Source organism: Nipponia nippon, unplaced genomic scaffold, assembly GCF_047370975.1.
Source record: "Nipponia nippon isolate SJK-2023a ecotype South Korea unplaced genomic scaffold, ASM4737097v1 scaffold_26, whole genome shotgun sequence".
Taxonomy (NCBI): domain Eukaryota; kingdom Metazoa; phylum Chordata; class Aves; order Pelecaniformes; family Threskiornithidae; genus Nipponia; species Nipponia nippon.
In genome coordinates this window covers 5,466,331-5,538,419 of record NW_028262343.1, presented here as the reverse complement: position 1 = coordinate 5,538,419, position 72,089 = coordinate 5,466,331, and the positions used below count along the sequence as shown (strand labels likewise).

The 72,089-nt window shown below is 42.6% G+C and overlaps 1 long non-coding RNA gene and 1 pseudogene across 3 annotated transcripts; both read right to left on the bottom strand.

The window, feature by feature from the left end:
• Positions 1-21,916: 21,916 nt before the first annotated feature.
• On the bottom strand, positions 21,917-47,603 carry LOC148055193 (uncharacterized). 3 transcript variants are annotated; one of them, XR_015705822.1, is made up of 5 exons: positions 47,411-47,598; positions 40,894-41,011; positions 38,496-39,419; positions 29,767-29,965; positions 21,917-26,499 (listed from the first exon to the last, which is right to left on the bottom strand). It is a non-coding gene; the product is annotated as an uncharacterized LOC148055193 (long non-coding RNA). The 3 variants fall into 3 exon arrangements; XR_015705821.1 differs by having other exon boundaries at positions 38,496-41,011; positions 47,411-47,603; XR_015705823.1 differs by lacking the exon at positions 38,496-39,419.
• A 15,757-nt stretch (positions 47,604-63,360) lies between these two features.
• On the bottom strand, positions 63,361-67,300 carry LOC148055192 (uncharacterized; annotated as a pseudogene).
• Positions 67,301-72,089: the final 4,789 nt, after the last annotated feature.

Genomic DNA, 72,089 nt, shown 5'->3' with positions numbered 1-72,089 from the left:
GAAGTCACTTTCTAGCTCAAATGGAATCCAATACATAGCAAGGCTTGCTAAAGCCTTAGGCCACAAGTTGTGAACTTTCACCTAGATACGCTGACTGTATACTGAACTTTTACTTAGCTACATGAAGGAAGGCCCTGAAACCGGTGCAAACCAGAAACATAAGGTAGCCACAACTGTCAGCAGAAGCCACATCCATTAAGATAAGAAAAGGAATGTCCCACCTGGAGACAGAGAAAGGATCCAATGAGGAACAAGAAGACCCCAGACCCAAATATTGCTATTGGACTGAACCATTGCATGTGGGGAGGGGAACTTAAATTGTAAGGGTATAATTGCCCAGGGTTTTCTTTATTCGGGGTCCCTCTCTGGAGGCACCCAGCTCAGGCTGTCTTTTACTGCTGTACCACTCAATAAATTCATCTGGCATACATTGTGTCAGAGACTCTGCTTCAGGGAAACCTAGAGTCAAGCCTGAGGGGAGAGAAAGTGCCCGAGAGTGAGTGTGTGTGTGTGAGCGAGGAGTCGAAAAGGGGTGCCCATCAGCTCAGTGGAGTTGCCCACTGTGAAGGGACTTTGGTCCTAGCAGTTAAAGTCTCGGGTGGTGTGTGTGCGACTCCCTGAATGGTGTGTGAATGCTCGGGCAGTGGCTTCTCCTTTAACAGCTTTCTTGCATCTTCTCTCTTTTGTACCTTTTACACCCTCTCCAAGGAGCAGCAGATAGCCACAATCTGAGTTTTAGGACTGCAACAAAACAAAGTGAAAATAAAATCACATGCGCAAATAGCTAAGCTGTGCTCAACAGTTCTCATTCACTTACATGAGTCTATCCCTAGCACTCTCCAAACAAGTCCAATCCTTTCTACACAATCCTAACCAGCTAGCACAAACGTGCATACACATCGCCATCTTTTCCTCCATGAGGAAGAAGGCAGACAGAGTATAAGAAAGACTTTTATTCAAAGCATTACTTGTTATATCCTGCTTTTCTTTAACCTTTACAATCAAACGTGACCTTTTCACAGGAAGCACCTAAACAACCACCACACACCAGCAAGACAACACATGCCTTCCGATTGTGATTAAAGTTCTCCTTCCAAAGAAGGACACACATTTACATTACTATCACAACAGTTCACATAAACAAGCCTAAACTCCTTTTATTCCTGCCAGCTCAAGTGTCTGTAGTAGCATAACCACAGCAACAGCAAACTCAGAGCAAGTAACTAGAGCTTCCTTGAGGGCTGAGTAAACACTCTTCAGACTGCAGAGCCTGATGAAGCTGAGATGTACTTAACTGGCACCATGGCAAGAGTGGAGGAGAGAGGAAAGGAGCTGACCCCATGATGTTATTGAACAGTTTCTTGGGCTGTTATTGGGCTGGGCATGACCTCCTTTTTGGGATTTTACTGACCTGGCTTTATTAGTGCCTCATGGGAAAAAACCTGTGTACCCCTTTGCAGGCCAATGCAGATGCATTTTTATTGCCATACTGTTGTGGTTTAACCCCAGTCTGCAACTAAGCACCACAAAGCGGCTCACTCACCCTCCTCCGCCCACAGTGGGATGGAGGAAAAAATTGAAAAAGAAAAAATAAAACCCGTGGGTTGAGATAAAGACAGTTTAATAGGACAGCAGAGGAAGGGAAAATAATAATAATGATAAAAGAATATACAAAACAAGTGATGCACAATGCAGTTGATCACCACCTGCTGACTGATGCCCAGCCCATCCCCGAGCAGCAATAGCTGCCCCCTGGCCCACTCCTCCCAGTTTATATACTGAGCATGACATCATACGGTATGGAATAGCCCTTTGGGCAGTCTGGGTCAGCTGTCCTGGCTGTGCCCCCTCCCAGCTTCTTGTGCACTGGGCAGAGCATGAGAAGCTAAAAAGTCCTTGACTAGTAGAAGCCCTACTTAGCAACAACTAAAACATCAGTGTGTTATCAACATTATTCTCATCCTAAATCCAAAACACAGCACTATACCAGATACTAGGAAGAAAATTAACTCTATCCCAGACGAAACCAGGACAATATCCACCCCTTATTCCATACCATATATGTCACGCCCAGGTCTTACACTTTCCAATACGTTCCAATTAATCACCACCACTTTTCCAGTCTTTTGATATATATATATACAAAAACAGAGATATCATTCCCTTACTCCATGGGCCATCCTTCTAAAATGTCCATTGAGTTCATTCAGTCCAAGAGTTTGGGCTCCATCCGTCATAACAGTCTTTCAGGGCAGGAGAGATGGTGTGTGGTGTTGGATTGTTGCATGCTGAAGCCAGTTCCATCACTGCTGCACTTTGCTCGGTTTCCTCAAAGTTCATTCTTCATTAATTTGGGTGATTCTTACTGTCTACTGTTGATATGGCACATAGTAATCATAGAAGTGATGACATACAGTATTATATAGCAACTAACATCATACCATTCAGTTCATTGGTTATTTTCACCCAAAATCAAATCTCCTTGAGGTACACATCGGACTTCCCCATCCTCCCGCATCACCCACCAAGTGCAGCCAGGTCCTTGAGCAAAAGCAATCCCACAAATGGGTTTGCCTCTGCCTGAAGCAGGAGTAACCCAGACTGTCTTCCCCAGCATATTATTTTTTAGGTGCACTACAGGGACTTTATCCCCCTCTACAGTGCGTAAAAGTCTTGACTGGGCAGGGCCAGCTCGATTGGCAGATCCCCTAGTGTTGACTAACCAGGTGGCCTTTGCTAAATGTGTATCCCAGTGTTTGAATGTCCCACCACCCATTGCTCTCAGTGTAGTCTTTAACAGTCCATTGTATCATTTGCTTTTCCCGGAGGCTGGTGCATGATAGGGGATGTGATATACCCACTCAATGCCATGCCCTTTGGCCCAGGTGTCTATGAGGTTGCTTCGGAAATGAGTCCCGTTATCTGACTCAATTCTTTCTGGGGTGCCATGTCGCCATAGGACCTGTTTTTCAAGGCCCAGGATAGTGTTCCAGGCGGTGGCATGGGGCACGGGATATGTTTCCGGCCATCCAGTGGTTGCTTCCGCCATTGTAAGCACATGGCGCTTGCCTTGGCGGGTTTGTGGGAGTGTGATATAATCAATCTGCCAGGCCTTCCCATATTGATATTTCAGCCATTGTCGTCTATACCAGAGAGGCTTTAACTGCTTGGCTTGCTTGATTGCAGCGCATGTTTCGCATTCATGGATAATCTGTGCAATAGTGTCCATGGTCAGGTCCACCCCTCGATCACGAGCCCATCTATATGTTGCATCTTTTCCTTGATGGCCTGAGGTGTCATGGGAACACCAAGCTAGAAATAATTCACCCTTATGTTGCCAGTCCAGATCCACCTGAGCCACTTGAATCTTAGCAGCCTGATCCACCTGCTGGTTGTTTTGATGTTCTTCAGTAGCCTGACTCTTGGGTACATGAGCATCTACGTGATGTACTTTTACAACCAGGTTCTCTACCTGGGCAGCAATATCTTGCCACAATGTGGCAGCCCAGATGGGTTTGCCTCTGCCCTGCCAGTTGCTCTGCTTCCATTGCTGCAACCACCCCCACAGGGCATTTGCCACCATCCATGAGTCAGTACAGAGACAGAGCATTGGCCACTTTTCTCGTTCAGCAATATCTAAAATCAGCTGGATGGCTTTCACCTCTGCAAACTGACTCGATTCACCACTTTCAAAGCAACTCGAACCCCTTCATATGCTGCCTATATCTCTTTTTCAGTTGGAGTATAACCGGCCTCGGATCCTCTGTATCTCCGACTCCAAAACCCTAGGGGTCAATCTCGAGTCTCCCCTGGTGTTTTCTGCCAGAGGCTCTAGGTAGGGCTGTTCTCCCCAGCTGCGGTGTAGAGCACATTTTTCACATCTTGTTATGCCCGGACTGGCCCAAGGGCAACTGCATGAACTATCTCCTGTTAAATTTGTTCAAAGGCTTGTCATTGCTCAGGGCCCCATTTGAAATCATTCTTCTTCCGGGTCACTTGATAGAGAGGGCTTACGATCAGACTGTAATTTGGAATATGCATTCTCCAAAAACCCACAACGCCCAAGAAAGCTTGTGTTTTCCTTTTTGCTGGTTGGTGGAGACATGGCTGTGATTTTGTTGATTACATCCATTGGGATCTGACGACGTCCATCTTGCCATTTTATTCCTAAAAAATGGATCTCCTATGCAGGTCCCTTGACCTTTGTTTTATGGCAAAGCCGGCCTCCAGAAGGATTTGGACTATTTTCTTCCCTTTCTCAAAAACTTCTGCCCCACACGATGATGTCATCAATGTATTGCACGTGTTCTGGAGCCCCACCCTGTTCCAGCGCAGTCTGGATCAGTCCATGGCAAATGGTGGGGCTGTGTTTCCACCCCTGGGGCAGTCGATTCCAGGTGTACTGGACGCCCCTCCAAGTGAAAGCAAACTGTGGCCTGCACTCTGCCGCCAAAGGGATTGAGAAAAATGCATTAGCGATGTCAATTGTGGCATACCGCTTGGCTGCCTTTGACTGCAGTTCGTATTGAAGTTCTAGCATGTCTGGCACAGCAGCACCCAGTGGCAGTGTGACTTCGTTCAGGCCCTGATAGTCTACTGTTAGCCTCCGCTCTCCATTAGACTTTTTCACTGGCCATATGGGACTGTTAAAGGGTGAGTGAGTCTTGCTGATCACTCCTTGGCTCTCCAGTCGACGAATCAGCTTATGGATAGGAATCAGGGAGTCTCTGTTGGTGCGATATTGCCGCCGGTGCACTGTTGTGGTAGCAATTGGCACCTGTCGTTCTTTGACCCTCAGCAACCCCACAACAGAAGGGTACTTTGAGAGACCAGGCAAGGTGGTCACATGCTTCATTTCCTCCGTCTCCAAGGCAGCTATGCCAAAAGCCCACCGGTACCCTTTTTTTGGTCCTTGAAATACCCTCTCCTGAGGTAGTCTATGCCAAGGATGCACGGAGCCTCTGGGCCAGTCACAATGGGGTGCTTCTGCCACTCCTTCCCGGTTAAGCTCACATCACCCTCCAATACAGTTAGATGTTGGGATCCCCCTGTCACTCCAGAAATACAGATGGGTTTTGCCCCTTTATAGCTTGATGGAATGAGGGTACACTGTGCACTGGTGTCCACTAGAGCCTTATACTCTGATGTGCCAGGCCATCGAATCCACACAGTCCAGTAAACCCAGTTGTCCCTTTCCTCCACCTGGCTGGAGGCAGGGCCCCTCTAGTCCTGGTCATAGCATTCGTTACTCACTTTTTGTCAATGCGAGTCAAAAGTCCCTTTATTAAGATCGGAAGCAAAATCAGCCTTTCTGGGGAACTGCCCACTAGGAAATGGAGCAGCAATTTTCCTTGAAGAACCCCCTTGTGTGATTGTTTTTCTTTGCAACTCATGTACTCGTGCCTCTAGGGTCGAGGTAGATTTTCCATCCCACTTCCTCATGTCCTCTCCGTGGTCACGCAGATAAAACCACAGGGTGCCCCGTGGTGTGTACCCTTTATATCCTCTCTTGAGCAGAAGAACGCTGACTCCTAATAGCTGAGATACTGGTCCATACAGGTGGAGAATAGGACCTATCCTCTTTGAGTTGCTGGACTGAGATGAAGGAGGAAGAGAGACTTTCTTCGTATTGTTGGAGTTGGCCAGCCAATTCATCCACCATCTATTCCTCTCTGTCTTTCCAGGTCATTATTGCCAATGAGTTGGCATACTACGATGGTGCGCTCCATATAAACTTCCGCCACATGAGTCGTGTGCACTGGACTTCGTCTGGATCTTTGAGTAACTGCTCGTTGTTCAGGTCATCATAAGTCACCTCCAGTACAGCTAAAATTCCCTCAGGTACTGGATACCTCTCGCCATGGTGGTCCACTTGCCTGGGTGACATATAACATCTTCCTTGAAGGGATACCTTTCCTTCACACCTGACAGGAGTCACATCCAGAGGCTGAGGGCTTGTGCCCCTTTTCCAACTGCTTTGTCAATGCCCCCTTCCCTAGAAAGGGATCCCAGCTGCTTGGCTTCCTTACCCTCTGATTCCAGGCTACTGGCCCTGTTATCCCAGCATCGGAGCAGCCAGGTGACAATGTGTTCGCCTGGAGGACAGCTGAAATCTTTTCATGTATCTTGCAGCTCACTCAGGGATAGGGATCGGGTGGTTACCGCCTCATAAATGAGTTCTTCCTCTTCCTCCTCCTGTTCTCATGATGGCCCTGCTTTAGAGTAGTCTGCCTCCTCACCATTGAGACAGTATGCTTCTTCCTTCTGCTCCCTCTTCGGAGGAGCTTCCTCATCCCTTACTAAATGAGCTGACTTCTGTTTCCAAGATTTCTTCTTGTGTATAGGGGTGACTGATACCGGCACAGGTTGGTTCCCTGGTTTATCTGCAGTGCCTGTCACTGAGGTTTGAGTAGCCACAGTGCCTGTTACGGGGGTAGATCTCTGGATAGTGTTCTTAAATAGTTGTTTAACCCTAAACAAGACCTGAACCACATTCAGGAGATGTTGCAATAGGATCATGCTGGTTTGAACATCCCAAGGATATTCAAAATTCTCAAGAGCTGTTCTAACTAGCCTGATGGAGAAAGGGAAAGTGAAGGAGAGGGAGAAGGTGTCTGCCCCTGTCTCCCCCATAGATTGGTTCCTTGAGGAGAAGAGGTAAAAAAATGTAATTATTTATAGTTTCTGAGAGATGGCTCCCAAAGTATGGGGATGATGGCAGCGCTGAGTACAATTTCATGACTGATAATTTTATCATACCATAAGCCAGTGTTACACAGTACAGCAAAGCGATAACTTTAATTTAACTCCCAGAGGTGATAAACAGCACCACAGAGAGTACATATGGCAAGTAAGGTGTTGCATAACAGAACTCTGAGAGCAAGCACAACAACTCTGAGAGCAAATAAATCAACATTGCAACCAGCGACTATGAAACTAATATTATGAATGCATATCACAAATTTGTTTTAACATGCTCTGGTCAGATCTATCATAATCTTGAACCCTTCGAGCCCCACGTTGGGTGCCAAAAAGGACTGTGGTGGTTTAACCCCAGTCAGCAACTAAGCACCACACAGTGGCTCGCTCACCCTCACCCCCCCTGGTAGGATGGAGGGGAGAATCGGAAAAAAAGTAAAACCTGTGAGTTGAGATAAAGACAGTTTAATAGGACAGCAGAGGAAGGGAAAATACAATAATAATAATAATAATAATAATAATAATAATAATAATAATAATAATAATAATAAGTAATATACAAAACAAGTGATGCACAATGCAATTGGTCACCACCCGCTGACCGATGCCCAGCCCGTCCCCGAGCACCAATCGCTGCCCCCCGGCCCACTCCTCCCAGTTTATATACTGAGCATGATGTCATATGGTATGGAATAGCCCTTTGGCCAGTCTGGGTCAGCTGTCCTGGTTGTGCCCCCTCCCAGCTTCTTGTGCACCTGGCAGAGCATGGGAAGCTGAAAAGTCCTTGACTAGTGTAAGCCCTACTTAGCAACAACCAAAACATCAGTGTGTTATATCAACATTATTCTCATCCTAAATCCAAAGCACAGCACTATACCAGCTACTAGGAAGAAAATTAACTCTATCCCAGCTGAAACCAGGACACATACTAACATTGATCTTCAAGGCAGCCACAAGAGTGGTCTTTTAAGCTGACACTACTAACAAGCCGCACTACTGCTGATACAGGTGTGACATACTTACAGAGATGGGCTAAATAAATAGTCTGATTATTTACGAAGTGCTCAAAATTCCTGTATTACTACCTACCATAAATGTCACTGGCAACAGCTCAGAACAATGAGTTTTTTCAGATAAAGATGTCTCCTTTATGTGTTTAAAGGAGTACATCAGAGCTATCAAACAGTGAGGCAAGGCTTAAAGATATGAATAATAATGTGACTAGAAAAACACATTCTGTCTTGGAGAATCTGCCGTAAAACCTAAAATGTTCTGTGAAGGAGTCTAAGGCCAGTATGGAAGGAAGGTGGGAAAAAAACACCACCAAACAAACTAGTGAAACTTTTAGTCTGAACTCAGTGAACCAAATGGTTTCTTCCAAAAAAAGATCACTGTCTTCCTATTCTAGCTGAGAAATTAAGACTTGCCAGTGAGAGACTTTAAATGCTATAGGGTATGCTGTTGCTACAGGGTATAGCCTGGGCCTATATTTCCTCTGAGGACACTCTCCCAGGTAGACTCCCATCATCTTCAACAGCTGCATCTGGGGATATGTTAAGCAACTGCAATGCAACAGCATTATGTCTTACAGTGCGCTTCATAGTAGGTGCTGTTATTCTTCCTCTCTACTGCTGGGGCTGAGAATTTAAATAGGTCAAGAATAACAGGTGAAAGTGGGAATGTGGCTTCATATCAGATGGCAGAGCATTATCTGACTCTTATGTGTAGGTGGGAGCTGAGAAAAAATCCTTTTAAGTGGACTTCTTTTCATATCTCCACCCATTTTGACATTCCTTAACACTCACTCTAGGGTAGCCACAGTCAGTCATTACTGACTGTTTGAGTTATAAGAACAGCTCAAACAGAGATTGGCTGAGATTAACATAACTCTTTACAGCATGTTGAATCTTATTAAAAAATCCTAGCGTTTCAAAAAGAAGCTTACGCTTCCTTGGTTGTTACTATTAAATGAATTGTTACTTCTGCATTAGTCTACAGCATGTTACTATGGAATAATACACAGCCTGATGTTCTTCAGATGGAGAAATTTTTGGGTTTAAATCTTCAGTGAAGTTTGCAAGACCTACATTCTTAGATCAGTTTTGCAACTGAAGTACTGTTTTCTCTATGCATGTGACACCCACAAACACATAAAAAGATGATTTTTAGACAGAGCTTAGGATGAATTCTGTAATCTTAGAAGCCAATAGTTTCCTCTTCAAAGCTTAACCACTGGATAGTAGAAAACTATTAACTAAGGCTACTGGTCATTTTCTGTGATTCTAACATGGCTTCTCAAGTATTTCTAGACAATACTCTGAAGCTTTCTCCCCACCCTTTTTCCTTCCTGACAACTATTGTCTTATCTAGAGCTTTATTGTGGTTGAGGTAAACTGTTATATTTATTGTGCTCACCTTTGCCTACTGAGAGAAGCAGTAAGAGAACAGAAAGGAAATTTTGAACTTATGTCAAGGTTTTCAGAGGCATTGCGGGCTCTTTTCTTCTAGGCTGCTCTCGGCTTGATCTTGCATCCCAGAGTCCTGAGGGAATTGGCTGATGTAGTTGCCAAGCCACTCTCCATGATATTTGAAAAGTCATGGCAGTCAGGTGAAGTCCCTGGGGACTGGAAAAAGGGAAATATTGCAGCCATTTTTAAAAAGGGTAAAAAGGAGGACCCTGGGGACTACCAACCTGTCAGCCTCACCTCTGTGCCTGGGAAGATCATGGAACAGATCCTCCTAGAAGCTATGCTAAGGCACATGGAGGACAGGGAGGTGGTCTGAGACAGCCAGCACGGCTTCACCAAGGGCAAGTCCTGCCTGACCAACCTAGTGGCCTTCTATGATGGAGTGACTGCATCAGTGGACGAGGGAAGAGCTATGGATGTCATCTATCTGGACTTCTGTAAGGCCTTTGACATGGTCCCCCACAATATCCTTCTCTCTAAATTGGAAGGATATGGATTTGATGGGCGGACTGTTCGGTGGATAGCTAATTGGCTGGATGGTCACATCCAGAGGGTAGTGGTCAATGGCTCGATGTCCAGATGAAGATCAGTGACGAGTGGTGTCCCTCAGGGGTCCGTACTGGGGCCAGTGCTGTTCAATATCTTCATCGATGACATAGACAGCAGGATCGAGTGCACCCTCGGCAAGTTTGCAGATGACACCAAGCTGAGTGGTGCAGTTGACACGCCTGAGGGATGGGATGCCATCCAGAGGGACCTGGACAAGCTGGAGAAGTGGGCCTGTGTGAACCTCATGAGGTTCAACAAGGCCAAGTGCAAGGTCCTGCACCTGGGTCGGGGCAATCCCCGGTATCAGTACAGGCTGGGGGATGAAGGGATTGAGAGCAGCCCTGCAGACAAGGACTTGGGGTACTGGTGGATGAAAAGCTGGACATGAGCCGGCAATGTGCTCTCGCAGCCCAGAAAGCCAACCATATCCTGGGCTGCATCAAAAGAAGCGTGGCCAGCAGGTCGAGGGAGGTGATTCTGCCCCTCTACTCTGCTCTGGTGAGACCCCACCTGGAGTACTGCATCCAGCTCTGGAGCCCTCAGTACAGGAAGGACATGGACCTGTTGGAGCGGGTCCAGAGGAGGGCCAGAAAAATGATCAGAAGGATGGAACACCTCTGCTATGAGGAAAGGCTGAAAGAGCTGGTGTTGTTCAGCCTGGAGAAGAGAAGGCTGCAGGGAGACCTTATTGCAGCCTTTCAGTACTTAAAGGGGGCTTATAAGAAAGATGGGGACAGACTTTTTAGTAGGGCCAATAGCGATAGGACAAGGGGTAATGGTTTTAAACTAAAAGAGGGTAGATTCAGACTACATAGATTTTAGGAAGAAATTTTTCACGATGTGGGTGGTTAAACACTGGAACAGGTTGCCCAGAGAGGTGGTAGATGCCTCCTCCTTGGAAACATTCAAGGCCAGGCTAGATGGAGCTCTGAGCAACCTGATCTAGTTGTAGATGTCCCTGCCAATTGCAGGGGGGTTGGACTAGATGACCTTTCAAGGTCCCTTCCATCCCAAAGCATTCTATGATTCTGTTTGGTCTTTACTGTTTATAATGAGTTCTATATACATAAAAAGTCTCAAAGGCTACACAAGCTCATATATATGAATGCAGCTGAAATCTCTCTTGGCAGACATAATGTCACTGTGACACAAGGAAAGGACTGAATTACTTACTATTGCTTACTATTCTGTCTTACCATTTTTAAGGCAGCTTGTCTCTTTGTCATGTACTAAAGATGAGCAAAAAGAAATTCCCCCAAGCATCTTCGTTTCTTCTGGTGGCAGTATTTTCATATACAAAGCCATACAGATATTAGTGCTCTTTGTCAGGACATTCTCCCTAATCCTTCTGCAAATCACAGAAAATACTGAAGGAAATCATCCTACATACTACCAGTTAATGTAATAACAATAAAAACTAAACTAACAATTTAAAATAAATAATTAAGAAAAGTCAACATCATTCTCTGTCTCCCACTCTCTTTCTGGATGTCAGTTGCATTAGTTATTGTCCCAGGATGTTGGGTCTTTGATTCTGCTATTGGATCAAGACGCTTCCAAATCACAAATCAATTTATGTCCTGGTTTCAGCTGGGATAGAGGTAATTTTCTTCCTAGTAGCTGCTATAGTGTTGTGTTTTGGATTTAGGATGAGAATAATGTTGATAACACACTGATGTTTTGGTTGTTGCTAAGTAGGGCTTACACTAATCAAGGACTTTTCAGCTTCCCATGCTCTGCCAGGTGCACAAGAAGCTGGGAGGAGGCACAACCAGGACAGCTGACCCAGACTGCCCAAAGGGCTATTCCATACCGTATGATGTCCATTGGTCGGCGGGTGGTAAGCAATTGTATAGTGTATCACTTGCTTTGTATATTATTATTGTATTTTATTATTATTGTTATTACTATTACTATTGCTATTACTATTGCTATTGCTATTACTATTACTATTACTATTACTATTACTATTACTATTACTATTACTACTATTCTATTTCATTTTACTTCAATTATTAAACTGTTCTTATCTCAACCCATGAGTTTTCTCACTTTCACCCTTCCGATTCTCTCCCCCATCCCACCAGGGTGAGGGGAGTGAGCGAGTGGCTGTGTGGTGCTTAGTTGCTGTCTGTGGTTAAACCATGACAATAACAAAACTAATTTCATCTATTTTTAAGGCAGAAATTGAGAAGCCATTTGAAATGTCACTGAAATTCCTAAAAGCAAAGAAATCTCTTAGTCTAGTCTGCCTTATATTCTTTCTTTAAAAAGAGTTTAGCTAATTCAGTGTAAATGGAGAAATGGCTTCTACTGTGATTTGATGGTGAGGTAGAAACAAATATTTCAATATCACTAAAAAGGGACTAAGCAAATTGCTGTGTAGAAAACCTCTCACTGACATTGGCAACTGCTTTTGATCACCTTGTGTAAAGGAAAGGTCCAAATATCTGTTAATCTTATAAGGAAATCCAGGTAAAGGTTTGAGCATTTAGACCATGTTTGGCCTCCAAATTCAACACGAGTGCAGATATCATTTGGAAAATTCCTACCAGTGCTGTAGCATTGGGTTTTCTTATCTGAAGCATATCGTGTGCTCTGAAACAGTCATTTCAGAGCTTTGCTTTTCTAGCCGCACATGCACATCATCCTCTCCAAAAGGCCCTTTTTTGTTTGATGCTCCTCCACCTCGGCCTGATTTGCTACATTCATCCTTTTTTCTCTGTGCATAGGCACGTGTGCAACCCGCCTCTCCTCCACTCTGAAAGCACCCAAGCCACTCTCAGAAAGTTCACTGGAAAGCTTCATCAAAATCTCCAACAAATTGTGCCACTGAAAGACAGGTTCCTACACTTGCTTGCTCACAGTTAGAGGCTTTAGTAGCTCCCCACCCAGGCATACAACATTAGCCTGCATTTGTGTATTATTTTCCATGTAGGATCTGAGCTTGTCTTCATATCAACCTGTTAAGTGTGAACAAGCTATTGAAGCATTACTAATAGCTGAGTTTCAGAATGCGGCAGGCTAGAACCAAGTGTCAGGGAAATGTGTGCTTTTCCACAGATGCTTTAATGGTTAATCTTTAATAGTTAAAAGGCTTTTAGATTAGGGTTCCTAAGAAAACACCTTATTTTTTCTGAACAGGCTACAAAGAAAAGTGGGGAGGATGAGAATAGTCTAAAAATATATAAAAGGAAGATGGATCAAATGGAAAAACAGGAGAGAAATAACCCAAGAAGACAAAGCAGGAGAGATTCCATACAAATTCCTTCCATTATGCTGGATTTATTTTAAAGACTCTGCCAAGACATAGCAGGATTTTCATGCATGGAAACTAAAGAAGCAATCCAGAGCTTTCCTTCTTGCCACCTGAGGAGAGGTGAGGCAAAGTTAATTTTAACCACTGTGAACTCTCTCACCCAATTGCCACAGTCGTCCCTGTGCCTGTTTGGCCTGTCTTTAACAGCCCCGAGGGGCTCAAACGCTGCAGACTCTGTGCTGTGTGGAGCAGAGCATACAGCTGTGTGTCATGGAGGCTGCTGGTCTTAGATATGGTGACAGGAGACAAGGCAGTGAGAACATTTTAAGAGAAATTAATTAATTCAGTTTGGACTACTGAAATGGCATTTAGAAAATGATGGGGAGAAAAACAGAAATGTGAATTTGGGTAAAGAAAGATCATGGAGAAGTAGCATCAACAAATGAGGATAAAGAACAAAGCTGGCAGCTGTTTTATATTGCATAAAGTTATAAAACTGAGAAATACTTTAATATGGCAGTTAATAGTGCTGCTGATTTTCAAATATTTCACCAATACTTCTGCTATACTTTTATTTAACTAAGTCTCTTTTAGATAAACCAGGCATTGAACATTTATATGGTTACTTTTGCTAATGAGCATAAGATTTTAAGAAGCTGCAGGTGACTGGGGAAAATAATAATGAAAATAGGTCAATTATAAAAAGAAAATAATATTTAATTGTCAGGTTTTGAAGACAACTGTTTTCTACCAACTTTAATGAACAAATGCTGCAAGTGTGGGAACTAATGAGCTGCTTCTTCATGGAAAAATATTGCACTGGGTCCAAGTATGTTAAAAAGCAGCTAATGTTATTCTAGAAGCTGCTTGTATATGTTAACATAGGGTTACGAAAAAGCTAATGAATCCTCCCTCCCGTTTGCCTTATTCTGTGGGTACAGTTCTGCTCTAACATAGCCCAATGGCCTTCAGATCAAAGCTCTCATGTGCTTCTGCTCAAAACACTATTTGAACTGGCAAACCACTGTATGCACCTAAGCGCGTAGCCATGCCAGCCAAATGGAAATGGAGAAGAAATGGGAGGACAGGCCAAAGGACTGCCCAGAGAGGTTGGGTGATATTTCAAAAGCAAATAAAACTATCAATTTTAAGCAGAAGAGCTTGATGAATAATATTCGATGAGTAAAAGGTTGAGGACTTCAGTGTAGAGATAGGCCAGGACTAAGTCCCAGCTTGGAGAGCTGTGTGTAGGCATGGCTATGTGCAGCAGAGAAAGGAGATGCAAATTAACAGCAATGATTATGAACAGCCTGCTGTGGAGAGAGGGAGAGGAGGCAGGAGTTGGGGACCATGAAAGATTTGTATTTAACTGACCCTAGGTAAAGCAGTGGAGATGGGGAAAGATGGAGCAGTATGAAAGCCGTTGCTTTCACAGCTCCCGCACACTGGCCCGCGTGGAGCAGGACCTTCACCTCAGGGTTCAGGAGATCAGGGCACCACAGAAGTGAGCACTGGCCCTGGTGATTCACCACTGCAGCATGGAGGATTGTTGAACATACACACCCTGTGTGTCTTGAGGCACAAGCAGGGCTCTACCTTCCCTTCTGTAAACTAGAATGGCTCCTTTGTTTCCTTTCTCTAACTTCATTTTTCTTGTGACTGTCAAGCTTAATGCTTGAGCAGTCTTGTGAACTACTGGACCACTTTCTACCCTTTGACTTGCATCATTTTTACTCTCTCTGGCAGAAAAAAAAAAAAAAACAAACCAACTTTGCTGGCACAGTTTTCAAGGTCACTGGAATATATAATAAGCCTTCCTACTGATACGAGGTGTACCAGTGAGACCTTATACATGTTTAGGGCACACAGAGCAAGCCTCCTGAAGTACTGAAACCTATAATACAACACAGCGGAATTCTGCTAAGCAGCAATATAATTCTTATACCCCAGAGTTTTGCATGTCTCACAGGTATATACATTTAATATAGTAGCCCATCACTGAGTGCTATTTAAATTACTTTTATATACTTAATTAATCAACTTAAACTTTAATAGTTACCCATAGTGGCAGAACAGGATGAAGCAGCTGTTTCAAACATTCATTTAGGCCCTCAGGTATATTAGCTGTCTGCAAAACAATTAAATGTCCTGGAAACTTTCTTTATAAACAATGAATAGCATTCAGATGGCAAAGTTCCATACAACTCTAGAGATGCAATATTTTTTCCTTGGGAAACAATTTATGCACTACCCTGAGAATGTGCAATACACTCCAAGTAAGTGCCAAATGTGACCATTTCCTACAGATGTGCAGAAGTCCTGCTCAGTGTAAGGCTCCTGTTGCACTAGTGCAAAACCACAGAACAGCATCAGACTGTTTGGAGACTTAAGATGCTTAGCTTCAACTCATATAGGCCATAATTCATGCTCTAGGTACAAAAATATATTATCTGGGCCATATACTCCACCTGGAAGAACTAGTGATGAGCAAAAGAAAAGAACTTCATTCAAATCTAGTATTTTATAAAGTCCCAAAACATTTTTTTCATGTTTACTAGCATGAGAATCATAATCAGCTGTTTTCCTGAGGTGTTACAGAACAGTGTAGGAGGCGATAGCAACAGTAATTAACTGTTGAGCAACATGAGACACTCCCTACTGACTGCCACAAAACATAACTCGATATTCTTACCATATACCTACTGTTTGGTATATCTTTTATCACAGCAAACATGGAATTCCCAAACTGCTGCATTCATTGTGCCCTGTTGATACAACATATCTACAGAGAATAGGAAAGCAGCATATTAATACAGTAACAAAGTAGTCTAGCCATGGCAGTATTAAGCTCCATATAGGTGAATTGATGCAGCATCACAGCAAGGTACATTAGCCTGTGGCGAGGTTGCTCACGTAAACTAGAGTTAACATCTCTCTATTATGCTGCTGCCTGCAGAACAGATGTACCCTAAGTTAGAGGAAAGGATTCTGTTTTTTTCTGTTTTTTTCTCTTTTTTTTCAGGCTACCCCTCTTTCTTAAAATGCCACTGACAGATTAAAGAACCACCATATAGACCAAGTTATATTTGTGTGGAAGAAAGTACAACATTGCAGGCAGGCATTAATAGCTACAGTTCCTTCAGAGGCCATCTTGAACTACTAACAGAGAGGATTAAGAGTCAACTTTAAATTTTAAATACAAATAGAACTGGATGGCTACCAAATGTAAGTCTATTCTTGCCAATGATCTCCAGCAAGAGCATAATATATTTCTTCATTTATTATGAATATGTTTTTTGACCTAACTTTTCTAAAAATATCATTCCAATTTTTTTTAGAATATTTTAATAGTTCTGTTGGAGGCTAAGACCTGTAACTAATATAAAGCAAGTATCCTGTTAAATAAATGCTTTGCAGTCAATAGAAAAGGAAAGTGCTCAGTATCTTTCTGTGGCTGCTGAGAACAGAAGAACAGAAAAAAAAATTTTTAATAACCCCCCTTTTCTCTGCCCCCCATGTTAATCTATTTTGCATTAAACAAAGGCATATTATTTTTGTTGCTGAATAAATTACCCCATTCTTGCTTAAACATGTTACTCTAGATTACAAACATATGGCTGTAAAAATAGCTGGTTGGACTGATTTTAATCTCCAATTTGGCATGAGGAAATTTACTATAAAACTTGTTTAGGATCACAGATGCATCTGTCCCACAGCTGCAAGAAAAGGGTGGATTTGTAATCTTCCAAGTGTACAGACCTCAGTGACTGACTGAAAGTCGTCTTAGCACAAAGCTAAAATGCATAACTAAAAATATTCTGGTTTCTTTCTGCCTTAATTTGAAAGCAAGTGGTGATAAAATTAAAATTAAAAACAAAGCTATATGCCTATGCAATTAAAGAATTCTTTCATAATTAAATAGAAAGCTCTTCCTTAATAGCCCCAAATATTTTTTTCCAGTCTCTTGGGCTTGGTGGAATTTGGCAGGACTGGGGGTGGTTAAAGGTTGCCGGTGTGGTGGATGACATCGGTTAGCTGTCATCTGGGCAGAACGTGTGGGCTGGTGGGTAAGGCTGACCACACAGCATGCAGATATGATTAGAAGAGATGAAGCTGTGGGGAGTAGTTATGCACCTGCCTGAATTCCTGGCCAATCAGTCATCCCTTTTTGTCCTCCATTCCCACTGTTTTTATAAAATAGACTAAAAGAAAACAAAAACAAGAGGAGGATGGAAGAAGGCATGTACATTTCATAACTCAGCTTTAACCACACAAAAGGACTTTATTGATATGTTTTACATACTTTTGTTTAGTTGGATATTTTAAGCATTAACTGCTCTCCACTGAAACCAATATACTGCCTTCAAGAATGTCTCTTAGGTGTCAAAACCTCAGCACACATCTTAGTGGCTAAGTGCATGGCCAATACTCAAGCTCTCTTTCTTTATGGACTACTTTAACCATGTTAGTTCCTATGTGTTACATGCCAAAAATATGTATCTGGACAGTTCCCATGGCTTAACTGATATGCCCATAACTTGACCATATATCTTGAACTTTATTTGTACTAAGCTAACACTAGGTTTACCTGTTCATTGTGGCAGATCCTAGGCCAATGTACACTGAAGAGCTCACAATTCTCAACTGTATGCACTTTACCTGCATTAAAAAAATGAGGCAGGAAGAAAACTGAGAACTTTCCTCCAATGGTGCCAAAACAGTGGTATTTTATATATATATATTTATATCTTGTGTGCATATATGTGTATGCATACATATATATCTATATATCTCCATACAAGGTAGGATAAGGACTATAACACAAGGGTAAACATAGGGGAAAAAATTTAACAGTCAATTCTATTGATGTTCCCAAATCTAAGAATTTTTCAGCTTTGCAATGACAGGGGTCTTGATATCTGGGCCCTAAGCTGACTGAGCATATGAGGAACTCCTTCTTGATTAAAAAAAAAAAACAACAGATGTTTTGTGCAGTGAGAAGCCTGGCCTGACTACAAATCCAAACAATGCAAAAAAAGGTGGCAAACAAATCCCTACATTTTTAGTCTTGTCAGCATGTGTGTAAGAATGACTATATTGGGGACAGAGAAAATGGCAAAGGGAGGTAAGCACATGGTGTTAACTTGTTCTTCCCAATATTTGGGAGTTAACCATATTTATATTCTCATGTGCTAATGCTTTCTTCCAGGTCTGTGTACAGGAGGAAAAAAAGAACCAGCTTTTTGCTTGAATGTCTCAATACCAGATTATTTTTGAGCATCATGATCTAGACATAAATAATCAGAGAGTCCTATCTGACTGTCTCTACAGAACTCAACTTTCACTGAAACTGAAGGAGGCTTATCTTAGGCTCTCTGTATTTCTTCAGCTGGGCTGGCTCAGACTGACTCCCACCTCCATTGTTTCCTTAGGCTAGAAGGGAAAGGAAGATCTTTGATCTCTTGTAAGAACAAATAAATTATTTTTCCTCTTTTGGTACCTGCTGTATCAAGCTCAAATAAAAATATCTCCCATGGCAGGCAAAGCAGGTCTTCTAAGCAATAGTAAACACCCAGAACAGCCTGAAAAGATGAAAACACTTCTCTATGTATTCTGATATAGAGTATGACCACTAAATCCCAGTACCTGCTACTGCGATAAGAGTGCTGTCCATTCCAGCTTAAGCTCTCTCTCTAAACTCTTAACTTTCTTACTGTTTTTAACAGGAACTTAGAATCCAGCTATCAGCTAGTTGCCTCTCAAGTGAATGACTTTATTTCAACGTGAATACAGCACTCCTTCTGACACCTGACTGGATATTCAAATGTGGGATTTTTTTCTGACTGACACAAGGAGGGGAATTACAATTAAGTCTGTACTACCCCACTTGCTGCATTTCTGGCTCTGAAAGTGCTCAGATGCTATAAAAATACATACTATAAGCATAGAAGCAGAATAGTCATAAAAGAAGGGGAAGACTCAGATTTAATTATCACATTTAACTTACACACAAGCAAGAGGTGCACAGTTGCAACTGACACTCGTGGCTTAGTACTCGGTTCTTTCCTGTGAAAAATATCATACAGTATACATTCACTGTCCTTTAGAATTTTTCATTTTGAAGATACCAACACTTAGTAATTAAGTACAGCCACCATAAGAAAGCAGCAGAAATTAAAAAAAAAAAAAGAGTAATCTTTTTTCTATAAAAACATTAATGTTTACTACATCTACAGAGGATTATAAATACTGAAGAAAATCATAACATATGCACCATTATCCAAAGTAGAATTTTCACAGAAATTGGTGTTTGAGATGCTGGCTAGTACTAAGAGGTTTCAAACCTTGAAAACTAAACATCACTTATCAGCTACTGCTATTATATGGAAGATTTGCAGGTGCTTGATTGTAGAATGAGCCTGGATTCTCGCCCAGATGAGACAGAGATGTTTTTAATTTCCCTCACCAGAAATGCCTCTCCTTCCAGCAAAGGACAAGAGTCAAGAGGGAGAATAATGACATCATCTACTGATACCAGAAAAGAATTTGGAAAGATTCCTGTGTAAAAGATACAAGCTGTTAATAGGAGCAATAACCCCCCAAGGCAACTATAGATAGATACTTGGGCAGATAATCCCCAGTCCTCTTTCTAAGCTGAATCCCACATTGCATTCATGGCACAACTTACGCAAAACTGATATGCAAAAAGTTACTCAGCAACAGTATGAAAATGAGCCCCATAAAAGTATAGAGGAAGGTTTCCACATTTCCAGATAGAACCCTATTCAGGGTTCTGTTTGGAAGAATTCCATAGGATATGGCCCCAATGAGAAGAAAGGTCCAGGAGAGCTGGTTAATTTTCAAGGATGGTCCATCCCCACATGCAGGAAATCAAGCAAAGGTGGAAGAATGTCTGCATGCATGAAAAAGAAGCTCCTGACAAAACTCAAGATGCAAAAAGGAAGCATACAAGAGGTGGAAGCAGGGAGGAACATAGAGAAACTATCTTAGCATGCACAGATGGGATTAGGAAAGCCAAAACCCATCTGGAGTTAAATCTGGTGAGGAATACAAAAGGCAAAAAAGAAAACCTTCTATAGGTATATCAGCAGCAAAAGGAAGACTAGGGAAAATGTGGGCCCACTGCTAAATGGGGCAAGGGAACTGGAAACAAAGGACATGGAAAAGGCTGAGGTACTCAATGCTTCTTCACCACAGTCTTTAGTGGTAAGACTGGCTTTTAGCAACCCCAGGTCCCTGACCACTAGAAAGTCTGGAGCAAGGAAGACATACCCTTGGTGGAGGAGGATCGGTTAGGGAACACTTACAAAAACTGGACATATACAAGTCCATGGTGTTTGACTGGATGCACCCACAGCTGGATGATGTCATTGCAAGGCCACTCTCAATTATCTTGGAAAGATCACAGTGAACAGGAGAGGTTCCTGAGGATTGGAAAAAAGCAAAGGTCACCCATGTCTTCAAGAAGGAGGATCCAGGAAATACAGGCCAGTCAACCTCACCTCCATCCCCAGGAAGGTGATGGAGCAAATAATCCTGGAAACCATTTCCAGACACACAGAGGACGACGGTGGGGAGCAGTCAGCATAGATTTATGAAAGGAAGATCATGCCTGACCAACCTGACAGCTTTCTACAACACGGTGTCTAGCTTGGTGGATGAGGGGCAAACAGTGGATGATGTTTACCTTGACTTTAGTAAAGCTTCTGACAGTCTCCCAAAACACTCTTATAGATAAACTGACAAAGTACAGACTAGATAAGTCGACAGTGAGATAGACTGAAAAATTGCTGAAGGGCCAGGCCCAGAGGGTTACAATCAGTGGCACAAAGTCTAGTTGGAGGCCAGTCAGTGGTGTACCCCAGGGGTCGATAGTGGGACCAATACTGTTTAACATCTTCATTAATGACCTTGATGATAGAACAGAATGTGCCTTCAACAAGTTTGCAGATGATACAAGACTGGGAGGAGTTCTTGATACACTAGATGGTTGTGCTGCCACCATTCAGAGGGACCTCAACAGACTGGAGAAATGGGCAAACAGGAATCTCATTATGTTCAATAAAGGCAAATGCCAAATCCTGCACCCAGGGAGGAAAAAGCCCAAGGACCAGAAGAGGCCAGGGACCAACCTGCTGGAAAGCAGCTTTGTGGAAAAGGACCCAGCACTCCTGGTGGACACCAAAGCGACCATTAGCCAGCAATGTGCCCTTGCAGCAAAGGCAGCCAACAGCATCTTGGGTTGCATTAGGAAGAACACTGTCAGCAGATTAAGGGAGGTGAGCCTTCATATGAGGAGAGGCTGAAAGAGCTGGGACTGTTCAGCCCAGAGAAGAAAAGGCTCAGGGGGAATCTTATCAATGTGTAGAAATATCTGATGGAGCCAGGGAAAGGGAGAATAAAGAAGAGGAAGTGAGAATCTTCTCAGTGGTATCCAACGATGGGACAAGACGCAATGGGTGCAAATTGAAACACAGAAAACTCGATTTAAACCTAAGAAGAAACTTTTACTCTGAGGGTGCTCAAACACTGGAACAGGTTTGTAGGTTGTAGAGATACTCAAAACCTGACTGGACACAGGCCTGAGCAACCTGCTTTAGGTGACTGTGCTTTAAGCAGGGAGGTTGGACTAGATTATCTCCAGTGGTCCCTTCCAGTCTCAATGATTGTGTGCTCAAAGCACAGGAAAGTGAACTTATTTAACAAAGGCCATTCCAAAAACCCAGGAGAATTAACATTCTTATTTGTGGGTTTCATTTTTACAATTTCTCACCTTTTTTAATAAATGTAACTTCTCTACCTCTCGGATTTTATATACCATTCCCATATACCATAGAGCTGTTTTGGGTTTTTTTTTGTGGGTTTTTTGTTTGTTTTAAAATCAACACCATTTATAGTCACATTACAGATAACTGAAAACTGATTGAAAAAATAATGCATTTATTCTTGCATAACTAGCTCCATGATTTACTGAGCAACATTTTTAGAAATGCAAATACCAAATACATGCACTGCATCTGGCATATACAAATGATATACACAATTATAACATGTAAAAAGGTCATCCTTAATAAAAAACATTTTTTTCAAGACAAAAATAAAAATGTGTAATCTTGCTTCAAATTTGTTTCCCAGTTTTTCCAATTTTAGAGAGAACAATCACCATTGGTGATGAAAACTATCATTTGAAAAAAATAGAAACTTCTCTATTCCTGTAAAGTGACAGTGTCAGGCTAGTCCTTAACTTCAGCTGAAACTTCTGGAAGTCTTCTACCCTGCAGCTATCCACTTAATAGGGCAAGTTAAATTGTGGGTCTCTCCCAGCAAATATGCACTACATATGAAACTTGTTTAATTACAACATTCCCTTCATATACCCATTCCTCACTTTGTATCATTTTCAATGCTAGATTCTAGATTAATATAGAAACTGGCAGTCTATATCTTGTACAGATATTAAAATACAAAAGCACAGTGAATTAATTCTAAAATGCATACTAATCATACAAATAATACACACTATACAAATATTATTATTTTTCATTTATTTATACAATATTTTTTCCAACTGAATTTGTGGTCCTAATATCTGCTCTGTTTCAGAAGGAATTTTGGAATTTTTCGTCTATAGAGCTGCATCTTCATCTGATGGAAACCTCTAACTCAGCTCTCAGATTGGCAACTATACTATGTCTGAAGCACAAACAAACTAGTGATTGAGATGAGACAATAACCCCACAAAGCTCCTCCCTTTCAAAACACAGCAGGCATAAGGACCACAAATTCAGATGAAAACAGTTTTGAAGGACTACATTCGATATTTCTAACTTGAAATGCGATCCGTTCTTTGCCTCAAGCCTGTTTCTGTCCAGGAATTCTTCACACTGGCTAGGGTAGTGTCGTTGTCCCAAAAAGCAGGGTTCTTTTACCCAGCGTGCAAAAAGCCGAATAACGCACAGAGTTGAGATATTTGTTTATTTCATGTCTGCGCAGAGATGGGTGCTAGGAGGTAACTCCACAAAGCTAGCACACCTTGGTTAACATGCAGGGACATTTTATACATTCTGAGTAGCTGTTATCAGTATTTTCACAATTCCACTTATTCGTCCTTGCTTCTATTGGTTCTCACAAGCCTCCTCTCCACTTAAAGATACAGTGTGTTTTAAATTTACAGAGCATGCTCAGTGGGTAGGGGTCTTTGCTTGGGCCGGGGGCTTCATTGCTGGAGGTGTGGTTTTTACTATGTTAATTAGGATAGTTCACTCATGGTTCAAGCGATTCTTACTTCGGGTTTGTCAGCGGCCTTGTTTTCTCATGCTTATCTCGGTATTTCCTTGCTAGACTGTTTTGTGGTGTCCTTCTGTTTCTTCCCTCAGGCCAGGTCTTGTTAACTGTTTACAGAGGTTGATTAATGACCTCTGCCTTAACATCCTTTGTCTTATTTCCCGCCTATCATCTCCAACAGTGTGAGAGATTCATACATAGACTACTGATCTTAAAAAAACTGCTAACAGGAGCAACAAAAACTCTAATTAAACTAGTTTCTGTTCTTAACTTTCTGGGACAGATTCAGATATTAGTTGATGGGGTCACCATATAAATACTTGAACAGATGATCCCAGCTATATCTCTTTCTGAACTGAATACTGCATTTATGGAGAAACTTAAGCAAAACTAAAAACGCAAAAGAACAGGCACAAAATCCTGTTGGCTCCCACAGCACATAGGCACTTGAAAATGGACACAGTCTACTCCATCTAGACATCATTGATAAAAATAAGCTGGAAGTATCCCTGAGCTTGTCCTCCTTCAGGCAAAATGTTCTGTATCATGTCTCTCGAAAATGAGGGGGCTATCTCCTTATGTATTAGTGATACCAATTATTAATATAAACATTCTCTCAGTGGTTTGCTTAATTAAAAATACTATAATCAAATAAGGGCAATGCTAAAGGCATTTCTTAAATTATTATCTGTAGACAAACTATTGTGTCTCTCATAGATACCGGATTTTTTTTTAACTACTTCTTTGGCCATTCTGCTGATTAGAGACAGAATAAATTAATTATGAAAAGAAATTGTTAATGGAAAGCAGCAAAATAAATCACTCTCAAAACTTAATTTTGGAGTTTTAGAAAGCAGGCATTCTTTATTGCGGCGCCGGGCAGCACTGGGGATAATTCCACCATAAGTGCTCCAAAGGCTTGATAGACTTTCAGTAATTATATACTATGAAAATATACATATTCATAGGATTTCTGAGAATTTGTCTACATAAACATGAGATTTCCTGGAACTTATTAACATATGCAAATGTCCGATCCACATGCGCAGTTGTCTCCCGTGGTGGTCTTCAGGTGGTCTTTGGGTGTCTTCAGATGAAGGCTCATAGTCTTCTTCACTGTATTCTCTGACTGATCTTTACTTCTGCTCAAACTCAGTTCTGGGATCACGTATACTATGTCCTTCAAGGTCGGTTTGTTCTGGTCTAATGGTCATCTTGCAACTTTCTTATCCTCATGGTTCCGCATATCTGCTCTCCCAAGGCCTAGCTGTCTAAAGGGGAGTATTCAGGAGCTTCTTATCTTACAAGTGTCTTAACTATTCGCAAAGATTTGCATTTGTTTGGTAAAGGGGAGTATTCAGGAGCTTCTATCTATATTCGCAGGTATCAAAATAGTACTCTATTTAATTCCAATTTCAACAAAAAATATCTGGAGCACTGACTAGAAGTTTTACAAATGTCAGAGTATAAAATATATCAGATGATAGATATTACTGTGTTTGGTTTGTGTCACTGGTTTTAAAGTCATAATTTCCCTGGCCCAGCATAACTGAGCACTACTGTCTCAAGAAGTAGTCCTAGGCTCCAGCCACATCCAACAACTAATTCTCACCTCAGCCCCCCTAGGGTCAAGCTAAAGGGTTTGTGCAGCTATGCAGGGCACTGAATCACAATTCTGACTCTGGGTAAAACTTTCTTGTATCCTGGGTTCAGATTCTGGCCATACAGGCACTCAAATGTCTGTTCTAGCACATGAGAGGGAGCAGGAACTAGTGGCCTGGGGACAGCAGAACTGCATCTTTCAGAGGCAGTGCTCATCTACAACATTTGCAAACAGCAGCTGTAGTTTAACAGATTTCAAAACAATGGCACATATTACATACCTCCACCATGTCAAATTTGAAGGGGCAGTTCTAATCAGAGCTGGGTAAATAATGTTGTTGCTGTGGGTTTGGTTTTCAGACTAAGAAAAAACAATTCACACACATCTGTGGTGGTGCATTCCCCCCCTTTCTTCTTGCGCACCTGGTAGAGCATGGGAAGCAAAGCTGCTTTACAGTCTCAGTAACTCCTGTCAAAACTTGGCCTTTGTGTAACGAGTTTGGTGGTTAAGCATCCCTTGGCCGTATCAAAACTCTTACATGGCTGAGGTGGGAGCAGCACTGTCTGTCTCAGGGAGGCAGCCCTGACAATCTCGGAACATATTTTTCATCTGTACTAGTCGCCATCTGGCAGCCTTGGGGCCTATCTTATCTAGGCTGTAACTCGGGAGGATCTGTACCAGCATCACTGGAATTTTTGAGAACTTTAGTAATTTTCAACACGGGCTGTGAAACTAGAATGGAAATTTACTGATGCCTAAAGTCAATCATATCGTAACTCTATAGACAGCGGTACCAAGTGAGACCCTTTGAGCTCTCCTGGACCACAGCGGGCTGCACCAGAATCTCCCTCTGAGTGGGACACCTCTCAGAGCTGCGAACTCTTAAGTTTGCATGAGCTGATCTCTGGTGCTCCTTGCTCCTCAAGGTTCGCCTTTCGCCTGTTGAGACAGTCATTTACAGTGAGTATTTCACTAAACCTAGTGGGGAATTTTTATTGGGGCCTTTCGCTGTGCATATTTCAATAGGTACCTTTAACTGCGCATATAATGAATATTTAGGGCTAGTGTGTGTGTGCGAGTGTGTGAGAATAGATTCAAATATTATAGTAAACCTCATTTAATCACTTTGTAGATGCTAGATTAATTAATGATTAGTTATTACTAGATTTTTGTGATCCTCTCCTTGCTGCAAACAAACCATAAACTGCTGCTAAACATATAATCCTTAGATATAAACTGTTGACCAAGTCTGAGACTAGGATTGGATCCAGCCGTACCAAGGCTCCTCTCTGAGAAGGAGTTTAGAAAGCAAGGGGGTACATTCTGAACCTCATGACTCAATGGGAGGGCTCCCCTTTTCCTCCTTGTATTTTCTTCGGGCTTGATTTCCTCTTTCTTTCTCTTTTTATATATATTCCATTCATTTAATAAGTAACAGAGTGAACCTTGCCATTGAAATCTGTTAAATCACACTTTTATAGATTTCTATTAAAATCACTATTTGCAAATATCTTTGATGGTGATTTTTTAAGCGGCCTAACCACTCATCCGTGACATTTACTTATTAGCCTACCACTGGATTTGCCAAATACCTTTGCAGATGTCACTGGCATTTCCTGAAAAATAGAAGTAATTATAATTTAAACCAAAATTGTTTCCTGATATTTTATTTATCCTAATATTTTATGACATGTTATTTGTGCATGGTGCTTTACTCCATTTCTTTTTCTGAAAGGGAGACGCAGGTCTTGTTTGTTTACTTAAATTATTTTAAGCAGTTAATATGGCACAATGGTATCTAGCATATTAGATCCAACAGTAAATATAATCTAAGAGATTTCACAATGAGGATTTCCTCTTCCACACCACCCTTGAAATTACCTACCTCCTATTAGATTAATGGCTCTTATTAATGGGACAAATTCTGCAGTTCTTATTACTCAAGCAGACTAACATCTTATTAACTTCAGAGAGAGATTTATGTAAGAACAATTTAGGCCGACAATAATATAGTGGATTTTATGGCTCTATTCCCAGGATCTCAAAAGGGATATACATACACACATTAACTAAATCTCACACCACTTTGTGGAGACAGCTCCACATAATATCACACAAATGGTATTCCACACAAACTTGCTAATTAATTTGGACCTCATAAGAGCAAACAGAGTAATATCATTGGATTGCAAATAGATAGTTGCTTGGGTATCAGTGATCATATTTGATTATATGATTCTGAGCAAACAGAAGACACTTCTCACCTCAAATACATAATTGGTGCAAAGTTAAAGTTCCTTTTAGAGACTATTTCAGTTATGAGGTGAAACAAAGATAGCGATTAAAATACAGTTAATAAACAGAAAGAAAGTGAGGGACTGGCAGCAACCAATATCAATCAGAAGTTTTGAACATCATAGAAAAAAACAGCAAGAAACACTAAAGACCAGATTTGGGGGTGGGTAGGAAAATAATTCAGCAGGGTTAAAGAGCAAAAAAAAGTTTAAAAGACTATTAATATGAAGAAAACTCTAACAATGACAGAGACTTACTACTAGATGGAAATGGTAGAAAATATACAGAACAGATGTAGATCTTGTTTCATAAGATGATAGTGTACTAATTTCAAACGTGCTAATAAGAAAGAAAGATGTTAGAAAGCCATCTGCTACAAATTTCACCAGTAGATGAATAACTTATATCAGAGAGACTTAGAAGAGTTGTCCAAGAAAACTTCTGGCCTGTTAAAGTTAATTATGTTTTAATATGTATTGAAATACTACAAAGCTGAAAGTGAGTTAATATGCCATTCAGAAAAACAGAACAAAAATAAATGGAATGATACTGATACTAATGAACTAATTGACTTTTCTTTAATCCTAAACAAGACAAAGGAAAAGGTGATTAAAAGATTCATTTACTGTAGAGTGAAGATATAGGAATATAAACACCAGTCAGAGTTTGCAACAAAGCAGGTTTTGTCAAGCAAAACTGATTTTCTCTACAACTAGTTTAACTGAAAACAGAAATACACAGCCATGAATAACTTTGTAACATATTGATTTAATATTGCTTGCAAGAGTAAAATAAAACAGGTAACTATAAATTTTACAAATGACTGCGTTCTCAGAAAAGGAGTTTTAACTGGGAAATCATAATTTCTAGTGGAATTATATGAAGACTGATGAAAGTACTTAATTGTCTCAAGACAGAATGAGCTATTTGGAAGTATACATGTGAACATAAACAGACAAAATAACAATAACACTACCACTACCTTTGGTGTTGACACACTGACTATAGTAATGTAATCCCATCAGAGTAACAATTTAATACAACCAAAAGAAAGGACATTTAAAGAAAAGACAAAAAAATCTACTCGCACTCTGAGAATGTAGAACTGAACTCTGGAAAAAGGTGATTCTGAAAGAGAATCAGGAATCACAATGGATAAACAAGTGAAGTTGTTGCCAAGATAAACCCATAGCTATAGCGGCTGATGCAGTTCTTGTGTGCATGCACACACACACACACACACGAGTGATCCTTTTCTAAGGATCTTAAAAGCCAAGATAGAGACACTATAGATATGCATTTCTAGGGCTGGAAAACATGATTTACAGTGAGATTTAATAAGCCTCATCTCTTCAGCTTACCAAAAAGAACACCAAAGATGACTTAATATAAATACACTAGCACTTTTGTTTGGAAACTATTCTTAAAAACACAAAGGGCTTTTTAAGCTAGTCAAGAACAGTCCAGAAAAGATGTGCCTTAGCTATAATGTGAATATTCCACCCTTCAGTGGATCCAGTATCTCACTGCCTATTCATCCCAGAACTGCTTTCCAGGTCTAATAAAGCTTATTAGCTTAGGCTCTATTGCCTCATCTATAATGTGTCCAAAACTTTCAGTGAAGTCCATCTCAGTGGTAGGGAAACATTGTTTCAGTCAAAGTTACTGGACTCAAAGCAAGAGCTACCAGATTAAATTACATGATGCATTGTATGAGAAGTCATGAAAAGATATCCACTTGCCCTTTCTGCCTCAAATATTTCTGCCTGATATTTTAGAAACAAAAGACGAGAAAGGAGGAGCTGGAACATTAAGTACAGTCCTCAACACCTGAGGGCAACTATGTAACAGCCTTAAAATCCATACTAATATCCACTCTGCTCTTGCCATACCACAAGCCATAAGAACAATTTGTTGTAAAATATCTCATAACAAATTAAGCTTTGTTATCCTTAAGTCTTTTATCACAGAAAAAATATACCATAGGAGGAGAAGAAAAAAGGGGAGAGGAAAAAAAAGGTTGCCAGCACCATGAGTCCCTGGTAATGCCATGGTATTTCTTAGGTGAAATGTATTAATTTAAGAAGCTCATCATGTTTTCAACAACTGCATCCAAATTGTTCATAGATCCAGTGACTGGTATAACTACAGGCATTTAAGCAAGATCACCCTAACCAACTACTTGAGAGGTTTCTCAGTACTGATAGCAATACTAACGCACGTCACCTAAATGTACTTCCCATTTGTGTCTCAGAGAAAGACAAATGCCTTCTCTTCAATCTTACAGAAAACAGGCAAAAGCCTTAATGCATATGATTTATTAATGACAATATAAGACAAAAAATAAATATAGATATATTGAAAAGTTACCTACATGAGAAGAAATGAATAGTGGGAGGAACCAAATATAGAAAAGGCCATCACAAGAACTTGACCAAACTCTTCTCACTTGACACACAGGCCACAGAACTCCCTATTATGTCAAGATTAAAGCACATCCCTGAAAAGTTATCACTTTTTGTGCAAATAGTTCGGCAATCTGCATAAATATTCCAGGTTGACTGGAATATTGTTTGTACTTTACTTACCTGAAAATTAGGTTGAAATACACAGCAGTCAACAGTATTATAATGCCTTCTAAGCATAGTTATCAGTTCTCCTGTGAAAATTGTATAAACAGCAATGGTACTACCATATGGTACCAAAGGCAAACTCTGGATTACAGCCACAAGAGATGGTGAATTTGAGTCCTTTTCTACTTTCATTACAGACTTCCCCATAGTTCACCTGTAAAATGAAGGATTATGCAGTTAGCTATTAACTAAAACTACAGGAAATAACTTTACATAGAAAGGTCAATTTCATTTCTTCATTAATACCCAATAAAACTCATTTTAAGTAAGCTTCCAAATGTTAACACAACTCCTGAGATTTCCAAATCCAGATGTGTATCAAAAGAATCATTTTGCTGTTCATTAAAGTTCACTCTCCTTAATATAAACTTTAAGAAAGAGAAAGAAAGATATGCCTAAAAAATCAGCAGTTCCACACTTAGAGATAGAATTTGCACAGGCTCTTGCATGCCAGACCTACACTGAGCACCTAAACTATCACTGAGATCAGAATTGGTTCAGGAATTACCTCCTTAAACATTTTCCCAGATGATCCAACATAATAATTTTCTCTCAGATATTGAAACTATTAAAAGAACTCCTTACACACAACAGTATACAGTTATAAATAAGATATACGTTATGTTTTCTTAAGTTCTGTCAATTAGAAATGTAACATATAAGGCTTTAAAGAACCCACTTTAAGACAAAGCAATTACGTTTTCCTAGCACGTTCTCCTTAAAATATGCCACATGCACACAATAAATGGTGATATATCAATTTCTAAATATTAGTTTTCAAATAGAAGCCTAAGGAAGACCACCTTTAAACTAGACTATGGAAAACAAAGAGGTAACAACATTTCTTGTAGTTGGTAGTGGGAGTGGGTGTAGGCCTGACCACATTGTTTTATTCAGTTTCAGCAGTAAGTGTAAAGTGAGTTAGTGTTCTCAGCCTAGTTTCTATTGAGTGTTTTCACCTCAGAAAGATACTTAAAACCCAGTTTACTGCAAGACTTTAGTCCACAGATTGAACAAAACTTGACCTACCACTACCTTCTACCCTGTAAGTGCCCTTTGCTTATCAGAGTTGACTGATGTTGCAGAAAACTACATTTCAATTGCATACGCCAGTAGGATGGCAAAGAACAGAAGCACCAGTCTAGCCAATGCAAGAACTAGCCCTCAGGATTTCTTAGCAAGTCATCCCTTGCTCAGGGAAGAAGGAACGGAGGAAAAACATCTGCAACTTAGGGAAAGATTCTGCATCTCTCACTCATGAGTTATAAAGAAACAGTAGGAGATGAATAGGCAGTATGAAAACAACTAAAGGGCAAGCAGAAAGATAGCATAAGGGGGAAGATAAAAGTAAAGGGATTAAAAGAGACAGACTCATGAAGGAGAAGCAAATAAGGAATAACTTGCTAAATTATTATGGACTAGTTAAGAGTGATATAAAAAAATGCCTATCTTCTACCCACAGCTAAATCATCACTAAGAAATTCAATACTGTTCCCTAAAAGGGCAGCTGGGATAGAAGCAAATGCTACATTTGTGAGACCTGGTTTGTGAGGTGTGTGGGAAGCCTTGCAAATAAAAGTAGTATAAAAAGTATAGCTTATTAGTGTCTGTACGTTTCAAGCTCTTGAACAAGTCCTATACAGATAAAAAGGTCACCAAAGGTTAAAAGTGGAAAGTTTCCAAACATGCTAGGAAATATTCCAGTTGGGTATATCAGTCTAATTAGGTCCTATCAGGCATCAGAAGTGTATTCATGAGAAAATACAGAAGTATGTTCATGAGAACAGTATAGCTTACCTCTAAACAAACTTAATTAAAACAAAGTATTAGAATTTTGATAAATAAGACATACACATATATATATTAATGAAGAGGGAAAAGTCCACTATGAACACCTGAAATTCACAAATTATTTCACGATTTAAAATAAGTATTGTTTTTAATAAAAATAACAGTATTTTTAGTTTAAATTCCTTAGTACTACATAGCACTGATACAAAAATTCACGGATGCTTCTCCTCACAGTCCGGATCTCCCCAAGGGAGAAACGGAGTATTCAGAGAGTCCCTGAAATGAAACTCAGTAGCAACGAAGTTACTATTAAGCAGGTATTCTTTATTGCAGTGCTGGGCAGTGCTGGGGATTCTCCGATTTGGTAGACTTTCAGAGATTATATACTATAAAGTCCTACATATTCACAGGATTTCTGAGAATTCATTTACATAAACATGAGATTTCCTGGAACTTATTAACATATGCACATGTCCGATCCCATCGTGGTCTCCCGTAGTGGTCTTCAAGTGGTCTTTGGGGGTCTTCAGATGAAGGCTTGTAGTCTTCTTCACCATGTTCGCTGATTGACCTTTGCTTCTGCGCAAACTCAGTCCTAGGATCATGTAAACGGTGTCCTTCAAGGCTGTCATCATCCTATTGTGACTTCCTATCTTCTGTGCATTTGTTCTCCCAAGGCCCAGTTGTCTGAGATGGGATTATCCCGGAGCCCCCTTCTCTTACAACCATTCTAACTACTCCCTAAATCACAAAGGCCTTTCTTTTGTTGAGGAAGATATTTACAATATCCTCCTTGCCCCTAGGCTTTAATTCTTTCAGGAGGCATTTTGATGCAGTGGCTTTGTCTATCTTGGCTTTAACCCTTTCATTCCCCCCTTTTCTTTAAACTTTGTAAATTTCTTTACAAAGGTCTTAAGTTTTCATATTTTATCACCTTAGGCAAGGCCCAAACTCTCATAGCCAATTTCTTCAGCTTGTACCACAAAAGGCAATTGACAACTGTTAGTATAATAACAAACACCAATAATATCAAGAGTGGGTGGACTAGAATGTTCAAAGTTTTCTCTGCAGAGGGTGAGTATCCCAAAAGATATCCCACCAATGATGGGAGGTATCATCTTTAATTTGACTAGACAGTCCAACAAGTTTGTCCTTAGTTATTACTGTTTCAATGATGGACTCAGCTAGTGTCTTATTTCGTTTCTTTAAATGTTCTCCGAGTTCCTGAGATTGGTTCAAGTTTTTGTTTAATTTTTCCAGAGATGTGCTTGCCCGATTTATATTTAAGCTCTCATAATGCCAAAACTTTGCCACTTGTTCTTCTGTATATGCGAAAAATGAATACGTTTCACATAAAGGGAGTGATTAGGTGATATTCTTCAACTACCGATCAGTTCTTAGTCACTAAACACACGTGTCTGGCATAAATTTCTACAGACGTTCCAAACGCATCAGGAGACAGGATTATCCATTTGCAGTTGTTAACAGAATGTTCTAATAAGCATGGTTCATATAACTGAGATGATTGTTGTCCACATAAGATACCGTCAGAGGTGGTTTCACCAAGATCTAAATCATATGTTTGTCTCAGGCAGTGGCAAAGATTTTTCAGGAATTATACTTAATACCTCAACTTGTTCTGCAGCTCATCTCGCCTCGTGATCAGCCAATTTATTTCCCACTTCCCTGTCAGTGTTACCTTTCTGATGCCCTTTGCAGTGCATAATTGCCACTGCTGACGGAAGCTGTACAGCATCTGAAAGTCGCAAAATTATATCAGCATGTTTTATACCTTTCCCTTGAGCAGTTAAGAGTCCTCGTTCTTTCCAAATTGCTCCATGGGCATGGACTACACCAAAGGCATACTTTGAATCTGTTCGCAGTCCTTTGGCAAACTCCAACGCCCTCACTAGAGCAATTATTTCGGATTTCGGCTCGTTGTGCAGATGTGCCCTTAGGGAGTGACTTTGCTTCCACCAGTTGGTCTGTGGTGGTCACAGCGTATCCCGCCATTCGAATTCCATTCTTTATGAAACTGCTCCCATCAGTATACCACATGTGGTCGGCTTCCTCTTCCTCCAGCGGCTCCTCCTTCAAGTCTGGTCTGCTTGCATCTTTTACCGTGGCTGGTTCTGGGGTCCTGCAGATGGTTTCCTTTCGGTCGTTCCCGAGCTGTCTTTGTCCCTCAGAAATCACGAATCCCAGGTATATTACTTCCTTCTTCAAGATTTGGGCTTTCTGTAATGAGACTCGATAACCACTTAATCCCAGAAAATTTAACAAGCTCACAGTCCATTCCTTGCACTCTTCATCCTTTCTGTGGCTATTAAGATATCATCCACATATTGCAAAAGAATCCCATTTCCTGGGGGCCTCCCCCAGGTCTCCAATTCCTTAGCTAATTGATTTCCAAAAATGGTAGGGCTGTTTTTAAATCCTTGGGGTAACACTGTCCAGGTCAGTTGGGTTTTTCGTCCTGTATCAGGGTTTTCCCATTCAAAGGCAAATAAATTGCAGTTTTCTGGAGCCAAGGTAAGGCAAAAGAATGCATCCTTTAAATCTAACACAGTAAACCATTCATAGGTTTCCTTTAAACTAGTCAGCAGAGTATATGGGTTTGCCACTACCAGATACAAATCTTCAACTATTTGATTTACTGCCCGCAAATCTTGGGCCAATCGATAAGTTTTGCCATCAGGCTTTTTGACAGGCAGAATGGGAATGTTATATTCTGAAGAGCATTCAATTAATAGTCCAAATTTTATAAACTCTTCTATACTACTGTTTACCCCTCACCTATCTTCCAATCTCAAGGGGTATCGTTTTATCTTAACAGGTCGTGCCCCTTCTTTGAGTTTAACAACAACCAATTCAGCATTTTTAGCCTTTCCGGGTAGTCCTGAGGCCCACGCTCCTGGGTATACCTGGTCTTTTATTTCTTGTATAATTTCTTCTTCTTTAATTTGGGGTTCGGTAAGAACCAAGCTTAAAATTTCAATATGATTTTTGTCTGGCATTTCAAATTCAGTTTCCCCATTTCTAAATTTTATTTTGGGATTTAGTTGTTCTAATAGGTCCCTCCCCAGTAACGGTCTAGGAGCCTCAGGCAGGTAGAGAAATTTGTGAATCCCCACACTCTTCCCAATTCTAAATTTTAATGGTCTCAAGAAAAAAGCCTTTTCAACCTGCTCAGTTGCTCCCACAACATTAACATTTTGTTTACTTGTAGGTAACAAGGTTTGATTCAATACAGAGAATGTGGCACCTGTGTCTATCAAAAATTCTACAGGTTTCTCTTCTTTCCCTAGCTGAACTTTTACCAAGGGTTCCGCTAGGGAGGATTCCCCTGGTCCCCGTCAATCATTCTCTTGTATTTCTGCCACAGTCTTCAAATTACGTGTCTGCTGGGGACATTCCTTTTTCCAGTGTCCGAACCCTTTATAATAAGCACATTGATTATATCTCAAACTACCCCTACCTCTGTTACTCATTCCTTGCCCTACTTGCCCAGCTCCTCCTGTTTGCATTCTTTCCAAATTTTGCTGAGCTAACGCAGCCACTATCTCCTTTCCCAGTTTCCTTCTGTCCTCCCCCTCCCCATTCCGATATACTCTCCACGCTTCCTCCAGCAACTTTTCTAAATTCCTTATATCTGGTTCCCTAAGTTTCTCAAGTTTCTTTCTGATATCATTAGTGGATTGTCCCAGAAACAGAGATACCAACTGCTGCGTGGCAGCTTCTGACTCCGGTTCCATAGTAGTAAATCTTCTCACAGCAGCCCATAAGTGATCTAAAAACTCCGTGGGCGTTTCAGTCTGCCCCTGCTTGACAGCATACAGAGCAGACCAGTTAACTGCCTTTGGGATCGCATGTTCTATTCCAAATTTGATCCAGGTTCGGTATCATTGCAACAAATGGTACTGAGCTGGATCATTAGGGTCCCAACCTGGGTCCCAGGAGGGCACATGATCTTCAGGCTGTGCCCTGTAAAACTCGTCCCTCAATCTATGTTTCTACATGAGCTCGGGCTGCCTTTAATACAAGACAGAAGGATAGTGTGCTGGGTTGACCTCAGCTGGACGCCAGGTGCCGACCAAGCTGCTTTACCACTCCCCCTCCTCAACTGGACGGGGGGGGGAAAAATATGACAAAAGGCTCGTGGGACAGGGAGATCACTCAGCAATTACCATCATGGGCAAAACAGACTCGACTTGGGAAAGTAAATTTAATTTATTGCCGATTGTGGTGCATTGACCCTGGCTGGATGCCAGGTGCCCACCAAAGCCACTCTATCACTCCCCCTCCTCAGCTGGACAGGGGAGAGAAAATATAAAGAAAGGCTCATGGGTCAAGATAAGGACAGGGAGAGATCACTCACCAATTACTGTCACGGGCAAAACAGACTTGACTTGGGGAAATTAGTTTGATTTATTACCAATCAAATCAGAGTAAGGTAATAAGAAATAAAAACAAATCTTAAAACACCTTCCCCCCCACCACTCCCTTCTTCCCAGGCTCAACTTCACTCCCGATTTCTCTACCTCCTCCCTGCCCCGAGCAGCACAGGGGGACGGGGAATGGGCATTGCAGTCAGTTCATCACACATTGTCTCTGCCACTCCTTCCTCCTCAGGAGGAGGACTCCTCACACTCTTCCCCTGCTCCAGCGTGGGGTCCCTCCCATGAGACAGTCCTCCATGAACTTTTCCAACGTGGGCCCTTCCCATGGGCTGCAGTTCTCCACGAACTGCTCCAGCACGGGTGCTTTCCACAGGGTGCAGTCCTTCAGGAAGACTGCTCCAGCGTGGGTCCCCCATGGGGTCACAGGCCCTGCCAGAAGACCTTCTCCAGCATGGGCTCCTCTCTCCACGGGTCCACAGGTCCTGCCAGGAGCCTGCTCCAGCACAGGCTTCCCACGGGGTCACAGACTCCTTCGGGCTACATCCACCTGCTCTGGTGTGGGGCCCTCCACGGGCTGCAGGTAGATATCTGCTCCACTGTGGACCTCCATGGGCTGCAGGGGGACAGCCTGCCTCACCATGGTCTTTGCCATGGGCTGCAGGGGAATCTCTGCTCCAGCACCTGGAGCCCCCTCCTCCCCCTCCTTCTTCACTGACCTTGGTGTCTGCAAAGTTGTTTCTCTCACATATTCTCACTCGTCTCTCCCGGCTGCTGTTGCACAGCAGTTTTTCCTCCTTCTTAAATGTTATCACAGAGGTGCTACCACCTCAATGTCTTTCTTGTAGTGAGGGGCCCAAAACTGAACACAGTACTCGAGGTGCGGCCTCACCAGTGCCGAGTACAGGGGCACGATCACTTCCCTAGTCCTGCTGGCCACACTGTTTCTGATACAAGCCAGGATGCTATTGGCCTTCTTGGCCACCTGGGCACACTGCGGGTCATATTCAGCCAGCTATTGACCAACACCTCTAGGTCCTTTTCCACCAGGCAGCTCTCCAGCCACTCCTCCCCAAGCCTGTAGCGTTGCATGGGGTTGTTGTGACCCAAGTGCAGGACCCGGCACTTAGCCTTGCTGAATCTCATGCAGTTGGTCCCGGCCCATCGATCCAGCCTGTCCAGGTCCCTCTGTAGAGCCTTCCTACCCTCAAGCAGATCAACACTTCCACCCAACTTGGTGTCATCTGCAAACTTACTGAGGGTGCACTCGATCCCCTCATCCAGATCATTGATAAAGATATTGAACGGAACTGGCCCCAATACTGAGCCCTGGGGAACACCACTTGTGACTGGCTGCCAGCTGGATTTGACTCCATTCACCACCACTCTCTGGGCTCGGCCATCCAGCCAGTTTTTTTACCCAGCAAAGAGTATGCCCGTCCAAGCCATGAGCAGCCAGTTTCTCCAGGAGAATGCTGTGGGAAACGGTGTCAAAGGCTTTACTAAAGTCCAGGCAGACAACATCCACAGCCTTTCCCTCATCCACTAAGTGGGTCACCTTGTCATAGAAGATCAGGTTAGTGAAGCAGGATCTTCCCTTCATGAACCCATGCTGACTGGGCCCGATCACTTGGTTGTCCCGTATGTGCCATGTGATGGCACTTAGGATGATCTGCTCCATAACCTTCCCTGGCACCGAGGTCAGGCTGACAGGCCTGTAGTTCCCCAGATCCTCCTTCCTGCCCTTCTTGTAGATGGGCGTCACATTTGCTACCCTCCAGTTGATTGGGACCTCCCCAGTTAGCCAGGACTGCTGATAGATGATGGAGAGTGGCTTGGTGAGCACTTCCGCCAGCTCCCTCAGTACCCTTGGGTGGATCCCATCAGGCCCTATAGACGTGTGTGTTTACGTGGTGTAGCAGGTCGCTAACCATTTCCCCTGGGATTATGGGGGCTTCATTCTGCTCCCCACCTCTGTCTTCCAGTTCAGTGGGCTGGGTACCCCAAGAATAATTGGTATTAAGCCATTAAGATAGCAAGGGCAATAATACTGAGGTACAGTTTATTGCCCTGTCCGTACTCAGCCTATCAAAATAACATTCCTCAGCCCAAGGCTGCTAATCCACAAACGTAAACAAACAAACAAACAAACAAAAAAAACCCATGGAAAACTCTGAGACGAGGCACGACAGACACGCAGAAGCCTCTGCCGGGGAGCACAAGCCAGCCCCGGGGCCTCCCAGCTCCGCCGCTCGGGCTCCCCGCGCCCGGAGCACACAGTGGGGCTGGTGGCGAGGCAGAGCTGGGTTCAGCTCGCGCAGACGGAGCGGCAGCGAGGACAGCCCTAGGGCCCCAGCTCAGGCCGGCCCGGCTTGGGCCAGGTGAGGGCTTCCCAGCAGGGCGGAGCCATGGGCTGTCGCTACCGCCCCGCGGGCCTGAGGCGGTCGCTTCCCGCGCAGCCCCACCCCGGTCCCGGCTCCCTCCGTGCCCCGCTACCTTCGGGTGGACTCGGCCCAGCACAGCCGCATTGGATCAGTAAGGCCAGCCTGACGGGTCGAAATGAACCCCAACATAGCAGGGCCGCCCAACACCACTCCACCATCTTGAGCCTTGGGTGGCCAGGATTAGCTCGGTGGCCGATCTCCACCAATGACGAGCGACGTTGCTTGCATGTCCGCCACTGATGGGCGGAGCGGGGCAGGCATCGGGGTGCCGGTGAGCGTGGTCAGCTGGACAGGGTAGGGTGCGGGACGGCGCGCGCGGACGTGACGCAGCCCGCCGGGGGCGGGGCTTGAGGTGCTGCAGTGGGTGCCGTTGGCGGCGGTGACCTTGGCGGCGCGAGCTGTGTCCCCCGCTCGGATGAGCTGGCTCTGGCGGGCGCTGCGCGCTCTGCATCTCCTCGGGCCCGCCAAGGAGATGGTGGGCACAGACCAGTTTGACAACAAATACTACTGGGTGCCTAAGCACGAGACTTGCGCAAGTTGGCGCGAGGGGCCGCCGGTCCGCCCCGGTGGGGTGAGGGGCCGCCTGCCGGTGGGGTCTGTGGCTGGGGGCTTGGCGGGCCGGTGGCGGCAGCTGATGGCTGAAGAAAAACGTGCGTGCGGGCCATGCGCGTACGCGCGCCCAGACGTGCCTGCCTCTTCCCCCCCCGGCCCGGGAGCCCCGGGCGCTGCTGCGGAGCCCCCCCCGAGCCGCCGGCGGAGAGTGCCGAGCCCCAGCGGAGCGCGGTCCTGCGTGGTCGGTGACCCTGTTGCAGCTGTTTGTGTAGTCAGCAGGGCTGATTGACTGCTGCTGCCCAGTTACAAAGAAGAAAGGCTTCTAAGTTAAAGACAGGGTGCACTTGCTGAGGGGACCGAGGGTGGGCCCGTTGTATGCGGCTTGCTTCGAAAAGCACGTTCAGTTTCTGACTAGACTGATGCTCTAATGCAAGAAAAAAATAAAGCCAGTCATCAAAAGACTTTAGAGTGTAGCTATCAGCCTGTAGTAGGTAGGCAGGCAGCAATAAGCAAATTAACTCTTCTTGATAATTCAGAGCACTTCTGCATATGTTTTTGAATGAATTTTTGTATGTATGTTCACTGCACTTCTGAGGAAAAATAGTTTTCTAGGTTTCTTCCTCTTTTCCAGGAGCCTGGGTGCTCTTACAGCATGTCCTCACATCATTTTCTACAGATGCTACATTTACGCTGTACAGCTACGTATAGTTTATTGAAGGCAGCTTCCCTGAAGGTGTCTAAATGCACATGCTACAATATTTTAGTCCTGTTTCCTCTCCCTGCACAGGCTTGTTTATCTTGTTTATTCTTGTAGATGGGCATCACATTTGCTACCCTCCAGTCAACTGGGACCTCCCCAGTTAGCCAGGACTGCTGATAAAGGATTGAAAGTGGCTTGGTGAGCACTTCCGCCAGCTCCCTCAGTACCCTTGGGTGGATCCCATCCAGCCCTATAGACTTGTGTGTGTCTCTGACTATACAGAGGAAGCATCATGAAAGACCAAACAAGTATACATTGAAAATAAGGTGAGAGTGGACAAAGACTTGGATCAAATTGGAGATTTTCCTTCTTAATGGATATAGTTAGAAAGAAATGGATTTAGAGAGACTGAAAAGGCAGAAAAAGCACTTTTCAGTGGGAGCTTAAATGCTGGGCAGTGATAGGTATTTATGGTTCAGTCCATTTATAACTGCTGTTTGAAGCAGTAAAACAATTCAGAGGGGGGAAGAGAACAGAAATGTATATGCATTTGAGATTTAGGAGAGTCATACCCTACAGAGTTGTGGTTTTTTTTCTCCACCAAATATGGAACGTGTATTTTTTTCTCACATTAATGCACTGTGTATTAACATCTATTGTTTCTTCAACATTTAGTTTGAAGTATTGCCTAAATGCATAATGTGATATAATAATGTCAGTTTAATCTCTGCAGCATTCAATTCATTGTTTTTGGGATGGTGCACCTGCTTCTTAGAAGGGAGTAGCTTTCAGCTTAATTAAAATTATATTTTAAGTATTGGTCCAGTTAAAAAATGAGAAATTCCCCATCTGTTCTGTTGTCATGTAGAAGAATGTTTTATCTCTGAAGCACATTATCATATCTAAAGTTGACAGCATAATCTGTTGATTTTTTTTTTGTCCCACTTCTCCAGGTGTCTCTTGGTACAGTTTTGAATAAAAAGAAGTAATTCTGTACTTAAAACCAACCTATCTCAAACGATGAGATTTTTTTTTCTGTCATTTCTGTGGCACTGCAATGGCCAGGCAAGTTACAATATGTATGCAGTATTCACTAGATTTTCCACTTACTTCCCTCTCACACCCTCAAGCTGTGAAGAATATAGCAACCACCATGCTTAATTTTAGTAACAATTCACAAGTAGCAATAACATTTTACCCTTTTATGAATACCCTGCTCATCTGTGGCTGGCATGCTGCATGTCCTTTTTCTCCGGGTAGCTTCCCAAGGCATGTTCCGTGGCTTGCCTTCTGTTGTGATGATGAAGCCGATATTTCTGTGAATTTAGAAAATTTTGCATTCTCATATCAAACTTCATAATTTACTGAATATTGCTTTATCAAGAGCCTTTTCAAAAGAGGTTCAAATTTATTTCCGATGAGTTATTGGCAGACTGGACCTTTTATCTTACGTTACTGTAGTTAAAGTTGACACAGTAGGTTAAATCATAATATCGCTATTTAATATTTTTAAAGTGTTAGCACTTTAAAATTATGACACTATCTAAAAATCATATTTAATAGAAGACCTCATAACTGCTAGGTGAAATTGAAACTGTTTATAGGAGGTAATTTCTAGGCAAGAGTTGACAGTCTGCATGAATAAGACAGCAAATGCTTGGACTGACACTGGCATAATGGAGTTCTGATGCATTTTGTAAGTGAGGGAGGGGGAATATGGAGATTCTGAAGTGCTTCTGTAATGTACTGAGCAATTTCAGCCATTTCCTCTGAAATTCTGTGGGATGAGGTTCAAGAATGCATTGACTCTATTTGAGCCTATGAGGAGATATGTGACTGTAGTCCAACTAGATGAACTAAACTGTGGGGGGAAAAGAGGATACTAAGATGAAGAATGAGCTGAGTAAAAAATGACTGCTCCAGTGTGGGTGTCCCCCATGGGGTCACAGGCCCTGCCAGCAAATGTGCTCCAGTGTGGGCTCCTCTCTCCATGGGTCCACAGGTCCTGCCAGGAGCCTGCTCCAGCATGGGCTTCCCACAGGGTCACAGCCTCCTTCAGGCTGCATCCACCTGCTACGGCGTGAGGTCCTCCATGGGCTGCAGATGGATATCTGCTCCACTGTGGACCTTCATGGGCTGCAGGCGTACAACCTGCCTCACCATGGTCTTCACTAGGGGCTGCAGGGGAATCTCTGCTCCAGCACCTGGAGCCCCCTCCTCCCCCTCCTTCTTCACTGACCTTGGTGTCTGCAGAGTTGTTTCTCTCACATATTCTCACTCCTCTCTCCCGGCTGCTGTTGTGCAGCAGTTTTTTCCCCTTCTTAAATATGTTATCACAGAGGTGCTACCACCGTCACTGATTGGCTCGGCCTTGGCCAGCAGTGGGTCCGTCTTGGAGCTGGCTGGCATTGGCTCTATTGGACATAGGGGAAGCTTCTGGCATCTTCTCACAGAAGCCACCTCTGCAGCCCCTCTGCTACCAAAACCTTGCCACACAAACCCAATACACCCATCCTTCCCTCTTTTGCTATTCCCAACGTGTGGAAAGCCTTGGATGGAAGAATCCATATAAGGAAGTCCCACATTCCTGTTTTCCTTTTCAGTGCTCTCCTTTCTATACTTTTTCATTCGGATAGTACTCTGAGCCTCCTGTTTGTGATGCATATTACAAGAGCAATTAAATTTAGAGAGCCTTTAATATCTCTGTGTGTATTGTTGCCTGCCAAATTCTATGAGGCTTGTGCACTCCAGAGAGGGAAGTTTGTGTAGAGGAGATGCTCTGTCATTTGAAGCAACTGTGAAATAGTTTTGTGGTGGTGGTTTTTTTTTTCCATTAAGAGAAAATGCAAGAATAGCAGGAAGATGTTTGGGCTAATCTTTGGAGAAGTAAATGAAAGACAGACAGATTTATGAAACAAACATTGAAACTTGTGCTACTTTTAGGAGGGACTAGGAATGCAGGTTATTATTAATGAGTACAGAAGGGTAGGATTTGATGGCCAATACCTAAAAATTAAGTTTAGTGCTTATCTTCTTCCTCTTACATCAAAGCTGTGCAGAAGTCTCATGTTGTACATACAGCCTATTTAGGATTTTTTTATTATTGTAAATCTTATTGTTGATCATCTCATTGATGGAAAATATTTGAAAATGAGACTTAATGTGTAGAATCACAGAAAAAGGATAATATGTGCCTGATTGTGCATTAACTAGCATGGCCTCACTCCAGATGAGGCTTTCAAGGCTATCATAAATAATGTTATTGGATATCACTGAGCAACATGATTATTCATATTGTTTTGTGAAGGGTGCAACAGTTCTGGAATGCAAGCTTTTCCAGAAGCATGCACACAAATTAGTATTATACTGAGAAGTATTTTTGAGAGACTGGAGATTGACCACGTTTTCTTTTAAAAGATAAACTTTGTGTATATTGGGGGTGATACAATGTTGTTATAGATGACATTATGCAAGCAATGCTTATAGAATTCTAGAAATATTTTGGTTTTTGCCTGAGGGATAAAATAAGCATTTCCATTTGCTTTTTAATTTCACTAGGGCTTTACTTAGTTAATATGACAATTTTTCTCTATGGATCCAGCAGCTGATGGTAGCACTCTGATTTCTGTTTCCTCCTCCCCCATGGGCAACAGAAAAGGAGAGGCCGTTGAAAGAAATAGGAGCAGAAGAGAGATGCTCTCTTCCTGAGAGCGTTCAAGTACAAGGATATCCCACTGGACAACTTGCTGCTGTTGCAGTGTTAAGCTGTTCTCTGTGTATTGCTCCTGTGTTTCCTTGTTAACATGCCATAAACGATGGAGACCGTGTAGAAAGTTTGAAAGTTAATGTTCCCAGAGAGGGCGTATCTTTTATGCCATATGGTGAATTAACTGACAATCCTGCAAATAATATAGTTTTAACCACTGTATATTTTCTGTTTTGAAAACTATTATTTGCATTATAAGGCTTGGTTAAACTTCATGTCAATTTTCAAGAAGATATTTTTAGAGTTTTGTAAGTGAAATGATTACCTTACTTAGAGATTGTCATGTTACAAAATACGTTTGATGAGAAAGTAATTGACAGTTACAAAAACAAAGAGTGAAATCAAGCCCTTTTGTTTATTTTTATTATTCATTTCATTGTCACTTCACTTTTGGCTTTGCCCCCTTCTAATATTGTCAATGATTATGCTGTATTTTAAAACAAAAATCAGCTTCACAAGGTGGTAGTGCTACCAACCTTTCTAAGCAAAACCTTGTTAGATCTCTTGCCATTTACAAACTTTTCCAGTGGCCTTAGGAAGAAGGTGAGAAAAAGGAAATCTTCATGAACTTCTGTGCATGGGGGGGGAGAGGTGTTATTTAATTAAAAGCAAAGCTAAATCAACTGTTGAGTAGAAAAGCCAAGGAAAATATTGTGGTGAAGCTTTAGCCATGATCGTTAAGAGATGAGCAAGGCAAGGTTTGTAGATCAAAGGCAATATTTTTATTAAAACAACCAATATATTTAAAAAAAATAAACAGACTGACTTTTGAGCCCGGAAACATATCTTCAGTTCTGAGTCAGAAGTCGAGTTTTTCAATGATAAATATGTGACTTTGGGGGCATCTGGAAGGAGGCCAATACAATCTGCAGGTGGTATACTTTAATGCCATAAAAATTACAATTTTTGTTTATTTGTAATACTTCTGACACCTTGCCAAAATGTAAGTTTAGTGTCATCCTTGGTTTATCTGACTTGTGATGTTACTAATTGATGCATATTTTTATATCTGCAGATGACTGAATTCCACTCCTAATACAACTTTTCTCATAACATAAAATTCTAAAATTGTTTTGCTCAGGATTAGGGCTCTTTTTGAGTGCATGAGTTTACTATTCTTGTTAAACATACATATGTAATTGATATGCTAACGACTTTCAAGGTTATATTGGAAGGAAAAAAGAAATCACACTTGTTTAGTAACTACAACTATGGTGCCAGAAGATGGCACTGAAGAAATATGTAGCACATCTTAGATTTTGTAGGATTGCATTTGTTGGTCTTGTACTACAGTGAGTTTTCTTTTGTGCAGCTCTGTGTTGCCTATTAACACTGTTTTCAATTTTAATTTTCTTGCCTAAGTTTTAAAGTACTTCGGTGTTTTCGGTTTTGGTAGGAAGCCTGGAAGTTGGCATGTCTGAGTCCACACAGAAATTGGAAAATTCTGCACTTCAGTGTGTTAGATGGAAATTTAATCAGCTCCCTTTGGAAGCGCTTCAACACTCTGCACTTTGATAAAGCATCATGGCCTAGAACTTGAAAGATATGGATACAATGGAAGTAATTGTTTTTGAGAAATAGAGGTGAGGTTTTGAAATAATGCGAGACAAAACTAAACCTTAAAAACAAGTGTCCAATGATGGTGGATTAATACAGTTAGGATGGATTCTTGGTGCCTGTCCTTCACATATATTATAGTGAGCTCTATCAGTAGTACTCTGGATATTTTGAGAAATAGAACCAGATTTTCTTGTTATGCCTCCCTTCCTTTCTGGCAGGCTCCACAGATAAATGTAACCAAATAATGCAATATTCAAGAAGCTGTTATAATGAAAGCTATTATAATACATTCAGTAATTACCATTCTTGCTATCTACCCCAGCAGAATCTGTAGCTATACTCAGGTGTAAAACTTGTGACTGGAAACTACGTGTGTTACAGAACAACTGTTTTACTATATAAAATGACTGGCATTAGAGAAGAGATTGGTGTGTGCTTTTGTTTTGCTGTTAAAGCTAATAAACTTAATATGACTGTGTGAAACTGAAATAAAGTCCTGGCATTATTTGATCTGGAATGTTGTGACTCAATGAAGCAAAACCAGAGATCTGTTGAAATAACATTTTGAGCAAAGTCAGGGGTTTTTTTGTCATGCTGAGCAGGGAACTTGCATTCTAATAATAGGAAGTTTCTGAGGGTCAGTTTAATGAGTATGGTCTAAAAGGGAACCCAGTAATTTTTTCTGAGCAACTCGCCCCTCTGACCTGCTTATTTGCCGGAGCATAAAATTTCACCTAACTAGTGCAAGTCCCCTCAGCAGCTGCATGCCATCATTCTTTCCTTGGGCCTTTTTTTGAGACAAATCTGATTTTTGACATAGACTAGTTCTCTCGCATGTTTTGGTTTTTTTCTTTTTAATAAATAAATCATACTTAAGGTTAAGAAACCAGTCAGGGAAATTGTATAGATCAGTTAATTTTGAGAGTTTGGAAATATGATCAACTCTCAGGTCATTCCAGTTCACATAAAACAGAATGCAGTGCAGGTAACTGGGGGGGGCTTGACCAAAGAAATCCTGTAGTGACGTATTAAGAGTGATAAAACTTCAGTACATTAAAAGTCTTCTGCAAGGGAATTATTCTGTAGCTGCTCATTTTTAGGTTTCTTTCTTCATTCTGAGAATTAACTGAAAGTTTGGTGTATACAAAAAGAAGATGCCCCACTGAATTCTTGTGTAAACTGAATGAGAGTCTTGTGTTTTGGAAGACGGTATTTTTATTGAAACATCCAAAACAGCATAATTCTTTTCAGTGTTAGTAAAGTACAGTTCAGTAAGCCCTACCACCACCACCACATGTATTTGTCCCTGGAGAGGAGAAAAGTAGAAAGACAGCCAGTTCTTAACTACATGAATAGATGAATTGTCTTTATCAGTGAATTTCTCTTTGTGAATGGTATTTTTATATATGGAAAAGGAGATGAGAAGGATTTGTAATAAACAGACTATTTAGTTTGCTTGCAAATTGGAAAAGTAGTATTGTTTTACATATTTCATGTTAGTGTCTACAGAAGAGAGAAACAAGTATTCTTCTAAAGCAAACTACTTGAGCTGCTATAATATACATGATACATATATATGTATGTGTTTTCTAAGCTACTGTAAGAAACAGTAATTGAATGAGAAATTATTTTGCTTCTCTGTATTCAGAGAACAGCAAACTGTTCAAAACTGTACTAAATTTTTATTTTAGTCATTTATGTATATATTTTCTTTTTTCCATCAACATTTAATGTAAGTCAAGATTTAGAAGAAACAGAAACTGCTCTGAACTGAACTTGGTCTCCTTGAATATTGGACCATTATGACACTATAGGAAATTCTTTTAAGTTTTATTGCAGCTAATTTCTGGGATTTTATTACTGCAAAATACTGCAAAATGAATAGCAGGTTCAAATAACTGATTTGAAAAATATTTTTAATATCTTGAAGGCCTTTCTATTTTATTCTACTACTAAACAGAATATAAAATGTAATTTCATTTTTTATTTAAAAGAAAAAACCAGGTCATTTTTAATGGGTTATTATTTAGCCCTTTCAATGTGTTATCAGGAGCCTCAGACAAGAATGCAGATTGTTATCAGGGGCCTTGTCACGTCCCACCTGGGGAGGAGGGGGGAGAAGTGACAAAGATTCGCAAATCCTCTTGGTGTGGATTAAGGTGGGCCAACACTCAAGGTCCGTACACAAACACCAGCTTTAATAGAAAGCTTCTAGAGAGACAAATATTGAGTACAAATATTCGATACCCGCCAACCCTCTCACAGTTATATTCACCCCAGCTATGTGGTTTTACAGAAAATCAAGGTAGGCCATGCAGTACTTGACTTCAATTTAACAACTTAATCACCTTAGGAAAAGTGAAACAAAAAGAGAGAGAGAGAAAATCACCAGTCCTGGATCCAGCGTTGGTCCTGCCAACAAGGGTATTCGGTGAGGGAAGAAGAAGATTCTTATAGAGATGTTAATTCTGCGCAGGGTGCTCGGTGAGAATAATTCCACAAACCACGCACGCACGAACATGAGCACGAACGTAACCACGAGTACCGGTACACACACGAGCACACACAACACACACAACCTACAGCACATTTATCAGGCTACATGATTAGTATAAACCCGCCTAAATTTACTCTTATTGGTTAGTGATTAACATTTCATACACTATTGGTTTACTGTATTAAAATTAGCCTCGCTTGCTATGTAAATTAGCACGCATGCTCCTTTCAGGTGTGGGGGGGCAAGTCTTTTCGGTCCTGAATTGAGTCGGTGGTCGTGATCTCCCCTCGCCACATTTACCTTTCACCTACTTTCTGCAGTTTTATCTTCTCTGGCCACCGTCCAGTCTTTGGTGCCAAGATGTTCACTTTTGTCGGCTTGTTAGCTCTTCTTCAAGGTCAGAGCCGTTAGTTTTCCACAGTTTGCTATCTTTTATCTCCCTCCCAAATTCCTTTCCCAAGGCACAAGTGGTTAGTAGTTTTGCTAATTGGAAAATTACATCAGCGACCAGTCAAACCAAGAGGAGTGATACCAGGACTGTCCCCCAGGCAGTAGGTGTGTGGGGGGAATAAGATGCTTCACAGACCTCGGGAGATGGGGCCGAGGCAAGGCCAGCCTGTCTCCACAGGGCTCCCTCCCTCACCCTCACTCCAGGGTACTGTCTGGTCCTGGGTCCTAGCGACCGTCGCTCTGCATTGTGGTTTTAGCACCCAGGCTGTTTGAGACATCTCGTTGTTTTACATTAGCAGTTCTCTACAGGCCTCAGACAAGAATGCAACCAAGGACGTGTCTTTCCAACTGTGACTGGCATATCCTGGGGGAGTGCAGATAAACCCATTGAAACCAAGACAAAGAACCTGAGAAGACAAGACCACATCTGGAAGAAAAGACTCGGAGTTCATGAAAAGAACATTAAGAGACACCTCTTCAGTAACCACTAGGAACCACCAGGGACCATCGAAGACCCCCCATGGAAGCCCTCAGAGACTCAGGCCGCATGTGTAAAGAAAGACTATGCAAATATGATAATTAGTTCCAGGAAATAGAATGAATATGTATAGTAATTCCCGGAAATCCAATGTGTATGTATATAACAGGGATATAAGCTTTGACTGATGCAACATACGGCATGCATGTTAGGTGGAACTATCCCCCGTGCATCCAGCGCTGCAATAAAGAGAATGCCTGCTTCTTAATGCTACATTGGTGTTAAGAGGTTTATTCCCGATTTTGCTGACAAATGGTGTAGAGAGATAATGAAGGGAAAAAAAATTACTTGTCTCAAGCTGGTAGGTACTATATCTGAGCTAGCTCTATTTTAGTGCAACTCGAATTCTAACATGAGAAAATTGCAGAAATTCACAATTCAAAGTGCGTTTCATCAGGGAGAAATCCACAGATTGTTTTGACACTCAGTTAGAAATTCAGCATGAAGATGGACATCTCATGAAATTTGCAGCTGCTGATTGAATTTATATTTCCATAAAGGCCATCAACAGTAGCAGCCTGCAGGGGAAGTGGGGGAAAAATGACAAAAATTGTGAGGCTAGTATTTTTTCCTCAGCCTTATAGTAGCAAATTACTTGTAATAAGGTCCAGGATTAAAACCAGGATTAAAGAAAAATATAGGCAGCCAGAAGGGAATGATTTCTCCGTTTCATTGATTTGATATTTAAATATATGTTTAGTCAGCTGTGCAGTATGTAAAATGCAACTACAAATCAAAAGTGTCCTTAAAACTGTAAAATAAGACTCTTACTGGTAATTACAGAAGGTTTATCATACAGGTAATTTGATTTTATAATAAATACCCAGGATAGAAAATGAATTATATCGAAATGTGCAAAAGTAGGTTGACTTTATTAGGGGTAAAAATCTAATCTCATCTCTGGCATGCACGTTCTCCCTCTAATTCATACATACACACAGATAGGAGAAGATGTGTGAGATCTGAATTTATTTTTCTGAGTAACAACTCTCATTACATTGATCACTTAAAAAGCAACCATGCATTCACAAAAACAAGTCAATGTTGTCAAAACAATTAGTAAGAAATGCCATTGAGACAAATGGTATAATGTAATTGAACAGATTATCTTTTGTTTAGAAGGTTTTGTATATTACTGTCCGTTTATGTTTCCATGGAAGGAACTGGAGGGGGGGAAGGTTAAATATTTTTGAAATATCTTCTTTTTTGGCAGAAGCACTATCGTTATTATCATCCTCGAGCGATTGTAACTCTCTTAACACCTCTGTTTCAAAATACCCGTGCATCTTAAGACTACGGGAAGGTTTAATGTTTCGGTGTTTTCTTTCATCTTGGTGCTAGAGATTTATGCATGCAATTTCCAACACATAGCAAGGCAGCTATACCCACCGAGTTATATTCAGAAGCCTTTTCCTCATAGTTAATGGTCTGCATCTGTGCCATCCTATGCTGCAGTTCCATCATGTCTTGCAAGCTAAGCAAGGTCAACAAAAATAAAATATGAGGTCAGTAGACACCTAAATGTTCCAGAAACTGATAAGGGAGTTCTCTGTAGCTGGACAACACAGAGTTGTGCTTTAATATGGTGAAACACAAGTGTAGTCTTGATATCAGTACGGTTTCTTAGTATACTGAGATATTTAAGAATCATAGAATCATAGAATCGTCAAGGTTGGAAAAGACCCTTAAGATCATCGAGTCCAACCGTCAACCTATCACTGCCAAGTCCATCTATACCATGTCTTCAAGCACCGTATCTATCCGTTCTTTAAATACCTCCAGGGATGGAGACTCAACCACTTCCCTGGGCAGCCTGTTCCAATGCTTGACCACCCTTTCGGTGAAGAAGTTTTTCCTAATATCCAACCTAAACCTCCCCTGGCGCAGCTTGAGGCCATTTCCTCTCATCCTATCGCTTGTTACTAGGGAGAAGAGGCCGACCCCCACCTCGCTACAACCTCCTTTCAGGTAGTTGTAGAGAAAATGAAAGAGCTTGTGTGACATCTTAATATAAAAACACGGGGATCACATATCTTAGCTGTTCAAACCAGAAAAGAATGAATTAGAATTCTAATGAGATTAATTGAATAACTTTGCAGTAATGAGAATCTCTATGAATGTCATTATTTCTGAGAGTTTACATTTTAGAGATTAAATTGGGAAAGTGTAGTAAAGTAACTATATTTAATTTTACTTCTAAAAATTAAAATACAGTTTAGGAACCTACAAATCTTTGATGTACCTGGAAATTAAAATATTTGATTGTAGAGTTTGCGAGTATCGCAGCTTGTTCTTTCAGTGGTTGTAAACTCTGTATCAAACACTTGTATTATGGTTATTAGAAGCTATGCAAGTCTAAAGGTTGCTGTCCAAAGGCAGCCTGTCTTCTTTTCTTTTCTTTCACTGGCATCAGCATAAATGCTTTCTCATAGAAACTTTTATACGTACTTACTGTCTACAATAGTTGCACTTAGTGCTTTAGGTTCTAGTAACAGCAAAATACTCTAAAATTGACGGGTGCACAATTTGAGTACTGAAATACTTGATGATTAGGTACTTATATACTGTGAAAGCACACAGACCTCAGTACTTGCTGGTTAGCCTAAAATTTGTTTAGTTAAGTTGGAACTGTGGAAGTAAAAAGCATGAAAAACTAGTAAGTGGGGACTGTGTTTTGCTTTTTGTGTGTGTGTTTGTTTTTCTAACTTGCGAAGTGGCCACAGAAACTCTGAGATTTGAGTAGAAAAATAAATTCATGGGTTGACTCGGTCAAAAAGGCTTTGACTTTCAGGTAGTTCTTAGTCCTAATTCCACTCTATCTATTTCCTGCTCAAAGTAGCTTTGAAAGCAGATCAGACATTGCTGCAGTACCTTGGCTATGTGAAGTTTTTCTTCTTCACCACCTGCACCACTCTGAGCTCAACAAAAACAGCTAAAATGTATTTTTTTCTTAGAATCAGTGTTATTGGAAAATACCTTAACCAACGGGTGTGCACAGGCCAGCTTAAAGAAACAAACTTTTGAAGCAAAGGTTTAAAAGTATCCTAACAGTGTAAGGTAAGAATGAAATCAGGCAAAAATTTTCAGCTGTTGAAAGAGAGATGATTCCACACTATTAATCTTAATCCACTAAATTTTTGTACTTTTTGGTAATTATTTTTTAATTTCATTTAAAAAAAAAGTACCAGTTACCTTGGAAATACTTGTTTTTCTTAGAACTCTAACCAAGTAAAGATTTTTGATTTCTATATGTAATAAAAGTTGATATTTTACACACTCTAAAAGTCAATTTAAAGCTATAGAAGTACATACTAACCTGAACAACAATGATAATTAAGCTCCTGTGAGCATTAGTATAGCATTCTTTTAATCAGCATATTACTAATACTTTCAATCTATTTCCTATTTTTTGCTTCTATACCTTTTTAATATATGAATATATATAACAAATATATATATAATAAAGACGTAAAAAAGTACACTGGAAATTTATTGCAAGTATAAACAAACTTTAAAGTAAAGCAAAATACAACTGATGAACATCATAAAAAAAATCTTATTGCACTCATATGTCAAGTGTCAAACTAGTGAGTCAGGAATAAGTTTAGACAGTTGTTTCTAAACTAGCATGCACCCTTTTTTAGATATCTCATTTTAAGCATCTTTCAGCCCTCATACATTTGAAACTTAAATTAGGATTCAAGAGTAAAATTGTGGGTGTAGTAAGATAAGGGCTGGCGACCGGAAGATCACGCGCTGTACGGAAAGAGTGAAAGGTCGACCCTCCCTTGTCTCCGCCCCTTATAACATGACACACCTACTGCTGGGAGTATAAAGGTAAACTACTGCGCAATAAACATTGAAGCTGAACACCCACACTGTGTGTGCTGACTGTTCCTTCCCCAGCCCGGGTCGGCTGGAGATCCGCCGGTATAACCTTGATATGTAACGAACGCTACATAGTGGTGACCCCGGTGTGATCGGCTGCAGGCAGCAGCGATGGAGCTCGCGGAACTCGTAAAGGTACTAAAGTCGGTAGCGACGGAGGTGGGCGAGGATGGGGCGATAAGGAAAAGGCCCACGGGTGACTGCATCCAATGGATGCTACGCCGGGGAGTGCTCGGCGCTCCCACAGAAGTTTTTGGACACCCCAAATTGGGGGAAAATACGCAACGAGCTGACAGAAGTGATCATAAGCAATGCTGGAGGAGCCAGTGACCGGCTTCGCGCCTGGGGAACAGTAGAAAGGGTGCTCAAGAAGGGGTTTGCGGCAAAGCGGTGCTGGCTTGCCGCACATAGAGCGCTGATGGGGCATGTAGTTCCTGGGAACGAAAAGCCAACGGGTTTAGTCTTGGAGGGGACACAGGCTGGCTGGGAGGGAGCACAGCCAGGGGGGGCTGACCCAGACTGGCCAAAGGGCTATGCCATACCATATGACATCATGCTCAGCATATAAAGCTGGGGGAAGAAGAAGGAAGGGGGGGACGTTTGGAGTGATGGCGTTTGTCTTCCCAAGTAACCGTTACGCGTGATGGAGCCCTGCTTTCCTGGGAATGGCTGAGCACCTGCTTGCCTATGGGAAGTAGTGAATGAATTCCTTGCTTTGCTTTGCTTGCGCGTGCGGCTTCTGCTTTACCCATTAAACTGTCTTTATCTCAACCCATGAGTTTTCTCACTTTTACTCTTCCGATTCTCTCCCCCATCCCACCGGGGGGGAGTGAGCAAGCGGCTGTGTGGTGCTTATTTGCTAGCTGGGGTTAAACCACGACAGTTTTTTTTGGCGCCCAATATAGGGTACAAAGCGTTCGAGATAACGACAGATTTAATTGGAATGTGCTAGATCGAAGTTATAGCTGTTATTGCTGTTTAGCTATTAATCGGCAGGTTTCTGTGCTTGCCACGGGGCTTGCTTGCCTTACTGTATATTAGAGTCTAATGCTCGTTAGTGGCTGCTTTTTGCTTTCGCTGCTTGCTGTACTGCTGAACTGCTTATCATCTTACTCCGCTGTGCCTGGGAACATTTTGATAACAGCAATGGCTATGTGCCTGGGCTGGCCGATGGCCAGGGCATCTCTGCTGTTTTTCTGTACTGCTGTACTGGACAGGCTGGAACTCCAGTGTGAACTCGAGTTGAAGGGGTGGCCTGTGGGGCACAGACGGGGCCGTCGTTACTGGGGACTGAGCCAACGGAGGAAGGGGAGGTGCAGGGAGGCTATGGCGCAGCGGGAACAAAGGAGTCGGGAAAGGTGTTCCCATTACGAGTGGGGAGTCTAGAGCAGCCGCCCACGGAACCTTCGGCACCTTCTGCACTGGCGGATCCGCCACCTCCTCAATACCCCTGGGGCGAGTTGCAACAATGTGTGGAAAGGGAGCTGACTGATAGGTTGCTGGATTGGGTCCCGGGGGCCAATGTGGGATCCCAGCGGTATTGCGAACTACGTGAAGGAAGATGGCAGGAAGGAGAAAAGGAGGGCAAGACACCATCACCTTCTGAGGACGCCCCGTTGCATCCCAGTGATCGATGGGTGCTGGACACACAGAGAGCAGAGTGCAGGAAAAGATCTGAGGAACAAGGAGAACCGGCGTCACGGCTGACGACATCTAGGGGGGGTGGTAGGGCTCCCCCGGCACTGCCAGTGATACCTGAGCTACCAGAGGGACCCCTTACCCCTGGGGCAGTGGGAAAGCGAACTGGTATTACTTTGCAAGATGCTCGCTCTGTGATTGTTGCTTATCCTGTGTGTTCCAAAGGTCCCCTCTGGGAGGCAGGGGTAAACCCTCGAGGGTTGCAGCCCAACCAAATATGGCAGTCTGATGTTACGATTTATGAACCCTTTAATCCACGTAAGTATCTACATGTTACGGTTGACACCTGCAGTGGAGTTATTTTAGCCACTATGCATGCTAAACAAAATGCTCTCGCAGTTATTTTACATTGGCAGGACTGTATGGCGCAACTTGGCATCCCACAAAAAATTAAAACAGATAATGGAGCAGCATATGTCAGCAAGAAGACAAAGGACTTTTGCACGCGCTGGGATATTCAGTTGAGTCATGGTATTCCCTACAACAGTACGGGCCAAAGCATTGTAGAACGTGCGCATCGCACATTAAAAGAGTTACTCGACCTGTAGTAAAGATAAGGGCTGGCGACCGGAAGATCACGTGCTGTACGGAAAGAGTTAAGGGTCGACCCTCCCTTGTCTCCGCCCCTTATAACATGACACACCTACTGCTGGGGGTATAAAGCCCGGGTCGGCTGGAGATCTAGGGGGATAACCTTGATGTGTAGTGTTTGCTACACAGTGGTGACCCCGACGTGATCAGGCAACAGCGATGGAGCTCGCGGAACTCATAAAGGTACTAAAGTCGGTAACGACAAGGGTGCTCAAGCGGGGGTTTGCGGCAAGGCGGCGCCGACCTGCTGCACGTGGTGTGCTGATGGGGCAGGAATCTCCTGGGAACGAAAAGCCAACAAGTTTAGTTTCGGAGGGGACCCAGGCTGGCTGGGAAGGAGTGGCCTGTGGGACACAGACGGAACCGTTGTTACTGGGGGCTGAGCCAACGGAGGAAGGGGAGGTGCAGGGAGACTATGGTGCAGCGGGAACAAAGGAGTCGGGAAAGGTGTTCCCGATACAAGTGGGGAGTTTAGAGCGGCCGCCCACGGAACCTTCGGCACCTCCTGCACCGGCGGATCTGCCACTTCCTCAGTACCCCTGGGGCGAGTTGCAACAATGTGTGGAAAGGGAGCTGACTGATAGGTTGCTGGATTGGGTCCCGGGGGCTGATGTGGGATCCCAGCAGTATCGTGAACTACGTGAAGGAAGATGGCGGGAAGGAGAAAAAGAAGGCAAAACACCTGAGGACGCCCCATTGTATCCCAGTGATCGACGAGTGCTGGACACACAGAGAGCGGAGCGCAGGACATCGAGGGGGTGGTAGGGCTCCCCCGGCACTGCCAGTGATACCTGAGCCACCAGAGGGAACCCCTATCCCTAGGGCAATGGGAAATCAAACTGGTATTCCCTCACAGTGGAGGGAGCCTGTACACGATTACCCCATGAGCTCTGATAGCAGTGAGGGTGAAGGGGGTGACGAGGGATCCTCGATTGTTGCTCATCCGCCCCCGCTTCCGAGACGGACTAACGAGGTTTCAAGGGAACTCGAGGCATTGATCAGCCGATTGAGAGGGGTGGTGGCAAATGCGGAAAGTCTTATGCCAGGGGGAATGCCGAAAGAGAGGGCAAACGGGACAGATTGGCAGATGATTGCAAAAAATTGTGTCTTGGAAGGAGTGCGATTCCAGGCCCCTCCGATTCAAGCATTTCCTATCCGAGCAGCCCCAGGTGGAGGATATGAGTGGCAACCGTTAGATGCAAAGTTGGTGAAAGAATTGGTCACAACGGTGAAAAGTCATGGATTAAATTCCCCAGAGACCCAAGTCCTATTAGACTGTGTTTTTGCAACGCCGCTTGCACCTTTTGATATCATTCAGTTGATGCGGGCCGTATTGACCCCCTCGATGATGGTATTGTTTAGGGAGGAGTGGAGGAATCGGTGCACCCAAGTTGTTATTGAGGCGCAACAGGCCAACCATCCCATGGCAGGAGTGACTTTAGAGCAGCTGATGGGTGAAGGGCAGTTCGCAACTCCTCAGGCACAGGCTCAGCGAATGCGGGGGCGCGATTTTGCTGCATCTTCGAAAGCTGCCCAGGAAGCAATACGCATCATCGCAGCTCTTGATAAAAGGGAGCCTCCATGGGTCCAAATACGGCAATCGTTAAGTGAGCCCTTCACAAAGTTTTTAGACCGGCTGCAAGCGGCGCTCCAGGTTGCTCGACTTCCTGAGCAGGCTAAGGAGGCAATATTGCTTGACTGTGCACGTACGCAAGCAAACCCACAAACTGCAGTGTTGCTAAGACAGTTACCCATAGGGACCACGCTTTCACAGATGATTCGTTATGTGCTGGAACAGGAACAGGCGCAAAGTATGCAACCGGTAGTGGCCGCAGTCCATGCGGCCTGCCGCGGCGCACGACTTATGTGCCATAGGTGTGGGGGGCAAGGACACATGGCGCGACAATGCCCTTGAAAAATAAACACCCCCGGAACAGGGGAAGGAAAGAGAGACCTACGATGCTGGCGCTGTGGGCGACTAGGCCACAGAGCTCGACAGTGCAAATCGGGGAGTCAGCAAAGGAGACCGGGCTGGGGAAACGAGAAGAGGGGATGGCTGAGGGCCGTGCCATCCCCACCTGCCCCAGTGATCAGCTCAACAGGCCCGACGACAGCAGCGCAATGTATGGCACAGGGAGTCTCTCCTTCCCCGGGACCAGCACAGTCGCCTGCGGTCCCAATGATGCAATATCCAACTCAGCTGCCTTGGGGAGATGGGAGCGCGCAATAGAGGAGGCTGGGGATAGAGCCTCGCCGTATGTGGCACTCACCCTAAACATGACCACACGACCAGAAGTAGATATTATAGTTACCCCATGGCTCCCAGCGTTGGGGGGAACACCACGCCTCGTGTTAAGAGCCCTTTTAGATACAGGAGCGGATGTTACAGTAATCCCATCACATCTATGGCCAGATGATTGGCCACTCAAACCGAGAGGTTCGCTGCAAGGCGTGGGAGGCATGCAGACCTCGCATCAAAGCAGGAACCCAATGCAAATTATGTTGAAGGATCCGGAATCTGGACAAGCTAGGGTAGCATGGTGTAACCCTGTCATTGCTGAGTTACCCATTGTCATCTTGGGACGATGTTGCTTGCAGAAGATGAATATAGTGCTGCGTACAAATTTATCATAATGGCCACTGCCTGTGTCCGCCCATTAAAACTCACCTGGTTGACAGATAAGCCAGTGTGGGTAGAGCAGTGGCCATTGACAGAGGAAAAGAGGGCGGCTGTTCGACAATTGGTACAACGAGAACTTGACGCAGGACACATCGAACCCTCTACAAGTCCCTGGAACACCCCCATTTTCGTGATAAAGAAAAAATCGGGAGCGTGGCGACTGCTACATGATCTACGCGCAGTTAATGCATGTATACAAGACATGGGTCCGCTACAAGCGGGCCTCCCTTCTCCGGCCATGATTCCACCTGACTATCAAATAGTGGTTATAGATATTAGAGATTGCTTTTTAGTGTTCCCTTGCATGAAGAAGATAGAGTACGCTTTGCCTTTACTGTTCCTGAGCCTAACAATCAACACCCATGTGCCAGATATCAATGGAAGGTGTTACCCCAGGGCATGAAAAACTCACCAGTCTTGTGTCAAATTGCTGTAGCTGCTGCGATACGCCCTATTCGAGAAAATTTCCCTACGGTCATCATTTTCCATTACATGGATGACGTGTTACTGGCGTCCAACCAAGAGGAGTTACTGGAAAAGGCACGCGTGCAGCTGATAGTCAGTTTGGAGCGACATGGGTTACACATTGAGCCTCGGAAAACACAGGTAGGGCGTGCAGTAAAGTATTTAGGTACTCAACTGAGGCCACGAAGCGTGACAGCACAATCATTTGAAATTCGGACTACAGTGACAACACTCCATGAGGCACAAAAATTAATTGGACAACTATTGTGGCTTAGAAACTTTATTCCAATATCTGAGGCAGAAATGACTACCTTATATGAACTCCTGAAAGGAGGAGATTCCCCCCTAGCTCCAAGGACTCTTTCAAGAAACCATCAGGAGATTCTTAGGACAATTATGGAGCGAGCCCAGCATTGGGGTCTCGCTCGATTTACACCTGAACAACCGGTCACTGCCCTGATTTACATGACCGATACCGCTGGCCATGGTTTACTAATTCAAAATAATGGTGAAAAAGGCTGGCCTTTTGCTTGGTTGTATCAAGGCAAACCAAAGACGGCTTTAATTTCTTGGCCAACATTATTATCCCAGCTTATTCTCCGCTGTCGGAGGCAAACTCAACACTTAACAGGGAAGGACCCGGAGGTCATCGCATTGCCCTGTTCTTTGGCACAGTGGGAGTTGGTACTTCCACAAGTGGGGCTCCTGCAAGCGGCGATAGCTGAATTTACGGGTCGTATTGAAGGTCTAAGACCACACCCCTGTGGGGAGATAACCCAGGTACTCCATTTTTTGCCAGCTAGTGCCATAGTTGAACAACCCACCGGAGGCCGCACGGTTTTTACCGACGCGTCATCGATTACTGGGAAAGCTGTCGTTACATGGCAGGAGGATGGTCAGTGGACCCACATTAGTTATCAAGATCAAGGGCAATCCGTGCAGTATCTTGAGGCCAAGGCGGTATGGATGGCGCTCACTCAATGGCCCGAAGAGGCCTTGGATCTAATCACAGACTCTTGCTATGTATATAAGTTACTGAAGAAGTGCCGATGGGCACTTGGGGCAACGTCAGAGATTGCCGGAATGTTGCTCACCGCACTGCAAATGAGAACCGCTCCTGTCTGTCCTATCCATGTTAATAGTCATAGTTCCATACCGAGTTTTCTTTCTGCTGGGAATGAAATAGCGGACAGCTTAGCAAAGAGCGTACTGGCGGTTGAAGAAACTTCTAACCTAAGGCGAGCTTTCCGCCTGCATGAGCTCCTCCACTGTGGAGCTCGCGGTTTAGCTAGGCTCGCTGGCATTACGTTGCAAGATGCTCGCTCTGTGATTGCTGCTTGTCCTGTGTGTTCCAAAGGTCCCCTCTGGGAGGCAGGGGTAAACCCTCGAGGGTTGCAGCCCAACCAAATATGGCAGTCTGATGTTACGATTTATGAACCCTTTAATCCACGTAAGTATCTGCATGTCACAGTTGATACCTGCAGTGGAGTTATTTTAGCGACTATGCATGCTAAACAAAATGCTCTCTCAGTTATTTTACATTGGCAGGACTGTATGGCGCAACTTGGCATCCCACAAAAAATTAAAACAGATAATGGAGCGGCATATGTCAGCAAGAAGACAAAGGACTTTTGCGCGCGCTGGGATATTCAGTTGAGTCATGGCATTCCCTATAACAGTACGGGCCAAAGCATTGTAGAACGCGCGCACCGCACATTAAAAGAGTTACTCGACCGACTTAGGGAGGGGGAAAAGATAAGCCCAGGAACAGGGGTTCCCCCTCCCCTTGACCCTCCCTTATTTCGGGCACAGCGTCTGTTGACGACGGCACTAATTACCTTAAATCATACCATTCGAGGGAACACCTATAAAACCCAGACTGCAACCCAGGCACATTTCCGGCTCGATGAGAACGAAGGGCCTTACCCTTTGGTTCAAGTACGGGACCTGCAAACCCGTGAATGGGGGGGCCCTTATTCCCTCCGTTGCTTGGGACGTGGGTATGCGTGTGTGCAAACCGAGAAAGGGACGCTAGAATGGGTACCCAGTCGAAATATTCGACCGTATAGACATTAATCAATCTATTGAGTCTTATCTTGACAGGTTACCATTTCCCTATGCATCCTGATGGTGTGGGGGAGTAATGAGGGAGCCGCGACGAACTACTGGCTGGACTGGGCAAAATCTATGAACGTAACGGATGCGTGTCTGTATAAGTCTTACCATATATCGATTATTTTACACGCAGCTTCCCCAGCAAGATCCAGAACTACTGGAGCTAAGGGAGGGGGAAATGTAGTAAAGATAAGGGCTGGCGACCGGAAGATCACGTGCTGTACGGAAAGAGTTAAGGGTCGACCCTCCCTTGTCTCCGCCCCTTATAACATGACACACCTACTGCTGGGGGTATAAAGCCCGGGTCGGCTGGAGATCTAGGGGGATAACCTTGATGTGTAGTGTTTGCTACATCGACCGACTAAGGGAGGGGGAGAATATAGGCCCAGAAACAGGGGTTCCCCCTCCCCTTGGCCCTCCCTTATTTCGGGCACAGCGTCTGTTGATGACGGCACTAATTACCTTAAATCATACCATTCGAGGGAACACCTATAAAACCCAGACTGCAACCCAGGCACATTTCCGGCTCGATGAGAACGAAGGGCCTTACCCTTTGGTTCAAGTACGGGACCTGCAAACCCGTGAATGGAGGGGCCCTTATTCCCTCCGTTGTCTGGGACGTGGGTATGCGTGTGTGCAAACCGAGAAAGGGACGCTAGAATGGGTACCCAGTCGAAATATTTGACCGTATAAACATTAATCAATTTATTGAGTCTTATCTTGACAGGTTACCATTTCCCAATGCATCCTGATGGTGTGGGGGAGCAATGAGGGAGCTGCGACGAACTACTGGCTGGATTGGGCAAGGTTCATGAACGTAACGGATGCGTGTCTGTATATGCCGGCTATTGGACAAGCCTCTACCTGTCTATTGTTCACCCCCTACTTCACTAGAGATAAGGGGGACAGTTGCTGCCACATAGATAACTGGTCTCATAATCTTGTTATTTGTTCTTGTCCTTGCTATGCTATTACCCTGTCTATTACGCTTAATTAGGTATTCTATGAGTTGTATATTAAGAAGTCTCACCACATATCGATTATTTTACGCGCAGCTTCACCAGTGACATCCAGAGCTACTGGAGCTAAGGGAGGGGGAAATGTAGTAAGATAAGGGCTGGCGACCGGAAGATCACGCGCTGTACGGAAAGAGTTAAGGGTCGACCCTCCCTTGTCTCCGCCCCTTATAACATGACACGCCTACTGCTGGGGGTATAAAGGTAAACTACTGCGCAATAAACGGGGGAGTTGAACACTCACACTGCGTGTGCTGACTGTTCCTTCCCCAGCCCGGGTCGGCTGGAGATCCGCCGGTATAGCCTTGATATGTAACGAATGCTACATGTGGGGAGGTTTTTGGCCTATTAACTGTCTACCCAGCTTCTTAGGGACCTTGAGGGTCAAATGCTATTATAATAATTAATAGAAATTACAAAGGATGGGGCATATCCTATGTTTATTAGAACTGATATAACAGTTTTGAATTCAAGATATATACCCCCATCATAATATTATAGATATGTAGTTGTCTTTAAGCCCTCTTCAGTAATATTTTTTCTTACTTATAGTGAAAGTAAGGCATGATTTCCTTATGGGGTGTCATGGTTTAACCCCAGCCAGCAACTAAGCACCACACAGCTGCTCGCTCACTCCCCCCTCCCCGGTGGGATGGGGGAGAGAATCAGAAGAGTAAAAGCGAGAAAACTCATGGGTTGAGATAAGGACAGTTTAATAACTGAAATAAAATAAAGTAACATAGTAGTAGTAGTAGCAGTAATAATAATAATAATATACAAAGCAAGTGATAAACTATACAATTGCTCACCACCCGCTGACGATGCCCAGCACGTCCCAGAGCAGCAGTCCCCCCCTCCCAGCCAACTCCCCCCAGTTTATAATACTGAGCATGATGTTATACGGTATGGAATAGCCCTTTGGCCAGTTTGGGTCAGCTGTCCTGGCTCTGCTCCCTCCCAGCTTCTTGTGCACCTGGCAGAGGTTGCCCAACACGATGATGTCATCAATGTATTGCAGGTGTTCCGGAGCCCCACCCTGTTCCAATGCAGTCCGGATCAGTCCATGGCAAATGGTGGGGCTGTGTTTCCACCCCTGGGGCAGTCGATTCCAGGTGTACTGGACGCCCCTCCAAGTGAAAGCAAACTGTGGCCTGCACTCTGCTGCCAAAGGAATTGAGAAAAACGCATTAGCTATGTCAATGGTGGCATACCACTTGGCTGCTTTTGACTCCAATTCGTAGTGAAGTTCTAGCATGTCTGGCACAGCAGCGCTCAGCAGCGGCGTGACTTCATTGAGGCCCCAATAGTCTACTGTTAGTCTCCACTCTTCATTAGACTTTTGCACTTGCCATATGGGACTGTTAAAGGGTGAGCGAGTCTTGCTGATCACTCCTTGGCTCTCTGGTCGATGAATCAGCTTATGGATGGGAATCAGGGAGTCTCTGTTGGTGCGATATTGCCGCCGGTGCACTGTTGTGGTAGCGATTGGCACCTGTTGTTCTTTGACCCTCAGCAACCTCACAACAGAAGGGTCCTTCGAGAGACCGGGCAGGGTAGACAGCTGTTTAATTTCCTCCGTCTCCAAGGCAGCTATGCCAAAAGCCCACCGGTACCCTTTTGGGTCCTTGAAATACCCTCTCCTGAGGGTACCCTCTATGCCAAGGATGCACGGAGCCTCTGGGCCAGTCACAATGGGGTGCTTCTGCCACTCCTTCCCGGTTAGGCTCACTTCGGCCTCCAATACAGTCAGCTGTCGGGATCCCCCTGTCACTCCAGAAATACAGATGGGTTCTGCCCCTTTATAGCTTGATGACATTAGGGTACACTGTGCACCAGTGTCTACTAAAGCCTTCTACTCCTGTGGGTCTGATGTGCCAGGCCATCGAATCCACACAGTTCAGTACACCCGGTTGTCCCTTTCCTCTACCTGGCTGGAGGCAGGGCCCCTCTAGCCCTGGTCATAGCATTCGTTACTCCCTTCTTGTAAATGCGAATCAAAAATCCCTTTATTAGGATCGGAAACAAAATCAGCCCTTTTATCCTGTCTGGGGAACTGCTCGCTGGAAACTGGAGCAGCAACTCTCCTGGGAGAACCCCCTTTTGTAGCTGTTTTTCCTTGCAACTCACGTACCCATGCCTCTAGGGTCGAGGCAGATTTTCCATCCCACTTCCTCATGTCCTCTCCATGGTCACGCAGATAAAACCACAGGGTGCCCCGTGGTGTGTATCCACTATATCTTCTCTCTTGAGTAGAGGGACTCTTACTCCTAATGGCTGAGACACTGGTCCGTACAGGTGAGGAGTAGGATATATCCTCTTCGAGTTGCTGGACCTTCTGGGACAGTTTCTCCACAGCTGAGACGCAGGCCCGTAGGGAGGAAGAGAGACTTTCTTCCTATTGTCAGAGTTGGCCAGCCATTTCATCCACCGTTGGTCCCTCTTCATCTTTCCAGGTCATTATTGCCAATGAATTTGCGTGTGATGATGGTGCACTCTGTACAAACTTCCGCCACATGGGTCGTGTGCACTGGACTTCGTCTGGATCTTTGGATAACTGCTCATTGTCCAGGTCATTATAAATCACCTCCAGCATGGCTAATTCCCTCAGGTATTGGATACCTCTCTCCATGGTGGTCCACTTGCCTGGGTGACATATAACATCTTCCTTGAAGGGATACCTTTCCTTCATGCCTGACAGGAGTCGCCTCCAGAGGCTGAGGGCTTTTGCCCCTTTTCCAATCGCTTTGTCAATGCCCCCTTCCCTAGAAAGGGATCCCAGCTGCTTGGCTTCCCTACCCTCTAATTCCAGGCTACTGGCCCCTTTATCCCAGCATCGGAGCAGCCAGGTGATGATGTGTTCGCCTGGACGACGACCAAAACCTTTTCGCATATCTCACATATCTCGCAGCTCACTCAGGGACAGGGATCAGGTGGTTACCATCTCATTTATGGATTCTGCCTCTTCCTCCTCCTGCTCTCTTGATGGCCCTGGTTCATCATCAGCCCTTACTAAACGAGCTGATTTTCTTGTGTATTTTTTCTTCTGTATAGGGGCGACTGATACTGGCACGGGCTGGTTCTCTGGAATAGCTGCAGCACCTGTCGCGGGGGCTGGCGTAGCCACAGCGCCTGTCATTTTGTCATCAGATCCAGAGACTTTCTGTTCCCCTTGAGGGTACTGAATAGTATTGAATAGGGCTCCGTAGGCATGGGCCAGGCCCCAGCACATTGCAGTGATCTGTGTCTCTCTGGAGTTGCCAGGGTGACAGCATACTTTTTCCAAATATTCTGCTAAGTTTTCAGGGTTCCGCACTTGTTCAGGGGTGAAGTTCCAAAACACTGGAGGTGCCCACTGTCCTAGGCATTTGCCCATAGTCTCCCACACACCCTGCCACTCATAACTATCCAGCCTTGGGGCAGATCTCTGGATGATATTCTTAAACTGCTTATTAACCTTAGAAAAAACTGAAACAATATTCTGAAGACATACCAATAGATGTATCTTAACTGCCCAAGGATGTTCAAGATAATGAAAAGTTGTTGCAATGAAGGACGAAACATCATAGAAGAAGGCAGCGAAGGTGCCATTCTGTATTTCCTCCATAAAAAATCTCTCAGAGGAAGAGGTATAATTGCTAATTGTCTCCATGAGGTGGTACCCGAAGTACAGTAATGACTTTGTACAGAACCCAAATACCAGATAGCACTCAAGGTCAGTGTTTTAATAACAAATCTCCCAGGCAAAACATCACTAATCACTGCAGAGCACAGCAAACTGCAAAACCCAACACCAATCTTTAACATGCACAGCAAAAACAAGAGCACGGTGCAGATCAGGTAGACTAATACCAAGAACAGATGAATCAATATTATGACCAGCAACTGTTCACAGATACAAATTCCTTAATACACTCTGGTTAATCTGTTATTATCTCAAACCCTTCGTGCCCCACGTTGGGCGCCAAAAAGGACTGTCGTGGTTTAACCCCAGCCAGCAACTAAGCTTCACGTAGCTGCTCGCTCACTCCCCCCACTGGTGGGATGGGGGAGAGAATCAGAAGGGTAAAAGTGAGAAAACTCGTGGATTGAGATAAGAACAGTTTAATAATTGAAGTAAAATAAAAAAGAATAGTAGTAGTAGTAGTAGTAATAATGATAATAAAACAATAATAATACAATAATAATATACAAAGCAAGTGATGCACAATGCAATTGGTCACCACCCGCCAACAGATGCCCAGCCCATCCCCAAGCAGCAATCGCTGCCCCCCAGCCAACTCCTCCAGCTTATATACTGAGCATGACATCATATGGTATGGAATAGCCCTTGGGCCAGTCTGGGTCAGCTGTCCTGGCTGTGCCCTCTCCCAGCTTCTTGTGCACCTGGCAGAGCATGCGAAGCTGAAACGTCCTTGACTGGTGTAGGCACTACTTAGGAACAACTAAACCATCAGTGTGTTATCAACATTATTCTCATCCTAAATCCAAAACACAGCCCCATACCGGCTACTAGGAAGAAAATTAACTCTATCCCAGCCGAAACCAGGACATGGGGTAAGGTAATCAAGTTCAGTTAAGTTTATCTGAGTAAAAATTTAAACTTTCAAGTTGGAAATAAGTTTTGATAACATACTTTTATTTGAACTCACTGCTGCAATATGTATGTGCTACATAATATTGGTATTTTGAAGCACAGGAAATTTTTGTGATAGCATTTTGAGCTATCAGTTCAATGTACATTCTTCTTTCCCAGGTCAGGTAATGTTAATGATGTTCTTTGTTTTATTCCAATACCAATTTTCGTTTCATCTCAAATGTGATTCTTTAGAATTAGTTAAAGCTCAATCCAAGTGAAAGGTCTGTGTTTTCAAACAGAAACTTCAGTATTGTTTTATATATAACATGAATAAAATATCTAGGTGCAAAACACGGTTGCAAGATCCCACTCTTCAACTGCCAGGCCTGTGGTTGCATTCTCAGTTAGGCAGCAGTGCCCCTGTGTGCACACTCGGACACTGTAGAATAACATCATTTGTCATGTCGGTGTCTACGCCTTCACAGCCCTTTAGATTTCTTTATCCAAGAGCTGTGGGAAAGGCAGTCCCTGTTGCCACTTTATCTGGTTGTGTTGATCCTGACTGCCTCAGCTCACAAGACATATTTTTGGTTATTTTATAAAAGTACAAAACTTCCTGTTAGACCCAGCTGTGTGATGAAATGGAAAATGTTTTCTCTTTGGGCAACCCTGACAGACTCTACCATTATCTATGTTTATTTCAGTCTTTGTTAGGTATTTTATTTCCTTGTAGATGTACAACGTTTCTCTTGACTCTAGTAGGCTACACTTAGCGGACATCCCTGCAAACTATTTGCATGTTCAGGGTCATGCTGTAGTCACTTGTCCTGTTGTATTAAAATTGCTTCCTCTTCTCCCAAGAAAGAGCCCTTGCTCTTTCCTGAGATCCCTGTCTTGCCTAGCAGGCTGTCCCTCTGAATCCACACTAACCTGTTCCCTTTATCAGCCTTCCTTTGAAAATGGCATTTTGGTGGTCATCACCCCAGCTTAAAAATGTCAGTGAAATGCAAGACAGACACAGGTAGTGTTCTATGAGGACTGCATCATGTTTAGGCCCTGTTCTCTGATATTTTAATTTTTTTCTCTCTCTTTTTCCTTGATCTTTGGGCTTTCACAACAGTCAATATTTCTTATTTTCTTTCCAAAGCCATATTTTAACCCATGAAGAGTAGTATTTCACTTGCTAGATGAACTGAGAGGTTTTTTTGAACAGAACATACACTTTCAGCATGTCTCCCAAGTTGACTGTGGCATTTGCAGAGGGGGTCAGGAGCTAAGTCTGGTTCTACTCATATTTCAAACCACACCACCAACTGCAGAGCCACGTTAACGCATTTAGAAGGGGCTCACCTCCACCTTCTGTGTCTGAAATTTTAGGAACTCTGTTCACATCTCGCTCAGATGGGAACTTTGCAAGAGTTTTTGTGTAATTGCTTTGTAGGTGAGAACAAGCAACTTAACTACAGTAGGAGTTTATTTGTTGTGTTATATTGATGTATCTGCATCCCACTTTTTCAGTCATGAGATTTCTGTTAGTGAAAGGACTAGGTGAGGATTTATATATACACACCTTCTCTTATGTTCTCAAATGCTCTGTCTTGGAGTATACAAATAGTGCAAGTGCAGCTTCAAAGGATAATTTTGTAACTTATATAATAAAATGAGTAGTATATAAATTGTAGGATAAAGGATAATTTTTAATGCTGTTTAAAAGAAATAGTATATGCATATACCTGAAATGGATAATATATCTCAAAGGACAAGTTAGTTTAGCTAGCCTTCCTTTTTTTCAGAAGCTGTGCTCTTAGGTTGACTGTGGCTGAAATACATGAGCATTCTCTCCTATACTCTGCAATGAAAAGCAAGTACAATAAAATAGCAGTACTAGTATTCTTTAGTCCTTCAAGTGCTATGCACAGTACTAGCTGTAATTGTGTTCAGACCTTGTATAAGACTGAATTTTCTTTGCAAATCTCAAGCCTGTAATCCTTTTGTAAAATTTATTAAAACTTACTAAAACCCAGAAATAACATTAGCTCCTTGAGAGTGTATGTGCAGCTAGCTGTAATAATTCCATTTATTCTGAAAAAAATGGAGATAGTAAATGAGCGTTTGCAAATGATTTATAATTGAAATATAATTAATCATCCAAACCAGACTCTAACACTGCTGTGTTCGGTCATATTGCTTAATTGATGTTCTCTACAGCTGTAACTTTCTTTTAATTTCATTTACAATTCGTACCCTTGCTGTCATTTGCCCATTTCTCTTCTCTGCATGACTGCTTTTTTGTTTATATTATGCATTATGGTTTTATTGTATACTTTCTATCTGCTTGCTAAATTCCCTTTATACATGCTAAATCCCTATTTTAAGCTGTTTTTCATATATTTACAGAAAATATTCAGTATTTCATTCCTGGATTTATTCACATTTTGACAGTAATTGGTAGAAAACAGTTTCTTGAATCTGATAGACCAAAACAAACCAAAAGAACAGTTGGGAAAAAGCTTCTGCATGCCAGAGCACCGAGCATCCATCAGCTATCCAAGGAAGTGGCACTAGTACTAGTACTAGTATAATTTACACTTTTGTTGCAAAAAACAATTGTGATGTTGCATATTTCTATAAGTTTATTATAGATTCATTTACAAAACAGTGGTTCTTTGTAAAGGTGTAGTATCTGTTGGGCTTCCTGTTGCTATGATGAGGTAGAAGGCACAAGGCTTTCCAGTGAGAAGGAAATGGGGGCTGGTGTCGGTGCATCCTGCTGCCTGCCGAAGAGAATGCGGGGACTAGAATGACAACGGGCATTTACCAGAGGGTTTTTAAATCTTGATGTCTGCTGAAGGAACTTGCTTCTCAGACAAACTGCAATAAAAGGTATTTTTACTTGAGTTAACTGCCAGTGTCTGAGATACAGCAGGCTTTCAAAACATAAGGCTTGTGTGAACATGTATAAAAGCCATGGGCTCTGATCCTTAGTGCAGTTATATGTTCAGCATTTTCAGATTATTAAATTTGTCATTCTTAAAAAGAAAATACAGAACACAGGATGCCCTTTTTCATATACTTATAACACAGACATAGGTGCATACAAGTTGACTGCTCAGTATGTTCAATATTACCTCCCATTGCTTTTACTGTAAATAATACTGCTAAAAAGATAATGTGTAATTGTTAGAGGAGTATCCAGAATAAAAACTTTAGAAGGTGTAGTTTTGCACTGTAATGACCTAAACTAAGGATTTGCAGTTGAAGCCTCTGCCACTTGCTCTGCCTGCACATTGGTTTATCAGATAGCAAGTTACAAAGTGATCATTTCTTCCTGACAAATAAGCCATGTTCAGAGCCTGGCCAGTCTTGTATCATTCATATCAACAGAACAGACCATCTAGATTTGCTGGACTATACCAGCAAATATATTATATTTTCAGCATACCTCTTAATTTTTTTGTTATATCGTACAAGTATTTTTGTACTTTATAAAAGGTCAAATGAAATACTAGTTAATTTTTAAAATATAAAAAAAGGAAGACCTAATCTATCACTGATTAACTGTTGTATCTTTTTTTTTTCTCTCTTTCCCTTCTCTTTGGCCTCATTAACAGAAGTGTTGTATCTATTAGTTTTTTGATACCTGTTAATAGATTTCAACACTAGAGTCAGAGTTCCAGTAACAACTACCAGTTTGTTAGGGAGCATTTGCATGTATAGAAACTCTGAAACTATCCTCTTAATCATTAGCTGCTTGATAATCAGGTGTGAATAAAAACAACTTTGAGATGTTTCTGGACAAATTGTACTGTCCAGAGACTTTTACTAGGACAGATATTAACACTATGTATAGCTCTTGACCATTTCTTTAAGAATGAGATACTCAAAATGGAATCATCATAATAATCACTTGTTTGGTCTTTGTGAAAGTAAAATATTTCTCAATATATATGAGCCCTAGTGAATCAGTATATACACACTGATTGCTAATCTTTCTGTGAAATAATGTGGAGTAGCTGTACCAAGTATTTAATACAGTTATTCAGACTTCAGGTTCTGCCTTCCTGTTCTCTTCCTGCTGGGTTTAAAATACATATTTTTAATTTTTGTACAGGATTGGCTTCCTACTCCCAGTGTGGCATGGAGTGTTATGTTCTGTTTGCATATTGTAGACATACTTAAGTTTGTATGCATTTGCTGCTTACCCAATCATAACATTTACAATGAAGTGAAATTGGGCCTTGTTTTACTCGCTCTCTTTGGCTAGAGCTAAGGGTTTGGGGTTTTTTTGGGGGGTAGGGTGTGTATTATTTGTTCTCTTATTTGACTGTAGAGAAGATACTGTAAAACATTTGGATCCAGAGAACTCTGTGGTTTCCTTGTCTTCTATTTTATTTAAGGATAGATTTAATCTTGCTGTTTGGAAGGAATTTTTCATATCTCAAAACGAATATTCTCATTTGTTTTATAATCCCTTCAGCCCTAAACGCTCTGACAAAATACTCTGTTTGCTAGGGAGAGAGGTTGTATCTTTCTTACTGCTAATTAACTGCCCTTCTTTGAGAATAGTGTGATTATTTTTTTTTTCTTCAGCAGCATAGGCTATCAGAGATAACAAACAATATGTTTTGATCCTTGTCCATGACCTGGATTTCTAAGGTGTTGGCATAGTATCTGTAATGCTACCCATATCCTCAGGAACAGTGATGGCATCCACATCCTTGAGAACAATGACAGAAGTGATTATTTCTAAAATTAAAGGCATTTGTCAGAGTTCTAGGCAAATAGACATGGACCATGTAAACAATGAACAAACTCAACCCAGCAATAGCAGCATTTTAATCAAATGATTCCTGCCACACCAGATCCAATGAACTAACACCTCAGATGTTAGTTTAGATGCATCTATAGGAGCTGGTGCCACATCTCTGGATCGGCAAGTAGATGTTAACCCGGACCCCACAAGATGACTTTTATAGTTCTACACTGAAAAAGCGTCTTCTGGCCTACTAAAAACTTAGAGCCCTCTCAGCCCAAAGACTGTATTTTGGGGCCATCTTGGGTTGAGTTCACAATTGCCATCCAGAAGGATTTCAAAGCAATATTCAACAACAATGGAGAGAACGTATCAGAATTACTCTGTGAAATCTAACGCACAGTTAGACTGCCATACTGGTGGTAAGTAAAGCTTTTCTCCTTCCACATGCAAATGTTTTAATCAGATGTTTTACTAAGCTTGTCTTCACATCTGTCTGTATATCAAAAAAGTTATCTTCTACTAGCCTCTAAATGGTTGTGTTATATTCCCGGTGCATTTATATATATGCGTGTGTGTGTATGTATATGTATTTTTAAACTTTTCATCTCTGAGGTGATTCCATTCAGAGATGGATAAAGTGATGCTGGTACACACAGTGCATGGTTTGCACTGAATATTTTGCAAGCTTGCATAAGTTTCTCTCTGAGTGATCTGAATAGTGCCTTTTTTTTCTTTACAAATATTTTATATTTTGTATTTCTGGCTGTGGCTTGATACCATTAAACTCAATAGAAAACTCATTGACTTCTCTGTGTGTGTGGTTTTGCTTTATTTATCACAAAAATATCAGATTGTTCTTTGCAGATTTCCCCTCTGCCAAGACCAAAGTAAAAAGTGGCATCTTCCAGTAATGATTTGCTAGAATAGATTATTCTCTAGACTTTTTGACGATATTTGTAAAACAGAAGTATATTATTTAAATAAAACATTTATTGAAAAGTTTTTTGAAAACTTGAACTTTCCATAGCAAAACTTGTTTTAATTTAGACAAAATACTTGTTTACACTTAAACAAACAGTTAAGAGACATTTAAACACAGCCAGCCATAATCCAGATAGAAAATGTTAAACTTTTGGCAATTAGAGCAGTCAGACAGAAATACGGTTTGTAATTTAAAGAGACCAGCAACATTCTGAAGATCACCTTAAAGGACTCTGTTCTAAAATGTACTAAGCTCTTTCTGTAAGGGACTGACCTTACTAACAGTGATATGGTACTGTATGGTTTTACTGAGTAAACTGAATGGAGGGAGCAGTGTATTAAGAAAACACCTCCTGATTTCAGTGAGATCTACAGCTGTAGATTACCTTAGGAAAATGGATAATGAAATAGTTACTAGCATTGCACATTGTATAATTGGGTTACCTCTCCTGGTGTTTTCTTCTGTTACTGGTTGCATCATTATTAGAATATTTGTTCCATCACCAGTTTCAGAAATTACAACTTGGTATATCAATGAGCCTTACAACCCAGATATGTGCATATTTTGTTCCTGTTCAAAGAGACAACTTCTAGACAGATTTTTGTATTAATTGTTTGTCATCCTAGTTTTCTGGGCAGTTGACAGATATGTGCAGGGCAGAGTCCTAGACTAGGGAGGTAGCAGTCTTCAAAAAATAGCATAGACTTATAATTAGGAGAGAGGAGGCATATACAGGCATTTAAAAAACAATAAAACCCAAAGCCTATGTTGTTTTCATTTTTTTAATTCATTGTTCACATTTTAACTATAGTAAAT